Genomic DNA, 72,089 nt, shown 5'->3' on the forward strand with positions numbered 1-72,089 from the left:
GTTTAAAAAAATCATTGCATATATATAGTTGTGGAACAAATAGTCCTATAAGACCTCATGAAATCAATAGTCCCTTATCCTCCACACGTCCCTCAAATTCCAGAATGTGATTCTTCAGAAACAATGTGAAATTTGGGGGGAGTATGTCTCCTGGAATTTATCTTCTGAATTCTAAATAGCATATTTCCTGTTGATATCAGCACCAGATATCTACTGGTATCTACTGATATTTCAATCTTAGTATCCATTGATAAACTACTACGAAAAAGTGAGAGTTTGCTGAACTGGGCTCTACCCACCACCACACACACACACTTCCCTGCCCCTTATATAGTTATATCATCATTTTGATTAAATCAGTATTCAGAGCTTATTATTATTATTATTATTATTATTATTCAGAGCTGAGTCATGTAGTTCCTGCAGTGATTAAACTTTGTTTCAACTGAAGTTAACAGTTGCTTCATTTTAAAATTTTTTGCTGAGTTTTTAATGTATCTGTCAATAATTTATGCCAAACTTGGCACCAGAAGTATAGATCTCATCTCCATATGTTAAAACACACGCAGTGTCATCTCTTCCTTCTGGTGCTCTCTGTTGCTTTGTTTAAATATGGGCTGCTGCCAGGTAAGCATCCTGGAATTTCTTCTTCTCTGTGGGCCTGGAAATTCTGTTCACTACTCTGTGGGTAGAACGTCTGTCTTCTGGATCCTCTGTCTTTCTTCCTTCTTGGATTGTGCCTTCATTTTGGTATCATACCTTGCATTAATTTCCAGAGAAAGGAGTTCTTGGGAAGTAGATTATTTGAGATCTAGCATATCTGAAAACGTTTCTTGTCCTTCCTCTACCGTCAGTTAATGGTTTAGCTGCATATAGAAATCTAGTGTACATGTTTTTCCCAAAGACCTTGAAAGCACTGCACCATTGCCTTCTACATTGTCATTATACATTCTAGCTTCTTACATTGTGATTGAGAAATCTGATAATTTTGATTACTGATTCTCATGTGACTGTTCTTCCCTCTCTAAAAGATCTTAGAATCTACTCTTTACCTCAAAAGTTAGGAACTACTTTTTGATCAGATGTTCCTTTTTTTTTTTTTTGGTTCCTCCAAATAAATATTTATTTCCCCATATGACAAAAAGATACAGGTACAGATGGACAACTAGCTATATACGTGCATTTGGACTATTAGTTATTTTAGTAGTTATTTTTATCTATGTATGTAGATATTGATGTAGATAATATAATATGCACATTTTCCCTGATTTTTAGCGTTATGCAGTATCTATTTGTATGTTCTGAAAGCTGAGAGGAGTAGCTAATTTTCACTTTCTTCTGTCCTCCCTCTCTCCTTAACTGCCTTATTTATTTTTAAATTTTTTTATATTGGAGTATAGTTGATTCACAAGGTTGTGTTAGTTTCAGGTGTACAGCAAAGTGATTCAGTTATACATATTCATGTATCTATTCTTTTTCTAATCTCTTCCCATTTAGGTTATTATAGAAGATTGAGCAGAGTTCCCTGTGCTATACAGTAGGTCCTTGTTAGTTATCTATTTCAAATATAGCAGTGTGTACATGTCAATCCCAAACTCCCAATCTATCCCTTTCCCGACCCTTCCCCCCAGTAACCATAAATTCATTCTCTAAGTCTGTGTCTGTTTCTGTTGTGTAAATAAGTTCATTTGTATCCTTTTCTTTTTTTTTAGATTCCACATATAAGCGATGCCGTATGAAACTTGTCTTTCTCTGTCTGACTTATTCACTTAGGACGATAATCTCCAGATCCACCCATGTTGCTCCAAATGACATAATTTCATTCCTTTTTATGGCTAATATTCCATTGTATATATGTACCACAATGATATTCCTTTTTATAGCCTCCTCTTGCTTTATGGAGACAGAATTTTCCTTTCTGCATATTTAATTCTGAGTATGTTAGGGCAAATTTTCTTTTTCGTGCTTTGTCTCAGACTTATCTGTTTATTTTAATATGTTTGTCATGTGGAGGGTTTTCTTAAACGTCTTCTTAGTGGTTGTTTCACATTTAAGATCGTCTGCTCTAGAAGCAGTGGTGCATATGTACTGCATGGGGTTATTTGAGAGGTTGGCTTTTGTATAGGTTTATCAAGCAGAGACTTGCTATTTTGTTGGGGATCCTCAAATGTCAGCATCATTGGTCTTTTCTTTTGGGCTGGTCACTTTACAGATGGTTGCTCCAATGCAGGCTTGGAGGAACTGGCTGGTTGCCAGTATTCTGTAAGCACAAATGGTGAAGGCACTTAGGACTTCACCATGCAGTCACCTAATCCCTGTTACCTTTTGGAAGATCACCTCTTTCCTTACCTGTGCCTTTTGTCCCATGTTTAACCTCTCCAGGAGAGTAAATTCCCAGTCTTCTGTGTGGTGGTGGAGGGATGGTTGGTTGTCTGACAGTCTGGGGGAGGTGTTCTAGAGGTCTATCTTAAATTATTAGGAAATATTTAGGACATTCAAAAGCTATAAAGAATGATAGGGTTAACCAAGGACCGTATTTCCAGATACTTAACAGGACTTTTTTTCTAGATAAGTACACCAAAATAAAATGTAAAATATTGGATGCGTATACACACATACCCCACACACTTTTTAAAATGAATAGCTAAGCTGCCAGGAACATACAGAAAATCATCAGAGACTAAACTGAAGCAATACTGTGAATCTAGAGAGGTAAGAAAGTGCTAGAGCAATTGCTAATCCCTGATGATTTCAGGCCTTTGATTTCATGGAGACTCAAGGACAGTTGACAAAGCCCCATGCTTGGGAACATTTTGTAGTTCAGATCAGAGACCCTTGTATGTAGTTAGAACTCCCAGAGGGCTCTGCCCTCAGTGAAAGTTGGAGCTAAACACATTCTCCTCTGAAAAGGAGATAGTAAGGCAAAGAAATTGAAGTCATCACCCCTTGGTGACTTTCAATCCTTATCTTCCTGGCATCTACCATACTTCAGAGGTTTCTAGAATCTCCAGTTTCTGAGACTTTTGGGGCTCTGTATCATAAACCCTCTTGCTTCTTGGCTTGGTTCCCCACATACAGTTTGCTTTCTGCTCTTTATGATTCACCAAGGCAGATGCCCCATCTCCATGTGTTTCCAAGTTCTGAAACTGCTATCTTTGTCTGCTGTTTCCTGTTCTCTTTATCCTCATGGGTGTCTGCATTTGTCCCATTTCTGGAACAGAGTTGTATTTTAGGAACAAGGAGAGGTAAATATGAAGAATTAATCTGTAAATATTTTAAACAGGAAGCCCAAAGTGTAGACCTTTGCTAGTGCTTTCATAGTCCATATGTCATAGTTAAGTTTCTTCAAAACACTCTGCAAACGTTGCTCATTCAGCCCACAATTTCCCACTCAAAGCAGCTGCTCACTTCTCTTTCCCACAAGCACACACTGTCCTTTCACTGTGTCTACCCCCATCATATCACACTCCTTCCACCTCTGAACATTGGGATTTTTAAAAGTATTTCAGGTGATACTAAAACGAAAGTTGAGACCCACTGCTTTTCATAGGTTTGTTGATATTTGGATCAATCTAGTGGAGAATATCAGTTAACAATTTGGTTAGTAAAGTCCTGGGCTGGGCTTACTCCAGCTGTCTGCTTCAAGTTGTTGAGCCATAGTAGTTTCGACAGCTTGGAGTCTGTCCCTGCCCCTTTCAGAGTGTGTAGGTGGCATGTGCACTTGTACACATGAACACGTGCTATTGGACTGTGGTCAGAAAGTTCACCGACTGCCTTACTGCCTTGGATGGCCACTTGCAGAAACTTCTGAGAAGATCAGATACCGACTTGTTTCCAAAAAGGAACTCCATATGAAAAACACTGCCTGCAATTAGACAGCTGTACCTAAGTGGGAGAAAAATACTAGCCCAATCTGCAATGATACCTTTGGGAAGCTGAGATGCTTTTCTGAGTTACTGTCGTCATTCAGTTTTAGGCAATCATAATCCAATACTACATTAAGTCAAAAACATTGGCTAAATTTCCAACAAGATTGCACATAATTTTGGCTGTCAGAGTAAAAAGGATGGCATATGATGTAGGTGTTTGTATTAACTTAAGTGAACATTGATGGCATCTTGCTTTGGTTGAATTTCGGTATTAAAGATCATGTGAGAAATACAGAGGTGAAAAAGACATTTTCTTATTCTGAGGAATTTACAACCCAGAACAGAATTTATAATCTAGAAGAAGAGAAAGATAACTCCAACCTAAGAAAGACAACTCCAACCTAAGAAAAAAACAGACAAAACATCATCATGGAGGCATAATAACAAAGGAATCCTCATAGTAACATTGCGGACTCCCCAACTCCTTTCTTGCAGCTGTTAGAAGGGTGAACAGAGCTTTAATTTCCAATGTAAGACCTGGAAGATAAAAAGGAAATACCCTCTGGGTCCAAAGAGAAGGGATGAGTGCCAGCATCATGCCCATTTGGAAGGTGATTAGTGTTTCTTAAATGCCTACCACATGCTGGCCATGGAACACAGTTTCAGGGGCCTGTGCTCCCTCCTAGCACGATGGTGTTTGATATGATTCTGGCTGCTTTGTTAAAAGCTTTTCACATCCTACTTCTAACTGATTCAGGGACTTATTCTCAGAATATCTAGGTTCAGTGATGTTACATGTCACTATAACACATTGGGACATAGAAGATCTGTCTCTAGAAAGTCCCACTGGGCAAATAAGTTCAGCATGAATGATACAACCAAGTGTTCAAAGGGGCCTTAGAGCTCATTTTGTTTGCTCTCTTGCTCCCTTGATATTTCTAATGCAATACCACTCAGTGTCTGTGAATACTTTTGTCAATTGGGAGCTAACCATCTCTCAAGGAAGTCTGCCACTTGTAGGCTAGTGTGTACTATTAAAAATGTTTTTATTTTGAGCTGAAATTCAATGGACCACGTTTAACCTTCTTGAATATTATAGAATTCTGCTGCTTTTTCAGCATACGTAAACATACTGAAAAATCCCAGTCGTGGAAGTCAGCCCTGAGAAAATTCTTCATGAAACAAAAATGTCCTTGGTCACATTTATTTCCAATTACCTACTTTTATACTTTGGCTTTGATTTCAATACAAGCTTTGTAGTTCACTAGAATCCAAAGCAGCAATTGATAAATTTCTGGACAAGAACAGCAAACACTGATATTTCCATTTTCAGTCAGTGTAGCAGCACCAAAGAATGAGAAAGCCCAGCTTCTCAAAACACTTTTCACTGAATGGCTGCTCTTCAGTTTTTACACAGAGGGCTTCTGGAAATTAAGCAACAAGGATTTATTGAGTGCCTACTACTTGTTCAGACAAGAAGCATTAATGGTGCATAGAGATAAAAGACTTGGTCTTACATCTCAAGGAGCTTGCTGTCTAGCTAGGGAGACATTGATATGTTTGGAATGAGAACAAACACTACATGGCAGGTTGGAAAATGCATAAAAGTTTTTTTTTCTTTACATTAAAAAAATTTAATAGTGACTCATTGAGAAAAATTTGACCTCTGTATTAAATGCAAATTGAGCAATATTTACTGACTTTTTAAAATGGACTTTTAACCTTTAATTAGGCTGATGCATTTTATGAGCAAAGACTAGCAAGGGGTCCTCCCTCTCATGTTTGTCCCATGTCTGTTTCATCTAGGTCAGTTCTGTCTCTCACCAAGACAATGCAAGCCATTGTATAATTAAAAAATCTTCCAGTAGACACATTAAAAGAACAGGCGCAATTAAGTTTAATAATGTATTATTGAACCCATTATATCTAAAATATTATTTCAACTTGTAATCAATGTAAAATTATTAATGAGATTTTTACATTCCTTATTCCATACTGAACTCTTCAAAATCTGGTATACACTTATAGTAGCTGTCAATTCAGAAACTAATTTTTTTAATTAATTAATTAAATTAATTAATTTATTTGGCTGCGTTGGGTCTTCGTTGCTGTGCGTGCGCTTTCTCTAGTTGCCACGAGCGGGGGCTGCTCTTCGTTGCAGTGCGCGGGCTTCTCCTTGCCGTGGCTTCTCTTGTTGCGGAGCCTGGGCTGTAGGTGCCCAGGCTTCAGTAGTTGCGGCTCCCAGGCTCTAGAGCGCAGGCCCAGTAGTTGTGGCACATGGACTTAGTTGCTCCGCGGCATGCGGGATCTTCCCAGACCAGGGCTCGAACCTGTGTCCCCTGCAATGGCAGGCGGATTCTTAACCACTGTGTCACCAGGGAAGCCCCAAACGCTAATTTTTTTATTAGAAATACTTTGTTTGGATTCTAAAAATTTACAGTTGAAAAGTAAATTCACGTTCCCAAGTTATTCCAAACACAATTTTTTTTTCTAATAACTGTGTCAAATATCAGTTTTTAAAATAAATTAAAAATTTAAATGCATTTTCTCAGTTACACTAGTCATAATATGTGAAGTGCTCAATAGCCACATGTGGCTAGTGGCTACCGCATAGGACACCTCAGGTCAAGGAGATAAGGTCATGCCCAGGATGCTAATGCAGTAGTCCCCACTTATCTGAGGGTTTGCTTTCCACTATTTCAATTACAGTCAACTGCAGTCCGAAAATATTAAATGGAAAATTCCAGAAACATAAGTTTTAAGTTGCCTGCTGTGCTGAGTAACATGATGAATTCTCATGCCATCTTGCTCCATCCTTTCCGGGATGTGATTCTTCCCTTTGCCCAGCATATCCTGCCATTAGTTAGTAGCCATCTTGGTTATCAGATCGACTGTCCTGGTATCACAGTACTTGTATTCAAGTAACCCTGATTTTACTTAATAATGGCCCGAAGCACAAGAGTGGTGACACTGGCAATTCGGATATGCCAAGGAGGAGCTGTGAAGTGCTTCCTTTAAGTGAAAAGGTGAAAGCTCTCAATAAGAAAAGAGAAAAAGTTGTATGCGGAGGTTGCTAAGATCAGGGTAAGAACAAATCTTCCATTTGTGAAATTGTGAAGAAGGAAAAAGGAATTCATGCTATAGCTTTGCTGTTGCACTTCAGACTGCAAAAGTTACAGCCACAGTGAGTGATAAATGCTTAGTGAAGATGGAAAAGGCATTAAATTTGTACAATAAGGTATTTTGAGAGAGACCACTTTCACCTAACTTTTATTATAGTACAGGTTTGTAACTGACCTATTTTATCATTGTTGTTAAGCTCTTACTGTGCCTAACTTATAAATTAAACTTTATTATAAGTGTGTATATGTAGGAAAAAAACATAGTGCTAAACCCTATGTATATTATCTGCAGTTTGAAGCACCTATTGGGAGCCTTGGAACGTGTCCCCTGAAGATAAAGGGAACTACTATATTTGAAGATTTTATAATGTGGAATCTAAAGAGAACTTGTAGCTTTACATAAAAGTGGCTTTCACAGGTCATTAAAAAATGTGCCTATTAAAGTATAGAATATATACAAAAAAGTGTACATATCAATGAATGTTCACAAAATGACCATACATGTAACCAGCACCCAGACCAAGAACAGAACATTGCTAGCCATCTACAGAACCTCAAGAATTTTACTCTTCTGGGTCATTTGCATTTCCATATATATACTTTAGAACCAGTTTATCAATTACTACAAAATCTGATGGATTTTTAAAAATTTATTTTTTAATGTATAATTGACATACAACATTAGTTTCAGGTGTACAACATAATGATAAATCAATAAATTGTCAGCACAATAGGTCTAGTTAACATCTGTCACTATACATAGTTACAGTTTTTTTTCCTTTTTGTAATGAGGACTTTTAAGATCTTAGCAACTCTTAGCAACTTTCAAATATGCAATGTGGTATTATTAAGTGTAGTCACCATGCTGTACATCATAGCCCCATGATTTATTTACCTTATAGCTGGAAGTTTGCATCTTTTGACCCACTTCATCCATTTTTGCCCACCCTCCACCCCCACCTCTAGCAACCACCAGTCTATTCTCCATGTCTATGAGCTTCAGTTGGTTGGTTCTTTGTGTATTTGTTTTGTTTTTTAGTTTTCACATAAAAACAAGATCATATGGCGTTAGTCTTTCTCTGTCTGACTTATTTCACTTAGCATAATGCCCTCAAGGTCCATCCATGTTGTCACAAATGGCAAGATTTCATTCTTTGCTATGGCTGGATAATATTCTATTGTGTATATATACTACATCTTCTCTATCCATTTGTCTCTTGAAGGACACTTAGGTTGCTTCCATATCTTAGCTATTGTAAATAATGATGCAGTGAACATTGATGTACATATATCTCTTAGAATTAGTATTTTTGTTTTCTTCAGATAAATACCCAGAAGTGGAATTGCTGGATCATATGGTAGCTCCATTTTTAATTTTTTGAGAAACCTCCATACTATTTTCCATGGTGGCTACACCAATTTACATTCCCAGCAACAAAGATTCCTTTCTCTCCACATCCTTGCCAACACTTGTTATCTCTTGTCTTTTTGTTGATAGCCATTCTAACAGGTGTGAGGTGATATCTTATTGTGGTGGTTTTTTTTTTTTTTTTTTTTTTTTTGGCAGTCCATGGGCCTCTCAGTGCTGTGGCCTCTTCTGTTGCGGAGCACAGGCTCAGCAGCCATGGCTCACAGGCCTAGCCGCTCCATGGCATGTGGGATCTTCCCGGACCGGGGCACGAACCCGTGTCCCCTGCATTGGCAGGTGGACTCTCAACCACTGCACCACCAGGGAAGCCCTTATTGTGGTTTTGATTTGCCTTTCCCTGATGACTAGTGATGTTGAGCATCTTTTCATGTGTCTGTTGGTCATCTGTATGTCTTCTTTGGACAAATGTCTATTCAGGTCCTCTGTTTATTTTTTATTAATTGAAAAATAAATTTTTTTGCCATTGAATCGTATGTGTTCTTTATATATTTTGGATATTAACCCCTCATCACACATGATTTGCAAATATTTTCTTCCAATCTGTAAATTGCCTTTTTGTTGATAGTTTCCTTTGCTGTGCAGAAGCTTTTTAGTTTGATGTAGTCCCGCTTGTTTGTTTTGGTTTTGTTGCCTTTGCTTCTAGTGTCAAATACAACAACAACAAAAATCATCACCAAGACCAATGTCAAGGAGCTTACTGCCTGTTTTATTCTGGGAGTTTTATGGTTTCAGATCTCACATTCAATGCTTTAATCCATTCTGAGTTTATTTTTGTGTATGGTGTAAGATAGTAGTCTAGTTTCATTCTTTTGCATGTGTCTGTCTAGTTTTCCCAGCACCATTTACTGAAGAGACTGTCTTTTCCCCATTATATATTCTTAGCTCCTTTGTTGTAAATTAATTGACAGTATATATGTGTATTTATTTTTGGGCTCTCTACTCTGTTCCATTTATCTATATGTCTGTTCTTATGCTAATTAGCATACTGTTTTTTATTACTATCGCTTTGTAATATAGTTTGAAATTAGGGAGTGTTGTGTAGAATTTTTCTTTAGGAAAGTTTTAAACTGTACATTCAATTTATTTTATAGGTAAAAATCTATTCAGATTTCTCTTTCTTTTTGGGAAGTTTTGGTAAGTTGTGTTTTTAAGGAAATTATCCATTTTACTTAAATTGCAAAATATTTTATCATTTTTGTAAATGTAGGATCTTAAGTGATATCCCCCTTTCCATTAATGCTATTGGTTTTATCTTTTATTTCTTTTTATTTTCTTGATCTGTCTTACCAGTGATGTGTCAGTATTCTTAGTCTTATCAAAAAACCAACAGTTGCCTTTGTTTATCCACTCTAACACATCTATTTAATTACTTTATTCTGATGTCTTTGTTTCCTTCTCATGGTTATTTTGGGGTTTAATTTTTCTATTCTAACTTCTTGTAATGGACACCTAGATAATGATTTTAGGAATTTCTTCTTTTCTGATACATGCAAGAAACATTAAAAATTTCCTTCTGAAAGTATCTCTCAGTGCTTCAAGTTTTCATATACCATATTTTCATTATTGTTTGGCTAAAGGCATTGTTTACAAATTTACATTATGATTCTTTTGAAACTGCATATGTCATTTAGAAATCATTTGTTTAATTTCCAAGTATTTGAGAATATTATAGTTATATTTTTGATACTGATTTCCTGCTTAATATTACCGTCACCAGAAGACATGATTTGTATAATTTCAAAACTGTGGAATTTGTTGAGCTGCTTTATGGACAAGCACATGTTCAATTTTTGTAAGTCTCCATATTTAAGTTGAAGGGAATGTGTTTTGGAGTGTAGAATTACATATGTGTGTATATATATGTCACAAAATTATATATATAATTTTTGTTTACAATATTTAAAGCTTTGATACTTTTTTCTTTTTTGTCTGCTTTTCTGTAAATTACTGAGAGGAATGATAATATCTCCCACTATGATCATATATTTTTTCCATTTATTTTTTTCAATTCTGACAGTTTTACTTTATATATTTTGAGATTCTGAATATCTCAAAGTGCATACAGAGTTAAATTGTTAGCTCTTGTTGGATTGACCCCTTTATCAGTATTAAATATCTCTTTATCTCATGTAATGCTTCCTGTCTTAAAGAACAGTTTCCTCAGTGTTAGTAATTACACCAGCTTTATTTTGGTTTGCATGGTATTTTTTTCATTTTTTTTTTACCTTCAACATTTCCATATAAAGTGTCTTGCTGTAAGTAGAATATAGTCAGATTTTGTTACTTTTAACCAGGCTGACAGTCTTTGTCTTTAAACTGAAGTATTTAGTCCCCTTAAATGTAATATAACTACAGGTACTGAAGTATTTGGATTTAAATACACCTATTATTTGCTTTCTGTTTTTTCCACCTACTTTATATTCATTTTTCTATCTTTTTGCTTTCTTTTGCATTAAAGAAAATTCCTCTCCTTCCATTAGCTTCTTTATATGCTTTATTTTACTCTTCTTGGAGTGATTACCCCAGAGATTATGACCTGTATTTTGACATTTTTTTCTAGTTTTATTGAGAAAAAATTGACTTACATCACTGTGTAAGTTAAAGGCATACAGCCTGATGGTTTGATTTATATATGTTGTGGAATGATTACCAGAGTTGGTTCAGGTAACATCCATCTTCTCGTATAGATACAATAAAAAGAAAAGAAAGAAGAAAGGAAAAAAAATATTCTCATTGTGATGAGAACTCTTAGGGTTTACTCTCTTAACAATTTTGTATTTTGACATATTAAAGTATAATATACATTGGTATTTTTTACCATTTTCTAGAATGGTAAATGCAATGACCTCTTTCTCACCTTTTATCATTTTTGTTGTGTTTTAAAATTCTATCTCATTATTGCTATTTACGCACAATCAGTAAACATTTATATTTATTCATATGTTTCCCCTTTCCAATATTCTTCATTTCTTCCTGTATTTCTTTCTTCTGTTACCGTTTTCCTTCTACCTTAAGAACACCCTTTACCATTCCTCACGGGTCCACTGGTGACACTTTTTGGGTCAATTTTCACTGGCTTAATTTTTCTTTCATAGAATCCAGGTTGATAGTTGCTCTCTTTTAAAACATCGAATGCATAATTCCACTGTATTCTACCTTCCACTCTTTTTAATGTGACATTAGCTATAATTCCTTTAGAGGTAAACTATCTTTCTTTTGCTGCTTTAAAGATTTTTACTTTTGTCTTTTCACCAGTTTTACAATAAGGTATGCAGGTTTGGTTTTCTTTGTTATTATCCTGCTTGAGTTCATGGTGGTTCTTGAATTTGAACTGATGTATATAGTCAGATTGGGAAAAAAATTCAGTCATCATTCATCATCATTTGGGAAAAAAATTCATCATCTCCATTTGTTGCTTCCTTTTCATTCTGTCATTTTTCCTCTGGAACTCTAATTATACACTGATGAGAATTTTCACTATGCTTTTTCTGCCTCCAATCTACTCTTGGAAATTTTCTATTTTTTTCTCACTTTTCTTTGGTCTGAATATTATCTGTCTTTCAGTTCATTAATTTTTTTCTTAGCTGCTGAATCTGATATTCTGTTCAAACCATCTATTTTCTTAATTTCCATTATTTTTCCTGTTCTACAAATTTCCATTTGAAATAGAATTTTTATAGTTTCTTCTTTTCCTCTTTTTGTCTCTTGTACATATTAAGCATAATAATTTAAAATTTCATGATAGAAAACCCATAATAGAAAATCTGGATGCCTTGTGTGACAATTGCTTTTTGTTTGTTTTCATTCAAATATTTTATTTTTAGGCCTTTAAAAAAATTATTGCTGGACATAACATGTATAACATTTGTAGAGATAATATGAGGTTATCATAAGATTATATCTCCCTGCAGAGAGGATTTAATTTTGCTTTTGGCAGGCAGTTGGGACAGGGAAGATCACCTTAATTCAGTTAGGGATTGAGCTGTTCGAAGTCGGGCTTCAGACTTTTTGAGGATTACTTATTTTTTTCTCCCTTACTCCAAGAGTGTAGCTTCTGAGGGGTTCCAAATGAAAGTGTGGAATGTTTAATAGGGCTCCACCTCTTGACAGACCCTCAGCTCCAACCACACAGCCTATGAGGTTTTCCGAAGGTCTGCCCCATCTCTCAATTGCCACTCTGTGCTCAGTTGTATAGGCTCTCAGGTGCTCCTTTTGAGTCAGTAAATGCCTTGGTAGAAAAAGCATTGCCAGATGTTAGGCCCACCTCTCTGAACTCCCTTCTGTCTGAAATCTTAATTCTCCAAGTGCTCATGGCTTTGGGAGCTCTCAGATGCTTTTAATAGGTTAAAAAACAATTTTGTCAGCTTTTCTAATTGTTTTCAGTGGGAGGGTTGATCTGAAACAAGGTAGTTGGATGTTTCATTCTAAAATCTTAATGTTTGCCCCAACCTACCATACTGACTTTGTGTTCCTCCTTCCACCTTGCTCGCTGTGCTTCAGCCACCCTGAGCTTGTGCTTCCCTGCCTAGGACCTTTGTACTTGCTCTTCCTGTGCCTGGAATTCTTTCTCTCTTTGTCTTCTTCCCCTTGCCTAGTAAATATCTTTACAGTTTGAAAATGTAAGATCGGAAGTCAGTTCTTGCTTCCCAGATTGTCTCTCTTCTATAAACTTTCATTTACTTAATCTTTTTAGCACTTATCACAATTGTATTAGCTTATTGTGTAATGCTTTATTGTTTAATGCTTCCCAGTGTATTAATCTCCTATGGCTGCTGTAACAAACTACTACAAACTTGGTGGCTGAAAACAGCACAGAGCTATTCTCTTATGATTCCAAAGGCCAGAAGCCAAAATTGATTTCACTGGTCTAAAGTTAAGGTGTTGGCTGGGCTGGTTCCTTTTGGAAGCTCTAGATGCATCCTTGTGATTACATTGGAGGCACCCAGATTATCCATGATAATCCCTCAATCTTGAAATCCTTAATTTAATCACATATGCAAAGTCCCTATAACTGTTTCAGGTAACATTCACAGGTTTTGGGATTGGGACGTGAGTATATTTGGGGAGCCTCCATTCAGTTGACCGCAGTTAGCAGGGAAAGTAAACTCCACCTGGCATTGTGTTTTTCTTGTTCACCATTGACTCTCTAGTGTATGATCTATGGTATGTACTTTAATATTTGTGGGATGAGTACTCCATCTCCAGGCCAGCAAGACACATTTTGCATGTTGACACAGAGGCTTTCTCAAGAAAAGTTACTGAAGAGAAAATGATCCCGGACTAATAGTTACAATGAGCACCTATAATATACCAGACAATGAGTTAGGAGTTTTACCCTAATGCCTCCTTTAATTTTCACAAAAGCCTTCTGAAATACCTGAAGCTTAGAGAAGTTAAATAACCTGCTCAAAGTCACAAAGCAAGTGACTGGCCAAGTTCACAATCAAATTCAGGTCTGATGGCAGAACTCAAGCTTTTAGTATATATGTGGAATGTTCCCTACAATTAAGGAGCTCATAGTTTAGTAATAATATTTAATATGTGGTTAGTAAATTTTTTACAAAAATTCTGTCCTGACACATGTAGTTTTATTTAAGACTCTCAAGTAAGAGGAAACAATATGTATTCTGCAAAGGTAACAGCCATGTGTTAATGAGCAGACACTAATAGACGTAATAAACATTTAGCATTTTGACTTGACTTGGAAATGTTAGTGTATAAATTAACTATTGAAAAGTATGTATTAATGAGCAATGTCAGTGAATAGAAAAACCTACATTGTTCTTAAAAACATAATTGAAATTCAGAGTACACCAGTTTATATGGCCCATTAACATGCTGCTTTTGACAGGTATTCTCCTTATGAAAACTTCACAGGAATCTCTAATTGTGTGCAACTGAAATTTTATTGTCTTTTCATCATTTGATGCTGATAAAAGAAATGGCTGAAATGTCAGAGTTGATGGATCTCCCTTATGTTAGTTAAGGGATAAATTATTCTTTGAGCCTATGACATATTATTTGAGAATCTGCGTTTTTATATTTTTTCAAAGTCAAAAGGACAGACTTTATTCTTGGTACTTTCTGCCTTTTTGTTGTGTATGGGCGTAATCCTGATGTGACAAAGCTTGTTTCAAAGGATCAAGAAATGTCTACACTTTTCTGTCGAATGATCACCTGTTAGCAGAAGTGTTTGCAGGTGGGTTGAATTTGGGGAACTAAAGCCTTCTTCATCATTATCGGTAAGGCAGTCCTGAATGGTTCATCAGGCAACAGATGGTGGGAGTTTAGGTCCCTACCCTCATCATGTGACAGCACTGTCTCTTGTAAGAGCAATGACAACCCATCCGCCTGCCTGACTCGGGGTGAGAGCCCTCTTAGAAAGATGCCTATCTGTTGAAACATCTTTCTAACAAGAGCACTTTCTGATTCTCCAGAAGGGAAAAGAGAGGTGTCAAAATATCCCTCCACAGTTGTTTATTAATCTAAAAAATAGCATTTTTCCTGATTATAAAATTAATACATGTTTATAAAGAAAGAAAATCAGAATAGTTTATAAACCCCCCAAAAATATTGTTTAATATTCTGGTGAATATTCTTCTGAGTATTTTCCTATATAATATTTATTTTATATTATTATTTCCTACATAATATTTATAAAAATGAAATCTATTTTTCATAGTTTTAAACCTGCTTTTCCACTTAACAGTATGTTGTTGTCGTCTAGTTAGTTTATACAGATTTATTTTAAATATTTCATAGCATGAGTGTACTATAACTTACATATCCTTTCCCTGTTGAGGGCCGCTTCGGTTGCTTTCATTGTTTTCTATTATAAACAATCTCCAGTCACATATATCTTTCTACAGCTGGTCTTCATATTAAGTCAGCAAATATTTCTTTATTCCAGGTAATGGAGGTATGTACCTGATTGAGAGACATTGTCTGTCTCAGTAAGCTTAGAGTAGAGGACTGAAATTAGCCATTATACACATAACTAAAAACAAGATGGTTGCTAAAGGGGAAACTCAAAGTACCATGGGGATGTATAGTAAATAGATTTTCTTGGTTTTGGTGTGTCAGGTACAGCCTATCAGAGAATAAGTCATTTAAACTGATACCTGAAGGATGAGCACAAAGTCTGCAGTTGAAATTGATCTAGGGGCACTGGGCACTTGAGGTGGAGTGAACAGCATGTTAAGGGCCAGAGTCAGAGAAAGGATGACATACATGTTCATGACTGCAAGGAAGGTCAGGATGTAGAGAGTGAGCAGGAGAGAGGCACAAAATGATGCCTGACAATGAGGCAGGGGCTAGATTTAGTGCAAGAAATATTAAGGATGATCTGGAGGATTTTAGGCAAGGGAGTGACATGGTCAGTGCGAATTTAAAATTTTACTTATAAAATTGATAGTACTCCATGTTGTTTGTATTTTGAGCATGAAAGAGAAGGATCAAGTGAGAATCTCAAGTTTCTGGCTTGAGCAGTATATGTGGAAAATGTGTGCCACTTGCCACATCCTTGGTAGAGAAGCAGCTTTGATGAGGGAAGATGTTACCAGTTTAAGACACTTTGAGTTTGAGTTACATCTAGGTGTCAAGTAGTGGAATAAACAAGCCAGTGATATATCATATAAATTTTGACACATTTTGCCTATTTGCCTTTTGGAAAGGTTTTATAATGTCATACTCTTTCCTACAGTTTTGAGTGTTCATTTTCACACACCTTTGCCTGCTTTAAAAAATATATATATCCCCAATTTAATAAGAAACCAAGACAAACCTAACTGATTCTTAATTTGTATTTGACTACTAGTGAAGTTGAACATGTTTTCATGCTTTTGACCACATTTAGTCCTTTTGTGAATGGTATACTTTTCATTTTTGTTATGTACTTTGATTTTTTTAAAAATTGATTTGTAAGGCATTTATGTGTCTTTGATTTTAACCTATGTGTGTCATACGTACTGCAGTATTTGATCCTGTTTATCCTTTTGTTCTATTTTTTTTGTCATATAGAAGTCTTTAAAAGTTTTATGTGTAAAATCTAATTGTCCTTTTCATTATGGTTTCTGTCTTTGGTGTTTTTCTTAGAAAGGCCTTGCTCACTCCAAGTCTATACTTTTCTTCTAATTAATTAAATTGTCTTCTAATTTATGGTTTTGTATTTTTCATTCAAATTTTTAATTCACATAGAATTCCTTTTGATGCAATATCCAAGATGGGGACTGAACTTTATTTGCTTCTAATAGTTAGTTGTTTATCTCAACATGTTCCACACTAATTTAGAGTTGGAATCTGAAGAATGAGTAGATTAAGTAGGTGAAAAGGGAGATTGGAAAGAGAAGAACATTCCAGGTTTAGGTAATGGTATGTTCAAAGGCCCTGAGGTGGAAAGGGTGCCTGGTGATTTAAACGGTTTGTTTAAAAAAAAACAAAAAACCAAAAAAGGGCTAGTATGAGTGGAGTTCACAACAGGAGAGAGTAGTGTTACATGAGGCTGGAAAAGTAAGTGTGGGCCTGGTATTTTAGGTCCTATTAAAGACCTGTTAGATTTTGTTTCAGGGCAACGGGAAGCCAAGGCAATGTTTTAATTGACAGCATAATCATTTTTACATTTTGAAGCAAACAAAATGCACTTAGTTTGAAATTGGGATAAAGACTGGGAGAGAACAAGAATGTGTGTAAGGGGATCATTGAGGGAGATTTTAGTAGCCTAAATAATAGTTGATAGTAACTTAGACTCAGGTATGGGCAAGGGAGATGAGAGAAATAGTAGAATTTAAAATATTTAAAAGGAAAATAATCAAGATCAGCTTTAGGGAGAACATCAGTCAGAGTTTGGTTGGAGAAATAAAACTAAGATATTATGAGCAAGAAGGGATTTAAGAGAGGGGATTGGGTATTTATTAACCATTGGAAGGGCTGGAGAAATCAAGGTGAGGGACAGCTATCATTAGATCTCAGGTTTCACTGCTAGCTTTCAGGGAGCCAGCAAGTTGCAAGAACCATAGGAAAGGACTGCCGTGATCACATATGTCTCTTGTACCTGGGTGAATGATTCATAGGAAAATATCTGTAAGCCACTGTAAAATTGTCTGCCTGCTGATGTTGAAGAAAAAGACAAAGGCTTTCAACTCTTTCACATTCTAAATTTCATGGTAATGCTTCTTACTGTGGCAATCTAACCAAGAATCCACTGGCAAATACCCTTGGGAATAGAGTTCTAGGTTTCTACCCTTTATCCTCCAGGGGAGAGATGCAGAAGGGAGAAAATGGTGTTGAGTTATTAGCAGGCAGTTTGACACAATAAATGAAGGAGAGAAAGGTATCTCTCCTTGTGGCAACAGGGGTGAACCTTGAGGGCATTATACGAAGTGAAATAAGTTAGAAAGTCATATAATTATGATTATATATGAAATCTAACAACAGCAACAAAAAATCCCAAGCTCTGGGCTTCCCTGGTGGTGCAGTGGTTGAGAGTCCACCTGCCGATGCAGGTGACACGGGTTCGTGCCCCGGTCCGGGAAGATCCCACATGCCGCGGAGCGGCTGGGCCCGTGAGCCATGGCCGCTGGGCCTGCGCGTCCGGAGCCTGTGCTCCGCAACGGAGGAGGGCACAAGTGAGAGGCCCGCGGACCCCCAAAAAAAAAAAAAAAAAAAAAAAAAAAAATCCCGAGCTCATGGATACAGAGAACACATTGGTGGTTGCTAGAGGCAGGGGATTGCGGGGGTTGGTGAGGGGGTGGGCAAAATGAGTAAAAGAGGTTAAAAAGTACAGCTTCCAGCTGTAAAATAAATGTCATGGAGGTGTAATATATAGCACAGTGGCTATAGTTAACAGTACTGTATTGTACATTTGAAAGTTGCTAACAGAATAGATCTTAAAAATTTTCATCATAAGAAAAATTTTTGTCGCTATGTATAGTGATGGATATTAATTATACTTACCATGGTGATCATTTCTCAGTATATACAAATAACGAATCATTGTGTTCTATACCTGAAACTAATGTTATATGTTAATTATATTTTAATAAAAATAATTTTTTAAAACAGTTAAGAGACTTGCCAAGGGACACAGAGCTAGTAAGTGGTGGATTTGAGATTTCAAATCTGACACTGGAGTCTGTTATTTTAAACCCAATAAACTACTGTGGTAAAATTTATAAACTTGGTTTTGAACATACTGATTTAGAGATGCCTTTGAGGCATTTTAAAGTAAGGCAGTTGTAAAGAAATGTCAAGTAGCTCTATGGTTTGGAAGCTTAGAGGTGAGGTCTGGCTGGACATTTTGAGTCATCGTATTGTATAATACATTGTGGTTATGAATGAGGTTACCCAGGGAGTGAGTACAGAGTTAGAGGAGTGGAATGCTTGGGACTGAGTTTAAAGGAACTCAAAAAACTGAGAGCTCTGTAGACAAGACTAAGGTTCCTAAGGACATGGAGAAGGAACACTTAAGAAGGTAGGAGTAAAATTAGGAAATTAGGATATTCTAGAAGGGAATTTTTAAAAAAGGAGGGTGTGGTCACGGATGAGCACATTGGTGACCTTATCCAGAGTTGATTTTTTTAGAGTGATAGAGATAGAAGCCACTTTAATGTGGATTAGGAGTGAAGTGGGAAGAATAGAGACAGCAAGTCTGGACTACATTTTTTGAGAAGTTTGACCATGATAAAAAGAAGAGAGTTTCAGTTCTGGCTGCAGGAGAATTTTGTTTGAGAGGTTGTTTTTTTTGTTTTGTTTTGTTTTTAATTTTGTTTGCTTGTTATCAAGAGGGAGAGGTTTAAACCTTCCCTGTTTATTTTTTTTTAAATAAGTTACATCAATTAGGATATATTTTACCTATAAAATTCCCAACTCAAATTACTTTTAACAATATAGGAATAAATTCCCTCGAGTAGTTGAAAAATTCAGAACGTTTTGGGTTTCCAGCAAGAGCTGATGCAGTGACCCAGCAGTGTCACAAAGGAGAAGGTGTTGCTCTCTCTCTAGGCTCTGTCTTGCATGGTATCTGCCTCATCCTGCATCTTGCTCCTGATCCGAGATAGCTTCTCTTATCCAGGCTACATGCAGGACTTCACGTTCTTCCCTCAAATATGGAACAAAGTCTTTTTCTAAATTTTTACTTTATATTGGAGTATAGTTGATTAGTGATGTTGTGTTAGTTTCAGGTGTACAACAAAGTGATTCTGTTATACATATATGTGTATCTATTCTTTTTCTAATTGTTTTCCCATTTAGGTTATTACAGCATATTGAGCAGAGTTCCCTGTGCTATACAGTAGGACCTTGTTAGTTATCTATTTCAAATACAGTAGTGTGTATATGTCAATCCCAAACTCCCAATTTATCCCTCCCTCCCACCTTTCCCCTTTGGTAACCATAAGTTTGTTTTCTAAGTCTGTGAGTCTGTTTCTGTTTTGTAAATAAGTTCATTTGTATCATTGTTTTTTTAGATTCCACTTATAAACAATATCATATATTTGTCTTCCTCTGTCTGACTTATTTCACTTAGTATGATAATCTCCAAGTCCATCCATGTTGCTGCAAATGGCATTATTTCATTCTTTTTAATGGCTGAGTAATAATGGTCCATTGCATATATGTACCACATTTTCCTTATCCATTCATCTGTTTATGGACATTTAGTTTGCTTCCATGTCTTGGCTATTGTAAACAGTGCTGCAATAAACATTGGGGTGCATGTATCCTTTTGAACCATGTTTTTCTCCAGATACATGCCCAGGACTGGGATTGCTGGATCATACGGTAGCTCTGTTTTTAGTTTTATAAGGAACCTCCATACTGTTCTCCTTAGTGACTGTACCAATTTACATTCCCACCAACAGTGTAGGAGGGTTCCCTTTTCTCGACACACTCTTCAACATTTATTTATTATTTTATTTTATTATTATTAATTTTTTTGCGTTACGCGGGCCTCTCACTGTTGTGGCCTCTCCCTTACAGAGCACAGGCTCCAAGACGTGCAGGCTCAGCGGCCATGGTTCACGGGCCTAGCTGCTCTGTGGCATGTGGGATCTTCCCAGACCGGGGCACGAACCCGCATCTCCTGCATCGACAGGCGGACTCTCAACCACTGTGCCACCAGGGGAGCCCTATTTTATGTTATTTTTTTTTAACATCTTTATTGGAGTATAATTGCTTTACAATGTTGTTAGTCTCTGCTGTATAACAAAGTGAATCAGCTATATGTATACATTATATCCCCATATCCCCGCCCTCTTGCGTCTCCCTCCCACCCTCTCTATCCCACCCCTCTAGGTGGTCACAGAGCACTGAGCTGATCTCCCTGTGCTATGCAGTTGCTTCCCACTAGCTACCTATTTTACATTTGGTAGTGTATACATGTCAATGCCACTCTCTCACTTCGCCCCAGCTTACCCTTCCCCCTCCCCATGTCCTCAAGTCCATTCTTGATGTCTGCATCTTTATTCCTTTCCTGCCCCTAGGTTCTTCAGAACCATTTTTATTTTTTTGTAGATTCCATATATATGTGTTAGTATACAGTATATGTTTTTCTCCTTCTGACTTACTTCACTCTGTATGACAGACTCTGGGTCCATCCACCTCACTATAAATAACTCAATTTTGTTTCTTTTTATGGCTATGTAATATTTGATTGTATTTATGTGCCATATCTTTATCCATTCATCTGTCGATGGACACTTAGGTTGCTTCCATGTCCAGGCTATTGTAAATAGTGCTGCAATGAACGTTGTAGAACATTACTCTTTGAATTATGGTTTCTCAAGGTATATGCCCAGTAGTGGGATTGCTGGGTCATGCAGTAGTTTTATTTTTAGTTTTTAAAGGAACCTCCATACTGTTATCCATAGTGGCTGTATCAATTTACATCCCTACCAACAATGCAAGAGGGTTCCCTTTTCTCCACACCCTCTCCAGCATTTATTGTTTGTAGATTTTTTTGATGATGGCCATTCTGACCAGTGTGAGGTGATACCTCTTTGCAGTTTTAATTTGCATTTCTCTAATGATTAGTGATGTTGAGCATCCTTTCATGTGTTTGTTGGCAATCTGTATATCTTCTTTGAAGAAAGTCCTGTTTAGGTTTTTTGCCCATGTTTTGGATTGGGTTTTTTTTTTTTTGATATTGAGCTGCATGAGCTGCTTATATATTTTGAAGATTAATCCTTTCTCCATTGATTTGTTTGGAAATATTTTCTCTCATTCTGAGGGTTGTCTTTTTGTCTTGTTTATGGTTTCTTTTGCTGTGCAAAAGCTTTTAAGTTTCATTAGGCCCCATTTGTTTATTTTTGTTTTTACTTCCATTTTTCTAGGAGGTGGGTCAAAAAGGATCTTGCTGTGGTTTATATCATAGAGTGTTCTTTCTTTGGTTTCCTCTAAGAGTTTTATAGTGTCTGGCCTTACATTTAGGTCTTTACTCCATTTTGAGTTTATTTTTGTGTATGATGCTAGGATGTGTTCCAGTTTTATTCTTTTACATGTAGCTGTCCAGTTTTCCCAGTACCACTTATTGAAGAGGCTGTCTTTTCTCCATTGTCTATTCTTGCTTCCCTTATCAAAGATAAGTTGACCATAGGTGCGTGGGTTTATCTCTGGGCTTTCTATCCTGTTCCATTGATCTATATTTCTGTTTTTGTACCAGTACCATACTGTCTTAATTACTTTAGCTTTAGAGTATAGTCTGACGTAAGGGAGCCTGATTCCTCCAGCTCCATTTTTCTTTCTCAAGAAAGAAAGATCAGATTATTGCTGATCTGATCTTTATGATTTCTTTCCTTCTGCTAACTTTGGGGTTTTTTTGGTGTTCTTCTTTCTCTAATTGCTTTAGGTATAAGGTTAGGTCATTTATTTGTGTTTTTTTGTTTCTTCCGGTAGGATTGCATTGCTATAAACTTCCATCTCAGAACTGCTTTTGTTGCATCCCATAGGTTTTGGGTCATCATGTTTTCATTGTCATTTATTTCTAGGTATTTTTTGATATCCTTTTTGATTTCTTGAATGATCTCTTGGTTATTTGATAGCATACTGTTTAGCCTCCATGTGTTTGTATTTTTTACATTTTTTTCCTGCAATTGATATCTAGTCTCATAGTGTTGTTATCGGCAAAGATACTTGATACAATTTCAATTTTCTTAAATTTACCAGGGCTTGATTTGTGACCCAAGATATCTATCCTGGAGAATGTTCCATGAGGACTTGAGAAGAAAGTGTATTCTGTTGCTTTTGGATGGAATGTCCTATCAATATCAATTAAGTCTATTTGGTCTATTGTGTCATTTAAAGTTTGTGTGTCCATATTTATTTTCATTTTGGATGATCTGGCCATTGGTGAAGGTAGGGTGTTAAAGTCCTCTACTATGATTATGTTACTGTCGATTTCCCCCTTTATGGCTGTTAACATTTGCCTTATGTATTGAGGTGCTCCTATGTTGGGAGCATAAATATTTACAATTATTATATCTTCTTGGATTGATCACTTGATCGTTATGTAGTGTCCTTCCTTGTCTCTTGTAATCATCTTTAAAGTCTATTTTGTCTGACATGAGAATTGCTACTCCCTCTTTCTTTTGATTTCCATTTGCATGGAATATCTTTTTCCAAGCCCTCACTTTCAGTCTGTATGTGTTCCTACGTCTGAAGTGGGTCGCCTGTAGACAGCATATACATGGGTCTTGTTTCTGTATCCATTCATCCAGTCTGTGTCTTTTGGTTGCAACAATTAATCCATTTACATTTAAGGTAATTATCAATACGTATGTCCCTACGACCATTTTCTTAATTGTTTTGGGTTTGTTTTGGTACGTCATTTCCTTCTCTTGTGTTTCCTGCCTAGAGAAGTTCCTTTAGCATTGCCTGTAAAGCTGGTTTGGTGGTGGTGAATTCTTTTTTGTTTTTTGAATTTTATTTTATTTATTTATTTTTATACAGCAGGTTCTTATTAGTCATCCATTTTATACACATCAGTGTATACATGTCAATCCCAATCTCCCAATTCATCACACCCCACCCCTCCCCTGTGGCTTTCCCCCCTTGGTGTCCATATGTTTGTTCTCTACCTCTGGGTCTCTATTTCTTCCCTGCAAACTGGTTCATCTGTACCGTTTTTCTGGGTTCCATATATATGCGTTAATATACGATATTTGTTTTTCTCTTTCTGACTTCACTCTGTATGACTGTCTTTAGATTCATCCACATCTTGACAAATGACCCAATTTCATTCCTTTTTATGGCTGAGTAATATTCCATTGTATATATGTACCACATGTTCTTTATCCATTCATCTGTTGATGGGCATTTAGGTGGCTTCCATGACCTGGCCATTGTAAATACTGCAGCAGTGAACATTTGGGTGCATGTGTCGTTTTGAATTATGGTTTTCTCTGGGTATATGGCCAGTAGTGGGATTGCTGGGTCATACACTAATTCTATTTTTAGTTTTCTAAGGAACCTCCGTACTGTTCTCCATAGTGGCTGTATCAATTTACATTCCCACCTATAGTGCAAGAGCGTTCCCTTTTCTCCACACCCTCTCCAGCATTTATTGTTTGTAGATTTTCTGATGATGGTAATTCTAACTGGTGTGAGGTGACACCTCATTAGTTTTGATTGCATTTCGGTAATAATTATTGACGTTGAGCAGCTTTTCATGTGCTTTTTGGCCATCTCTGTGTCCTCTTTGGAGAAATGTCTATTTAGGTCTTCTGCCCATTTTTTGATTGGGTTGTTTGTTTTTGTAATATTGAGCTGCATGAGCGGTTTATGTATTTTGGAGATTAATCCTTTTTCTGTTGATTCGTTTGCAAATATTTTCTCCCACTCTGAGGGTTGTCTTTTCATCTTGTTTGCAGTTTCCTTTTCTATGCAGAAACTTATAAGTTTCATTAGGTCCCATTAGTTTATTTTTGTTTTTATTTCCATTACTCTAGGAGGTGGATCAAAAAAGATCTTGCTGTGATTTATGTCAAAGAGTGTTCTTCCTCTGTTTTCCTATAAGAGTTTTATAGTGTCTAGTCTTACATTTAGGTCTCTAATACATTTTGAGTTTATTTTTGTGTATGGTGTTAGGGAGTGTTCTAATTTCATTCTTTTACATGTAGCTGTCTGTTTTCCCAGCACCACTTATTGAAGAGATTGTCCTTTCTCCATTGTATATCCTTGCCTCCTTTGTCATAGATTAGTTGACCATAGGTGCTTTCTATACTGTTCCATTGATCTACGTTTCTGTTTTTGTTCCAGTACCATAATGGGTTGATCACTGTAGCTTTGTAGTATAGTCTGAAGTCAGGGCGTCTGATTCCTCCAGCTCCGTTTTTTTCTCATAACGCTGCTTTGGCTATTTGGGGTCTTTTGTGTCTCCATACAAATTTTAAGATTTTTTGTTCCTGTTCTATAAAATTCCATTGGTAATTTTGATAGGGATTGCATTGAATCTGTAACTTGCTTTGGGTACTATAATCATTTTCACAATATTGCTTCTTCCAATACAAGAACATGGGATATCTCTCCATCTGTTGGTATCATATTTAATTTCTTTCAACAGTGTCTTGTGGTTTTCTGCATGCAGGTCTTTTGTCTCCCTAGGTAGGTTTATTCCTAGGTATTTTATTCTTTTTGTTGCAGTGGTAAATGGGAGTGTTTCATTAATTTCTCTTTCAGATTTTTCATCATTAGTGTATAGGAATGCAAGAGATTTCTGTGCAGTAATTCTGTATCCTGCTACTTTACCACATTTATTGATTAGGTCTAGTAGTTTTCTGGTGGCATCTTTAGGATTCTCTGTATAGTATCATGTCATCTGCAAACAGTGACAGTTTTACTTCTTTTCCAATTTGTATTCCTTTTATTTCTTTCTCTTCTCTGATTGCCGTGGCGAGCACTTCCAAAACTATGTTGGATAATAGTGGCGAGAGTGGACATCCTTGTCTTGTTCCTGATGTTAGAGGAAATGCTTTCAGTTTTTCACCATTGAGAATGATGTTTGCTTTGGGTTTGTCATTTATGGCCTTTCTTATGTTGAGGTAGTTTCCCTCTATGCCCACTTTCTGGAAAGTTTTTATCATAAATGGGTTTTTAAATTTGTCAGAAGCTTTTTCTGCATCTGTTGTGAGATGATCATATGTTTTTTATTCTTCAATTTGTTAATATGGTGTATCACATTGATTGTTTGCATATATTGAAGAATCCTTGCATCCTGAGATAAATCCCACTTGATCATGGTGTATGATCCTTTTAATGTGTTATTGGATTCTGTTTGCTAGTATTTTGTTGAGGACTTTTGCATCTATATTCATCAGTGATACTGGTCTGTAATTTTCTTGTTTTGGAGTATCTTTTTCTGCTTTTGGTATCAGGGTTATGGTGGCCGCATAAAATTAGTTTGGGGAGTGTTCCTTCCTCTGCAAATATTTCGAAGAGTTTGAGAAGGATGGGTGTTACCTCTATTCTAAATGTTTGATAGAATTCACCCATGAAGCCATCTGGTCCTGGACTTTTGTTTGTTGGAAGATATTTTTTTTTTTTTTTGCGGTGTACGGGCCTCTCACTGTTGTGGCCTCTCCCGTTGCAGAGCACTGGCCCCGGATGCGCAGGCTCAGTGGCCATGGCTCATGGGCCCAGCCCCTCTGCGGCATGTGGGATCTTCCCAGACTGGGGTGCGAACCCGTGTCCCCTGCATTGGCAGGCAGACTCTCAACAACTGCGCCACCAGGGAAGCCCTGTTCGAAGATTTTTAATTACAGTTTCAATTTCATTACCTGTGATTGGTCTGTTCATATTTTCTATTTCTTCCTGGTTCAGTCTTGGAAGCTTATACCTTTCTAACAATTTGTCCATTTCTTCCAGGTCATCCATTTTATTGGCATATTTTTTTGTAGTAATCTCTTATAATCCTTGTATTTCTGCAGTGTCAGTTGTGATTTATCCTTTTTCATTTCTAATTGTATTGATTTGAGGCCTCTCCCTCTTTTTCTTGATGAGTCTGGCTAATGGTTTATCAATTTTGTTTATCTTCTCAAAGAACCAGCTTTTAGTGTTATGGATCTTTGCTATCGTTTCCTTTCTTTTTCATTTATTCCTGATCTGATCTTTATGATTTCTTTCCTTCTACTAACTGGGTTTTGTTTGTTCTTCTTTCTCTAATTCCTTTGGGTGTAAGGTTAGATTGTTTATTTGAGACTCTTCTTGTTTCTTGAGGTAGTCTCGTATAGCTATAAACTTGCCTCTTAGAACTGCTTTTGCTGCATCCCATAGGTTTTGGATCGTTGTGTTTCCATTGTCATTTGTCTGTAGGTATTTTTTGATTTTCTATTTGATTTCTTCAGTGACCTCTTGGTTATTTAGTAACGTATTGTTTAGTCTCCATTTGTTTGTGCTTTTTACGATTTTTTCCCTGTAATTGATTTCTAATCTCATAGTGCTGTGGTCAGAAAAGATGCTTGATATGATTTCAATTTTTAAAAATTTACTGAGGCTTGATTTGTGACCCAAGACGTGATCTATCCTGGAGAATGTTCCATGTGCACTTGAGAAGAAAGTGTAATCTGCTGTTTTTGGATGGAATGTCCTATAAATATCAATTCAATCTATGTGGTCTACTGTGTCATTTAAAGCTTTTGTTTCCTTATTTATTTTCATTTTGGATGATCTGTCCATTGATGTAAGTGAGGTGTTAAAGTCCTCCACTACTATTGTGTTACTGTCGATTTCCTCTTTTAGAGCTGTTAGCAGTTGCCTTATGTATTGAGGTGCTCCGATGTTGGGTGCATATATATTTACAATTGTTATATCTTCGACTTGGATTGATCCCTTGATCATTATGTAGTGTCCTTCCTTGTCTCTTATAACATTCTTTTTTTTAAAGTCTATTTTATCTGATATGGGTATTGCTACTCCAGCTTTCTTTGATTTCGATTTGCATGGAATATCTTTTTCCATCCCCTTACTTTCAGTGTGGGTGTGTCCTGGGTCTGAAATGGGTCTGTTGTAGACAGCATATATATGGCTCTTGTTTTTGTACCCATTCAGCAAGCTTGTGTGTTTTGGTTGGAGCATTTAATCCATTCACGTTTAAGGTAATATCGATATGTATGTTCCTATGACCATTTTCTTAATTGTTTTTCCTTTTCTTTTCGCGGTATGCGGGCCTCTCACTGTTGTGGCCTCTCCCGTTGCAGAGCACAGGCTCTGGATGCGCAGGCTCAGCAGCCATGGCTCACAGGCCCAGCCGCTCCGTGGCATGTGGGATCCTCCCAGACCGGGGCACGAACCCGTGTTCCTTGCATCGGCAGGCGGACTCCCAACCACTGCGCCACCAGGAAAGCCCTTCTTAATTTTTTTGGGTTTGTTTTTGTAGGTCCTTTTCCTCTCTTGTGTTTCCTACTTAGAGAAGTTCCTTTAGCATTTGTTGTAGAGCTGGTTTGGTGGTGCTGAATTCTCTTAGCTTTTGCTTGTCTGTAAAGCTTTTGATTTCTCCACTGTATCTGAATGAGATCCTTGCTGGGTAGAGTAATCTTGGCTTTAGGTTCTTCCTTTTCATCATTTTAAGTATATCATGCCACTCCCTTCTGGCTTGTAGAGTTTCTGGTGAGAAATCAGCTGTTGGCCTTATGGGAGTTCCCTTGTATGTTATTTGTTGTTTCTCCCTTGCTGCTTTCAGTAAATTTTCTTTGTCTTTAATTTTTGCCAGTTTGATTACTATGTGTTGACATGTTTCTACTTGGGTTTATCCTGCCTGGGACTCTCTGCGCTTCCTGCACTTGGGTGGCTATTTCCTTTCCCATGTTAGGGAGGTTCTCGACTAGAATCTCTTCAGATATTTTCTCGGGTCCTTTCTCTCTCTCTTCTTCTGCGATCCCTATAATGCAAATGTTATTGCATTTACTGTTGTCCCAGAATCTCTTAGGCTGTCTTCATTTCTTTTCATTGTTTTCTCTTTAGTTTGTTCCACAGCAGTGAATTCCATCATTCTGTCTTGCAGGTCACTTATCCATTCTTCTGCCTCAGTTATTCTGCTATTGATTCCTTCTAGTGTATTTTTCATTTCAGTTATTGTATTGTTCATCTCTGTTTGTTTGTTCTTTAATTCTTCTAGATCTTTGTTAAACATTTCTTGCATCTTCTTGATCTTTGCCTCCATTCTTTTTCTGAGGTCCTGGATCATCTTCACTATCATTATTCTGAATTCTTTCTCTGGAAGATTGCCTATCTCCACTTCATTTAGTTGTTTTTCTGGGGTTTTATCTTGTTCCTTCATCTGGTACATAGCCCTCTGCCTTTTCATCTTGTCTATCTTTCTGTGAATGTGGTTTCTGTTCCACAGACTGCAGGATTGTAGTTCTTCTTGCTTCTGCTGTCTGCCCTCTGGTGGGTGAGGCTATCTAAGAGGCTTGTTCAAGTTTCCTGATGGGAGGGACTTGTGGTGGGTAGAGCTGGTGGTTGCTTTGGTGGGCAGAACTCAGTAAAACTTTAATCCACTTGTCTGCTCATGGTTGGGGCTGGGTTCCCTCCCAGTTGTTTGTTTGTCCTGAGGTGTTGCAACACTGGAGCCTACCTGGACTCATTTGTGGGGCTAGTGGCAGACTCTGGGAGGGCTCACGCCAGGGAATACTTCCCAAAACTTCTGTTGCCAGTGTCCTTGTTCTCACGGTGACACAGAGCCACCCCCTGCCTCTGCAGGAGACCCTCCAACACTAGCAGGTAGGTCTGGTTCAGTCTCCTGTGGTGTCACTGCTCCTTCCCCTGGGTCCTGATGAGCACACTACTTTGTGTGTGCCCTCCAAGAGTGGAGTCTCTGTTGCCCCCAGTCCTGTTGAAGTCCTGCAATCAAATCCTGGTAGCCTTCAAAGTCTGATTCTCTAGGATTTCCTCCTTCAGTTGCTGGACCCCAGATTGGGAAGGCTGACGTGTGGCTCAGAACCTTCACTTCAGTGTGTGGACTTCTGTGGTATAAGTGTTCTCCAGTTTGTGAGTCACCCACCCAGTAGTTAGTGGATTTGATTTTATTGTGATTGCGCCCCTCCTACCATCTCACTGTGGATTGTCCTTTGTCTTTGGATGTGGGGTATCTTTTTTGGTGAGTTCCAGTGTCTTCCTGTCTATGATTGTTCAGTAGTTAGTTGTGATTTTGGTATTCTTGTAAGAGGGAGTGAGAGCGTGTCGTTCTACTCCACCATCTTGACCCAAACTCTCCTGATTTCTCTTAACTTTTGCTTGTCTGTAAAGGTTTTAATTTCTCTGTCAAATCTGAATGAGATCCTTGCTGGGTAGAGTAATCTTGGTTGTAGGTTTTCTCCCTTTCATCACTTTAAATATGTCCTGCCGCTCCCTTCTGGCTTGCAGGGTTTCTGCTGAATGGTCAGCTGTTAATTTTATGGGGATTCCCTTGTATGTTATTTGTTGCTTTCCCCTTGCTGCTTTTAATATTTTTTCTTTGTACTTAATTTTTGATAGTTTGATTAACATGTGTCTTGGCATGGTTCTCCTTGCATTTATCCTGTATGTGACTCTCTGCACTTCCTGGACTTGATCGATTATTTCCTTTCCCATGTTAGGGAAGTTTTCAAGTATAATCTCTTCAAATATTTTCTCAGTTCCTTTCTTTTTCTCTTCTTCTGGGACCCCTATATTTCGAATGTTGGTGTGTTTAATGTTGTCCCAGAGGCCTCTGAGACTGTCCTCAATTCTTTTCATTCTTTTTTCTTTATTCTGCTCTGTGGTAGTTATTTCCATTCTTTTATCTTCCAGGTCACTTATCTGTTCTTCTGCCTCAGTTATTCTGCTATTGATTCCTTCTAGAGAATTTTTATTTTTATTTATTGTGTTGTTCATTGTTTGTTTGCTCTTTAGTTCTTCTAGGTCCTTGTTAAGCGTTTCTTGTATTTTCTCCATTCTGTTTCCAAGATTTTGGATCATCTTTACTATCATTACTCTGAATTCTCTTTCAGGTAGACTGCCTATTTCCTCTTCATTTGTTTGGTTTGGTGGCTGTTTTTACCTTGCTCCTTCATCTGCTGCATGTTTCTCTGTCTTCGCATTTTGTTTAGCTTACTGTGTTTGGAGTCTCCTTTTCGTAGGCTGCAGTTTCGTAGTTTCTGTTGTTTTTGGTGTCTGCCCTCAGTGGGTGAGGTTGGTTCAGTGGGTTTTGTAGGCTTCCTGGTGGAGGGAATTGGTGCCTGTGTTCTGGTGGGTGAGGCTGGATCTCGTCTTTCTGGTGGGCAGGGCTGCATCTGGCAGTGTGTTTTGGGGTGTCTGTGAACTTAGTATGATAATAGGCAGCCTCTGTGCTAATGGGTGGGGTTGTGTTCCTGTCTTGCTAGTTGTTTGGCATGGGGTGTCCAACACTGTAGTTTGTTGGCCGTTGGGTGGAGCTGCATCTTATCATTGAGATGGGGATCTCTGGGAGAGCTCTCACCGATTGTTTTATGTGTGACTGGGAGATCTCTGGTGGTCCAATGTCCTGAACTCAGCTCTCCCACCTGGGAGGCTCAGGCATGACACCAGGCCAGAGCACCAGGACCCAGTCAGCTACATGGCTACATCACAATAGCAAGCTTGTAATAAGGCTGAACTTGGAACTCAGGTCCCCTAGTGCACTTCATTTTCCACCATGTCGTGCCAGTTTCGATGTTCTACTTTGTGATGATGCCTTGCTGATGATGCCACACAGCTCAGAAGAAAAGGGAGAAAAAAGAATAATAAAAAATAAAATTAAAAAATAAAGTAAAATAAATTATTAAAATAAAAAAATTTTTAAAGAAAAAAATCGAAAAGCAATACAAAAAAGAGAGCAACAAAGCCAAGAAATAAATCCACCAATTATAACAGGTGCTAAAACCTGTACTACGATAAACATAAAAATCAGTAACAAATCAGTCACAGAAAGCAAACCCCAAGTCTACCATTGCTCCCAAAGTCTACCGCCTCAGTTCTGGGTTGATTTGTTGTCTCTTCAGGTATTCCAGGTGCAGGGTACTTCACGTTGATTGTGGTGGTTTGATCTGCTTCTCCTGAGGCTGCTGGGAGAAATTTCCTTTTCTCTTCTTTGTTCGCACAGCTCCTGGGGTTCAGGTTTGGTTTTGGCCCCACCTCTCCATGTAGGTTGCCCACAGCTTCTGTTTCCTGCTCAGACAGGATGGGGTTAAAGCAGCAGCTGACTAGGTGGCTCTGGCTCACTCATGCTGGGGTGAGGGAGGGGTATGGTAGTTATAATTGGAATGCGGGGTGAGCCTGCGGTGGCAGAGGCCGGCGTGACGTTGCAACAGCCTGAGATGCACCGTCTGTTCTCCCAGGGAAGTTGTCCCTGGATCACGGGACCCTGGCAGTGACGGGCTGCCACAGGCTCCTGGGAGGGGAGGTGCGAATAGTGACCTGTGCTTGCACACAGGCTTCTTGTTGGCTGTAGCAGCAGCCTTAGTATTTCATGCTCGTCTCTGGTGTCCAAGCTGATAGCTGCAGCTCGCGCCCATCTGTGAAGCTCATTTAGGCGGTGCTCTGAATATCTTCTCCTTGCGCACCCCAAAACAATGATCTCTTGCCTCTTAGGCAGGTCCAGAGATTTTCCCGGACTCCCTTCTGGCCAGCTGTGGCTCACTAGCCCCTTTCAGGCTGTGTTCACGTAGCCAACCCTAGTCCTCTCCCTGGGATCTGACCTCTGAAGCCCGAGCCTCAGCTCCCAGCCCCCACCTGCCCCGGCTGGTGAGCAGACAAGCCTCTCAGGCTGGTGATTGCTGGTTGGCACTGATCCTCTGTGCAGGAATCTGTCTGCTTTGCCTTCTGCACCCCTGTTGCTGTGCTGTCCTCCATGGCTCTGAAGCTTCCCCCCACCCACCCTCTGTCTCTGCCAGAGGAGGGGCTTCCTAGTGTGTGGAAACTTTTCCTCCTTCACAGCTCTCTCCCAGAGGTGCAGGTCATGTCCCTATTCTTTTGTCTCTGTTTTTTCTTTTTTCTTTTGCCCTACCCAGGTACATGGGGAGTTTCTTGCCTTTTGGGAAGTCTGAGGTCTTCTGCCAGCATTCAGTAGTTCTGTAGGAGTTGTTGCAAATGTGGATGTGGTTTTAATGTATTTGTGGGGAGGAAGGTGATCTCCATGTCTTACTCCTCTGCCACCTTGAAGGTCCCCCTCTTTAATATTCATTGTTTGTAGACTTTGTGATGATGGCCATTCTCACTGGTGTGAGGTGATACCTCATTGTAGTTTTGATTTGCATTTCTCTAATAATTAGTGATGTTGAGCATCTTTTCATTTACCTCTTGGCCATCTGTATGTCTTTGGAGAAATGTCTATTTAGGTCTTCTGCCCATTTTTCATTTACGCTGTTCCTTTTCTTGATATTGAGCTGCATGAGGTGTTTGTAAATTCTGGAGATTAATCCCTTCTTGGTTACATCATTTGCAAATATTTTCTTATTCTGTGGTTTGCCTTTTCATTTTTTTATGGTTTCCTTTGCTGTGCTAAAGTTTCTGAGTTTAATTAGGTTCCATTTGTTTACTTTTGTTTTTATTTCCACTACTCTAGGAGATGGGTTGAAAAAGATACTGCTGTGATTTACGTCAGAGTGTTCTGCCTATGTTTTCCTCTAAGAGTTTTATAGTATCAGGTCTTTAATCCATTTGAGGATATTTTTGTATGTGGTGTTAACGAATATTCTAGTTTCATTCTTCTACATGTAGCTGTCCAGTTTTCTCAGCACCGTTTATTGAAGAGACTGTCTTTTCTCCATTGTATAGTCTTGCCTCCTTTTTTGTAGATTAATTGACCAGAGGTATGTGGGTTTATTTTCGGACTTTTATCCTGTTCCATTGATCTGTATTTCTGTTTTTGTGCCAGTACCATACTGTTTTGAATACTGTAGCTTTGTAGTATAGTCTGAATTCAGGGAGGCTGATTACTCCAGTTTCTTTATTCTTTCTAAAGATTGCTTTTGCTCTTCAGGGTCTTTTGGGTCTCCATACAAATTTAAAAGTTTTTTGTTCTACTTCTGTGAAAAATGCCATTGGTAATTCGATAGGGATTGCATTGAATCTGTAGATTGCTTTGGATAGTAGAGTCATTTTCACATTGTTGATTCTTCCAATCCAAGAACATGGTGTGTCTCTCCATCTGTTGGTATCATATTTAATTTCTTTCATCAGTGTCTTATAGTTTTCTGCATACAGGTCTTTTCTCTCCCCAGGTAGGTTTATTCCTAGGTATTTCATTCTTTTTGTTGCAATGGTAAATGGGAGTGTTTCCTTAATTTCTCTTTCAGATTTTTCATCATTAGGGTATAGGAATGCAACAGATTTCTGTGGATTAATTTTGTATCCTGCTACTTTACCAAATTCATTGATTAGCTCTAGTAGTTTTCTGGTAGCATCTTTAGGATTCTCTATGTATAGTATCATGTCATCTGCAAACAGTGACAGCTTTACTTCTTCTTTTCCAATTTGTATTCCTTTTATTTCTTTTTCTTCTCTGATTGCTGTGGCTAAAACTTCCAAAACTATGTTGAAAAATAGTGGTGAGAGTGGGCAACCTTGTCTTGTTCCTGATCTTAGTGGAAATGGTTTCAGTTTTTCATCATTGAGGATGATGTTGGCTGTGCGTTTGTCATATATGGCCTTTATTATGTTGAGGAAGGTTCCCCCTATGCCTACTTTCTGGAGGGTTTTTATGGGTGTTGAATTTTGTCAGAAGCTTTTTCTGCATCTATTGAGATGATCATATGGTTTTTCTCCTTCAATTTGTTAATATGGTGTATCACATTGATTGATTTACATATATTGAAGTATCCTTGCATTCCTGGGATAAACCCCACTTGATCATGGTGTATGATCCTTTAAATGTGCTGTTGGATTCTGTTTGCTAGTATTTTGTTGAAGATTTTTGCATCTATATACATCAATGATATTGGCCTGTAGTTTTCTTTCTTTGTGACATTTTGTCTGGTTTTGGTATCAGGGTGATGGTGGCCTCATTGAATGAGTTTGGGAGTGTTCCTCCCTCTGCTGTATTTTGGACGAGTTTGAGAAGGATAGGTGTTAGCTCTATCTGTGTCCTCTTTGATTTCTTTCATCAGCGTCTTATAGTTTTCGGAGTATAGATCTTTTGACTCCTTAGGTTGGTGTATTCCTAGGTAGTTTATTCTTTTTGATGCAGTTGTAAGTGGGATTCTTTCTTTAATTTCTCTTTCTGATCTATAACACTCCCTGTTTAAAAGCTGATAGAAAGGATTCAAATGAAGGGGAAAAGTTAGAATAGCTAAGAGAAATATGGTCTAATAATTCATATGAAATGCTTTAGAAGGGTTGGAAGGATGAAATTCAACACGTGTGGAAGGTTGGCCATTGATAGGTGGTGGGATGCTTCTTCTGTTATAATCCTAGGAAGCAGGAGATAGTATTGATGTGGAGGGCTGACAACATGAGATGGTTGAGTTTCTGTTGGCTTTAGTTTTTTGTGTAAAATCCTGCTAGTGGGTAGGGACAGGAAAGTTTGGTAAGGGAGGATAGCAGAGAATAATAAAGATCTGAAATGGTTGTGTTGGTCAAGAGAACTTTCTGAGAAACATGATAGGACTGCTGGTAAGTGGGCATATGAATTTGAATATGTTCGTCATACATTTAGTAATGAAACCAATATGACCTATTGTGTGACATTTTTCTAGTAGGGTTTAGCTGCTCAGGGAAAGACATGGAATAAATAGGTAGCTCAGTCTCTCCAGGGTTAAAGGTTTTGTCAGAGAGGAGCAGCAAAGCATAAAGAGACAAAGGGTTTTATGGTACTGGTAAGAGTGTGATTAAAATGATATACTGTTGACTCCAATTTGGATAAGAGGCACAAAAGAAAGGGATAATGAATTGGAGGAAATTAAGGGGGTCAGTGGTTGCAGGTCACATGGAGGACAAAGAATGGTCAAAGTGGTAATAGTTGTTAAAGCAAAAGCAAAGTGAACCAATGGTAGCATGCATAGTTAATGATTGAGTATTAGAACAGTTTTTACATAACAAAGTTTGAGGGTCATGAGACTGAGTGGCTGAGGTTGGAGAAAAGTCATTGAGATGAGATCAAGGAATGAGGGCTGGATGGGATGTCCAAGTGGATATTAGAGTCAATCAAATTATGGAAGGATTTGATGTTGGGAAGAAGATGCTGACTCAGAAGTATTTTATATTTCATTATGTTAGTTATACTGTGCTATATTATCTGAACAGGAGGGAAATAGCCAAATGTTATAAAACTTTACTCAACAATGAGAAAGAATCAACTGTTTTCTTAAGTTGTAGAATTCTAATTAGGCTCAGGGACTGAGCAGCTTCTAGAAGAAAGAATATGTTGCTACTGGCCTGAGGGAGATGGGTGTGGTGTTGATAATACAGGATTTTGGTATAAGACAAAACAATTTGAACGCTGATTCCATTACATAATTTAACTTACTCCTTTCAGCCTGAATTTTCGAGTCACTACAATAGAATTTTTAATGCCAGTTTTATGGAGGTACTGTCCAGTTTTATGGAGGTACTGTCAGGATGAAACCAGATAAAAGGTGTGACATATGGAAATGCAGTGCCTAGAATTTACCCTGTGCTCAATAAGTCTGAAATCTTCCTCCGTGAAGAGTCCTGTCCAGGGAAATTCCAGTATTGAGGGGAAAACTTGTGAGCTGCCCCACTGGATTTTGGTGGAAAAAGAGTTTTCTAAATTATAATTATGTGCAAAAAGACAAGTGAATGAATAGTTTACCAGAAGGGGCAAGATGCCTTACTTCCTCAATTTTTTTATAATATGGAAATTTAATTCTATTCTGTGGTGATTACAATTGAGTCTGTAGAGATAATTGCACCTGTGATCTTGTTATGAATAACTTTGTAGAGCGAAATGCAGCTAAACAATGGGATTGATTACCTGAGGTTTACAGCATTCAGAGAAATGACAAAAATAGGCCAGAGTCCTTGGCTGATATTGATTAGTGAATGAAAGCCAGGATTTTCTCTGAGATCCAAGAAGTATACTTTTCTTCCGGCTCTAGTGAGGCATAAGGTAGTGACAATCTTAACCACTTAAGGGTAGAAATAGTGTTTTTACTAGTTAATGCTGTTAAATACAGTTTTTTGAGTGCTCATCGTGTGTTCAGTGCTTTCTAAACACAGACCAATCTTTACCAACGCTGTCTGGGTGGGAGACTGATCCCCATTTTCCAGATGAGAAGGCTGAGGCTGGAGAGTTGAAATGACTCACCCAAGGCTAGTCCTTTGATACCTGGCAACAGCCATGTTTCTTTCAAGCCTAAGTCTCCCCACTATATCACCCTGCCTCCAGGCAAAACTCTGGGTAGCATAGGTGTTATAATTCTGGATTTTTCTAAAAGAAACTCACATAACAAAATTTCTTAGGAGACTGTATTAGGGTTTTCCAGAGAAACAGAACCAATAGGATGCGTATCTGTATAGAAAGAGATTTATTATAAGGAATTGGCTCATGCAGTTACAGAGGCTGGCAAGTCCAAAGTCTGCAGGGTGGGCTGGCAGGCCGGACACCCAGGTTACCCAGTGGGTGCAGTTCCAGTCTGAGGGCAATCTGCTGGGGGATTCCCTCTTGCTCAGGGATGCTGGTCTTGTTGTTGTGTTCAGGCTTTCAACTGATTGGATGAGCCCCACCTACATTGTGGAGGGCAACCTGCTGCTCACACTTCACTGATTTAAATGTTAATATCATTAACGTAAAAAAGAAACCCCTCCAAGCTGACGTAAAATTAACTGTCACAGAGAGACTTAGGTGAGTCTACTTTTTTTTTTTTTTTTTTAATAATCTTTTGGCCATGCTGCATAGCATGTGGGATCTTATTCCCCAACCAGGGATCGAACCCTTGCCCCATGCATTGGAACCGCAGAGTCTCAACCACTGGACTGCCAGGGAAGTCCCTGATGAGTCTACTTTTTAAAACTCATTTCTCCAGGAGGTGGAATTTACCAGGCACTGATATAATTTCGTAACTTAATATTTAGCAGAGCCCACTGAATGGGCTCATGGAAGATAATTGGTTAGATGGTGCTATAACATCTTAAGAGTGAGCTATAGTTCATGGATTCATAGAAAATAAAATTCTAATTGCAAAAATCCAGTCTCTGAGATTTAGCTTTCAAAGATACCACCTCAGGGAATACCAGAAGTCCCCTTAGACTGGCCTTTGTAATCACTGTCATCATCATCATCAATAATAATGATGATAATAGTTAACATTTACTGACTGCTTCTTGTGTGTTGGCACTGGTTCTGAGTGCTTTCTGTGTGTTATTTCATTTATCTCAGCACTAGGAGGAAGGTACTGTTTATTCTTTTACGCCTTCTTTTACATGTGTGGAAACAGTCTCAGAGAGGTTAGTAAATTGGCCATGGGAATACAGCTAGTAAAGTGTGGATCCCAGGATTCAAAGAAGGCAGTTTGCTATGCATAAAGATGATTTGGGGTCCCAAAGCACATTTGCCTGAAAATCTCTCATTATTCGTCATAGTGTCTGAAATTGTCACCTTTAGAAGAATCAAACCTTTGAAAGATCAGATAATCAACATTCAGTACTAATTGTGGATACAGTGCCCATGTAGGTGTAGAGAGGATAGAAAGAATAATAATATAGACTCCCTGCCTTGAAAGAGCTTGCGGTTGTTAGGCAGGGGAAATTTCCCCCTTTACCCTTCTTGAGCTTTTGTGGCTGGACTAATAATAAAATTGACAAAAGACAGTTCAACAGGAGAAAAAGATACAAATTTTAATTTGATGCATGGAAGTCTCATAGAAGTAGGACCTAAGAAGTGGTCAAAGGAGTCAGCATTTTTACTTTTTAAACAAAAAACAAATTTGGGAGGAATTTATAGGACAAAGAAACTTAGGCTTTGGGTGCTTAATTAGTGAGGAATCTAAGCAGACTTTGGGCTTGGGGTAGTAAATTGAAGTAACAAGGTTTGTTTATATAAGCTTCTCTGCCTGAATTTCCTATCTCTGGACATAAGGGTGTTCTTTTACCTCCAGATGGAAGGAGTTGCCCCTTTCACATGAGAGATTTATTTCCTGCTTTCAGGGAGACAGAGAGGGTCAGAATGTCCCTCTTGTGTTGGTTATTTCTTAAGTAAATTTAATTCAACAAAATCAATATGCCATTGAAGCATATTTCGGAGCAGCCTGTTCTGAGTCCCAACACAGTCTCAATGAAGAGGCTTGAATAGACCCAGGAGGAAGAAATGCCTGGAGGCTGAACTGCTATAATCTGTTTGGTATGTTGTTTCCTTGTATTTAGGGAATGGGCATTCTTGCTGTTTTTTTTTTATTATTATTATTTTTTAAATGAACCATTTTAATTCTCTCTGGAGTCTTGAGTGGACCAGAGGCAAACAACTTGGGTAATTTGGTGGACTCTTAGGTAAATGTATTTAGCAGGATACTAACTAGGATCTGTAGAATAAAATAAATCATAGTAATAATAGCTATGATTTGAGGAGAGCTCACTAGCTCCCTGGGCTGGGGCATGAGTCAGATGCAATTAACTGTATTTGAATTGTATTTGTTTCTCATATGCTGGTAAGATGTGAGCTTTATGAAGGCAGGGACCATTCTGCCTTGTCATTGTTGAGTTTCCAGCCCCTAGAAGAGAGCCAGAAACATGGAGGTTGCTCAATAGGTCTTTGCAAAATAAATGAATGGATCTGACAGTTCACTTATGGTCATTCTTTGCTCTGTCAAAATGTAACAGTCAGAACTGGGTGATCTTTTTTGATCTAAGTATAAAGAATGTGGCCTTCGGAGTCAGGCAGACTTAAGTTCTATCACAATTTTGCCATTTACGTAAAATGTGACCAAAATTACTTTTAAGCCTCAATTTCCTTGTCTGATTCTGCAAAGATGTCAGGGGCAGCAGTTTATAGTCTTAAAATCTTCCCTAATCACCCCCACTCCACCCATAAACAGAGAACAACTACATAGCAAAATAAGCAAACTACAAAATCCATGGGGAGCATTTACAATGAAATTTTGACAAAGTGTCCTCACAAACCCCAAAGACAAATGGCAGGAACAACCATCAGCCACCACGAAACCTGTGTGGCATCAGTGTTTGTGTGGGATGAAGAGGAGAGAAGCATTGGAGTGTCTGATAGATATAAAAACAAGAGAACCCCAAAATAGATAACAGGTATTCACTGCAAAACACTGTAGGCTAATTTGAAAACAGCTACTGAAAATGGGAGGAGTTTTGTCCAATGTAGCAGCAGATGGATGTAAAGGTTCACATGACTGCACATATTTCCTTGCTAGAAGTTTCTCTCCATCCCTTCACACTCCACCTGTATCACTATTAATTGTTTAGCTTTAAGCCTAGATATCACTTTGCCTGATGTACTAATTTCTTACTGCTGCCATAACAAATGATCTCAAACTGATTGGCTTAAAACAAGATGAATTTTTATCTTCCAGTTCTGTAGTTTAAAAGTGCAGCACAGTTCTCACTAGGTTAAAAATCCAGGTGTCAGCGGGGCTGCATTCCTTTCTTTTCCAGCTCCTAGAGGCCACCCATATCCTTGGTTCATGATCCTTTCCCTCCATCTCCAAAGCCAGCAACAGGGGGGTTGGTTTTCTTGACACCACATCACCCCAACTTTCTCTTTAGGCAAATCCCCCGTTGCCTTCCTCTTACGCTTTTAAGGACCCTTGAGATTATATTGGGCCCACCTGGATAATCTACAGTACTATCCCTATTTCAAGATTCCTAACTTAATCACACCTGCCAGGTTCTTTCTTGCCATATATGGTAATAGATTAACAGGGTTCCAAAGATTAGGACATGGATATCCCCGGGGAGGGGGAATGGCAGTGGTTAGGATGTACGTTATTCTGCTACTACACCTGAGAAGAATTTCCTGCCCCAAGATGGTACTGGGTACCCCTCTTGTGAGTGCCCATGGATGCTGCCCTGATTCCCTGTTGTCTGTCACATGGATAGATGGGGTGTCCCTTAAAGGCAAGTATGTGTCTTTTTTGCCACTCAGTTCCCAGAGTCCAACACGCTGCTGTTCAGCATAACGTAGATGGATCAAATTATATTTATCTTAAGTTTTCTAGTGGCCACATTAAAAAAAATAGTCGCACAATACATTTTAAGACTATATTTTATCTAACCCAATATATCCAATATATTATTTCAACAGGTAATCAGTATAAAATTATTAGTGAGATATTTTACATTCATTTATTTGGACGAAATCTTCGAAGTCCAGTCTGTATTTTTACACATATAGCATATCCCAATTCGGACAAGCCACCATCCAAATGCTCAGTGGCCATAAGTGGCTGGTGGCTACCCTGTGGGACACCTCAGCTCTGGCACAATCCCTGGCGCTTAGGAGTGCCCCATGAGAGTTTGATAATTGGGGGAGGGGATGGATGCGGGGCCAGCATGAGGGCTGAATCTTAGAAGTGAGCGCCAGCTTCAGGGTGCTCCCGTGTTTGTGGCTTAAGTTTTATTAAATTTTACATAAAAATCAGAAAATCAAATGCCTTGTGAACACATGTCTTTCAGTTTCTAATTTGGCAGTGTGCACACTTGGGTGAGGCAGCAGCCACTGCAGTAAACATTTACAGGGAGGAGTCCTCTTCGGGGGCTCCCAGGAGCGGCAGGTAGGTAGCTTGTGAGGTGAAAAACATATTTGCACATTTCCAAAGGTTTGCCTCGCTTTCATGTATACCTCTTCCGAAAAGTATCCTCAAACCGCATTTGGAAAGCTGACCCTGCTAACTCTGGCTTCCCAAATCTCTTTGAAGTCACAGAACAACCTGAAAACAAAGCATGTTCACAGTCTTGGGACAGAAAAATAAACATACATCGCCCCTGAAGGGAGACCCCAGCCTCTGAGCTTCAGAGCTCAGTCTGCCAAACAGAGGAGGCTGACTGGTATCCAGGGCCCTCGTCTCCATCACGATCACTCCAGATTGGTTTTTTGTCCTCTGCTTTGCTCTTTCAGAAAGCCATGGGAATCCTCTTAATGCATGCACACATTTCCTCACAACCAGAGCACATGCAGAGTTCTCTGAATTGAGCTACATGTCGAGCCCTGCGATCTAGTAGGATATTAAACTATAGTTAGAAGCAAATTGTTGCCCTCCCCTGCCAAAAGATGGACTGTAAACAGAGATAATCACATAATCACAGTATCCTGTGTGGTTCTCTTCCGCTTTGTACACTCAACAATGGAGCAAAGAACCAGCCACATATTAGGCTGCTAAATGGTGTTGAATGCATGCATGAACTCTCCTTTCTTGCTCTCAGCCTTGCAGAGGGAATGGGTGGAGAGACCTATTGCTGGGGTTCACGCCATCCCTAGAACACATGTGTAACCAATTCTCATGAAAGAACACCACATTTCAATCTGATCTGCCCACTATCAGAGAGAAGACAAAGGGACACACGCCCAAAGATGTTACGATTCAGGCTTTCACATAGTCTAAAATGAAGACAAGTCTCAAGGTAAGCCAGACAGTGCCGAGAATCTGAAGCTCACTTTGTGAGCTGCAGAGCAGGACTGGCAGGTTGTCTGGTTGCTGCTAGAACTACCCAAGGGCAGGGAAGACCCTAGGATGGGAATGAGCATGAAGATAAAAATCAGGCTGATTGAGGCTGTCTCTGCACCCATACTGTGTAATAGATTTCTGTCTGTTAAAGTCAATAAATTGCAGCTTAGTTTATTTCTTTCTAGCTCCCCTGCATGGTTCAATTTCTCCAAGTGTCCTTTAACCCAGTGCACTTAAAAAAGAAGAGAACCTCATTTATTGGGGACATAGAGGGAAAAGTAAAGATAGAAATGGCAACATTGTCTTAAACCTCTTCATCCTGCCACTTCTGGGCCTGAGGCAGAAGGGTCTCACAGGTCTGAGCACAATTCCTCTCGCAGATCATATAGGCTACAGCAGTCATAAGGGTGAGTGTGTTCATGTTTCCAATCATGGGAGAGGAGGTTGGTCCTAGGGCATAACTTTGATAGGGAGCCAGCAAAAGCAACTGTATAACCTACCTCACCTTCTGTAGCTCCAGCTTCTCACTGCCACACTCCTACAAGGTTGCCACGTCAGGGGAGAGATGCAGGTATGTTTATGTGTGCATGCAGGAACTTTGTCACTAGCTTATTACCTCTTAAGACCCAGACAGAGTAGTGTCTGATTACTTCTCATTCATGATGTGTTTGAGCCACTTTATAAACTTTGAACAGACTTATATCCTTGACTCTTCCCTTTCTTTCTTTTCTTCCTGTCTAGCAAGAGTGGGGAATCATTGTAAAGGAAACCTGGCACATGTAGTCTCAAATGCATCTTTAATTGCTAATTCTCCACATTTGATAAAGAAAAAAACAACAACAAAAAAACTTGGATACAGATGCACTGTGACATGGAAAGGTAAAGTTTTTGGCCAGATCTTTAAGGCCAGATGGTGGGCAGTGAAGAATAAAATCAGATTGAGGAATTGGGTGAGGCTGGGATGTAGCAGCTTTTGCAAAGTAATCATGAGTAGTCTATATTAGGGAAATGCAGGACCAAGTGGTGTGGGCCAGTTCAGAGTCTAAGCTTTTTACCTAATTGGGGGAAAGAACAGGCCAGCAATGGATTTCACTTAAGCCAAATGAAAAGAATTACTGGAAAACAGATTTGGGATAGGTGGAAGTCAGAAAATTTCCTTGGAATCAGTCAAAGTGAGTAGGGACAGGTAAGCCAAAAAAGAAGGTAGAACCACTGAGTCAGTTTTCCTACTGCCTGTTCTGGTTGTCCATGTCGTTGCTGAGTGTAAGCAGCTAAGTGTTGAGGCTTTGCGCTCCAAACCAAAAATGAAGGCTGCTAGTAAATTAAGCCTCTTTTTAGCTACTGGAGCTGACGCTTTATTTGTCCAATTTTTTTTTCATTGTAATCATAAAATTGGCTGGAGTTCCATCTACTTGAAAACTACAAAATTTTGGTAGGAAATTAAATGTTTGGATTGATGATTGTGAGGTTGACATTTCAAATATTTTCTCTAAAGTTAGAGACATCAATAACATTGGGATGGCGACACAAATTTGATTCATCTATTCAATGGTGTTTATCCTGGGCTCATTTTGCTAAATGCTTGGCTGTGGTATTAGGCTATTATGATAGCCAGGTCACTGTTTTAGGTCAAGTATATGGCTCAGAAATTGAGACTATCTCTCTCTTATCATGTTCTAAATGAGTAAAAATGGTAAATGCTGTATGTAATGAGGTGAATTGGCATGGGGAATGGGGCTAGGAAATGCTGGCTTTGTTTCTTGATCACTTATGCTCCTTTGGGACTGGCATCAGCAGCTTCTAAGCAAATGATTTTGTATTTGTATTCTTTTAGTGGTTATACTTACTCTTCTAAAAAATGAACTTTAGGTGAACAAAATTGGATTACTTATAATCCTGAGTCTGAGTATCATACAGCCACTTATCTCTTTTCATTTATTTTTTTTCCTTTTACTAATGATCCCTGCTCCCAAATTTCATTTCTCCTCATCACAGCCACCCGTATTTTTTTCTTTTTAGTTTGTCAATTCAATCTTATTGGATTTAGAATTATATAAATTATGTTTAACACAATGCAAAAATATTTAGTTTTTGCAGATTTATTTGTCAAGTGGTATGTTTGTTCTACAACCATATGTTTTTGTACTTTATGGAAAGTTTTAAATATCTGATTGAAGAATGGTGCAGTTTGATTAAAGAGGAAATGATACAGCTTCTAAAGCAGGAAGACATAAAAGGCTGAATGATCCCTGCATTTTTCCTTCCCTTTTTCTCTAATCTGGGGGAACCTCTAACCCTTTTAAGAATATCTAATCCTTTTCAAAGTTAATGTTTTATATCAGATCACTCTAACTAGGGAGCAATTTTTTTAAACAGAAATAGCCTTGGGCAGACCTTCCAAACCCTCATTTGGCAGGAAGGAAAAATTCTATAGGGTATATACAATTACTTAATTCAAGCCATAGAGAAAAAAGCACTCCCAAGTAAGAGTTCAGGTTAGTTTCAGCTGTTTCTCTTATTCACCAATTCAACTTTATGAGCATTTATCACTCGCTGTGTACAGGATGATCATACATTCAAGTTTTCCCAGGACAGTCCCCATTTAAGTGTGCTTCCTGCCATCTTTCTGGCGAATATGCCCTTTCACTCTTAAAAGTGTCACAAGCACCCATTCTTGTGCTTTTTAACTTATATAAATATTACTGTATTAAATATCTGTCGTATTCTGCTTCCTACTTTTTTACATTCAATATTAATTACCTCAACATTTGCATATAACACATTTTGGTTTTCATTTCCTATTGGTGAACACACAGGTGATTTCAAACTCCATTACAGAGTGCACAGCAAATATTTTCATACATGTCTCTGTATATGTGTTTTTTTCTGGAAAATATTCCTAGTTATAAAATATAGACATAAAATTTTTCACTAAATACTTTCAAACTGGCCCCCCAAATGAGGATACAATCCTCTCCCAACGTTAAAAAAAGAAAAAAAAGAAAAAAATTCATTAAAGGAGCCATTCATTATACTGACAGAAGAAGGTATTCTTTTTTTCTCTAGCTTTATTGAGATATAATTGATACATAACATTGTGTAAATTTAAGTTATACATTATGATTTAATAGTCTTATATATTATAAAATGATTACCACAGTAGGGTTGTTAGCATCTCCATCACCTCACACAATTACTATTTCTGTGTGAGAACATTTAAAATTTGCTCTCTTAGCAAGTATGTAATACAGTATTGTTAACAATAGTCATCCCACTGTATATTAGATCCCCAGAATTTATTCATCTTGTAACTGGAAGTTTGTACCCTTTGACCAACATCTGCTGTTTCCCCCACCTCCCAGCCCCTGGCAACCAAGTTTGGCTTTTTTAGATTCTGCACATAAGGGATGTCATACAGTATTTGTCTTTCGCTGTTTGACTTATCTCACATAGCATAATGCCCTCAAAATTTTTCCCATGTTGTCACAAATGGCACGATTCCTTCTTTCTCATGGCTGAATGATATTTATCTCTAACTTTTCTTTATTCATTCATCTGTAGGCAGACACTAAGGTTGTTTCCATGTCTTGGCTATTATGAATAATGCTGCAATGAACATGGATGGTGATTTTCATACCTTTGGGTATATACCCATGGTATATAAGGATTCCTTTTTCTTCACATTCTCACCAGCATTTGTTACCTCTTGTCTTTTTCATAGGAGCCATTTTAACAGGTGTGAGGTGATATCTCATTGTGGTTTCGATTTGTATTTTCCTGTTGATTGGTTAGTGATGTTGAGGACCTATTCATGTACCTGTTGACTATTTGTATACCTTCTTTGGAAAAATGTCTACTTATTTCCTCTGTCCATTTTTTAAATTAGTTTTTTCTTTGCTATCAAGTTGTATGAGTTCCTTATATAGTTTAGATATTAACCCCTTGTTAGATGGTTTGCAAATATTTTCTCCCATTCTGCAGGTTGCCTTTTCATTTTGTTGATTGTTTTGTTTGCTGTGCAGAAGTTTTTTAGTTTGATGTAGTTTCATTTATTTATTTTTACTTTTGTTGCCTGTGCTTATGGTGTCATATCCAAAAAACTATTGATAAGACTGATGTCAAAGAGCTTTTTCCTATGTTTTCCTCTAGGATTTTTATGGTTTCAGGTCTTAGGTTCAAGTCCTTCATCCATTTTTAGTTAATTTTTGTGAATGGGGTAAGATAGGAGTTCACTTTCTATCTTGTGCATATGGATATACAGTCCATTGTCATATAGGTTGAACATATATTCATGGGTTTATTTCTGGGATGTTGATTCTGTTCCACTGGTCTATGTATGTATTTTCATGCCCATACCATACCAATTAGATTACTATAGCTTTGTAATATAGTTTGAAATCAGAAGTGTGATGTCTCTAGCTTCGTTCTTCTTAAGATTGCTTTGGCTATTTGGGTTCTTTTGTGGTCCTATGTGAACTTCAGGATTGTTTTTACTATTTCTGTGAAAAATGGCATTGGAATTTTTATAAGAATTACTTGCATTGAATCTATAGATGGTTTTGGGTTGTATTGTTAATTTTAACAATATTCTTCTGATCCATAAACAAGGGATATATTTCCACTCATTTGTATTTTCTTCAGTTTCTTTCATCAAAGTCTTATAATTTTAGTGTACAGATATTTCACCTTTATGGTTAAATTTATTCCAAAGTATTTTATTGTTTGTGATGCTATTTTGAATGATATTGTTTTCTTTCTTTCTTTTTCAAATATTTTGTTAGTGTAAAAGTTCAGCATTTATAATGACAGCTTTTAGATATTATTAAAAGAAGATTAAAGGAATTATTTGCAAGATATACCATATTTCTGCATAGGAAGACTTAGAATAATAAAACATCAATTTTTCCCAAAATTATATTTCAGAGTAATTAGAATTACATTGGTCTCTTCTGTCTTTTATGTATGCCATTTGTTTCATTTTCTTCTCTGAAACAATGTGGAAAATAAAGCACCTCCTAATGGCAGAACTTTGGTTGCTACAGCTCTTCCCTGATTCTTGGTCTGCTTCACTTTTTTTCTACCCATTATTGAATAATCATTGGTAATCTATCTTTTTCTAGAAATTATCCATTTTCCTCTATATTATAAAATTTACTGCCATAAAGGTGCATACCATGGGGTCTGTGCTTGTAACTATCGATACTTTCCCATTTCTAATATTTTGCCTTTTATTCTTTTTCTTTTTTTTAACATCTTTATTGGAGTATAATTGCTTTAAAATGGTGTGTTAGTTTCTGCTTTATAACAAAGTGAATCGGTTATACATAGACATATGTTCCCATGTCTCTTTCCTCTTGTGTCTCCCTCCCTCCCACCCTCCCTGTCCCACCCCTCTAGGTGGTCACAAAGCACCGAGCTGATCTCCCTGTGCTATGTGGCTGCTTCCCACTAGCTAGCTATTTTATGTTTGGTAGTGTATATATGTTCATGCCATTCTCTCACTTTGTCACAGCTTACCCTTCCCCCTCCCCAAATCCTCAAGTCCATTCTCTAGTAGGTCTGTGTCTTTATTCCCGTCTTACCCCTAGGCAATCCCACTACTGGGCATATACCCTGAGAAAACCATAATCCAAAAATAGTCATGTACCAAAATGTTCATTGCAGCTCTATTTACAATAACCAGGACATGGAAGCAACCTAGGTGTCCATCATCGGATGAATGGATAAAGAAGATGTTGCACATATATAAGTGGAATATTACTCAGCCATAAAAAGAAACGAAATTGAGATATTTGTAGTGAGGTGGATGGACCTAGAGTCTGTCATACAGAGTGAAGTAAGTCAGAAAGAGAAAAACAAATACCGTATGCTAACCATATATATGGAATCTAAGAAAAAAATAAAGGTCATGAAGAACCTAGGGGTAAGACGTGAATAAAGATGCTTCCATTTTACCTTGGTCTGCTAATTTAACTTGGTTTTAGAACATAGGACTTAAAGCACAGTAAATCATTGGAAGTATTTCAGGACACTTACCTCAGAACAAAGCTATCTCTTTGGCTTAAGACCACTCTGACTACTCTCTAGAAAAAATACTTAACCAGATGTTCCCTCTTTCTCCTGAGATTCATCTTTCTTAGAGTAGATGGCAAAAAAAATGACTTTGAATAAAATAATGATATCTCAGAATTTTAATATTTAATTTCAAGAGTTCCTCTAAAGGAGGACAGAATTTGGCCTGCAAATAATAATGGCTCTTTGAATTTTCTATTTTACCTGAATTTATATCAATCATGTAAAAACTTGGGAACATTTCTGGAGACTGCTGTTTTTTTCTGGTAGAAGTTAAAGTGATTAAGCAGCTCAAGTGCCATCCCAACTCATAGAGTTTCCTTTCCTGTGGGTTACTACAATATCTATAGAAAATTTAAAAATTTAATTAAAAATTCCCCATAGAATAATGGAAGTATTTTGTCTACTTTACACAGGCACCTTGAGTACAGCATAAGTAGCTAAACACCAAGGCTCTGAAATGAGAAAGATTTGTGTTCTGATTCTACTATTTATGAGCTGTATGATCTTGATTACATTATGGAAACTCTCAAAGTCTCAATTTCTGTATCTGTAAATTGTAAGTTATCATATTACCTACTTGATAGAGCTGTGGGGATTTAAAGGTGCTAGTGCATGAAAGCGCTTAGCATAAAGCCTGAGATGTGGTAATTTCTCAACAAATAAGAGTAGTTATGATTATTAATCTTTATTAACCTCTACCTTTATACCTAGGAGGTACATAGTGCAATGCTCCTTCCAGTGAAGAGTAGAGAGAACCCCAGTTCTCCAGAGGTCTAGAAGCAGTGAAATCACTAAAGAAGAATAGTTATATCCATCAGGATTCTCTTGGTTGTAAGTGACAGAAACCCAGTTTAATCTACTTAAAACCAAAAGAGGATTTATTGGAAGGGGTAATGTGTTGGGCAAAGAACATATGTTGCCTTTTATCAGGAGCAGAAGTCCAAACACTTCCAATCACTGCATCCTGGTATTGGCCTGCATGCATTCCTCTTGTGCTGCAGTAGAGAGACCTTGTCCCCTCCCCACAAGGGACAGATGAAGTACTGGGTTGGGCAGGTGCTACATAACACCTGCCCAGTGTTTTAGAGTTTTCAGCATATAGGTCTTTCACCAACTTGCTTAAGTTTATTCCTAGGTATTTTATTTTATTTTATTTTTAAATTTTTATTGGAGTATAGTTGATTTACAGTGTTGTGTTAGTTTCAAGTGTACAGCAAAGTGAATCAGTTATACATATACCAACTCTTTTTTTTTTAGATTCTTTTCCCATGTAGCCATTACAGAGTATTGAGTAGAGTTCCCTGTGCTATACAGCAGGTTATTATTAGTTATCTATTTTATTTATAGTAGTGTGTATTCGTCAGTCCCAATCTCCCAATTTATTCCTCCTCCCCCTTGTCCCCTGGTAACCATAAGTTTGTTTTCTACATCTGTGACTCTACTTCTGTTTTGTAAATAGGTTCATTTGTACCCTCTTTTCTTTAGATTCCACATATAAATGATATCATATGATATTTGTCTTTCTGTGACTGACTGACTTCACTCAACATGACAATCTCTAGTCCATCCATATTGCTGCAAATAGCATTATTTTGTTCTTTTTTTTATTGCTGAGTAGGTATTTTATATTCTTTTGACACAGTTTTAAATGGGATTGTTTTTTAACTTTCTGATGTTTCATTATTACTATAAAAAAGTACAACAATTTTCTGTATATTACTCTTGTATCCTGCTACCTTGCTGAATTCATTTCAGTTCTAATACTTTTTGTTTGGAGCCCTTTTTTTTTAATAATTTAATTTATTTATTTGGCTGCGTTGGGTCTTTGTTTCTATATGAGGGCTTTCTCTAGTTGTAGTGAGCGGGGGCCACTCTTCATCGCCGTGTGCGGGCCTCTCACTGTCGCGGCCTCTCCTGTTGCGGAGCCCAGGCTCCAGATGCACAGGCTCAGTAGTTGTGGCTCACGGGCCCAGTTGTTCCGCGGCATGTGGGATCTTCCCAGACCAGGGCTTGAACCCATGTCCCCTGCATTGGCAGGCAGATTCTCAACCACTGCGCCACCAGGGAAGCCCTGTTTGGAGTTTTTAGAGTTCTCTGTATAGTGTATCACGTCATCTGCAAATAAAGACAGTTTTATCCCTTCCCTTCCAATTTGGATACCTTTTGTTTTTCTCATCCGATTGCTGTGGCTAGGACTTCCAATACTATGATGAATAGAAGTGGTAAGAGTGGGTGTTTTTGGCATGTTCCTGAATTTAGCAGACGGCTTCAGCTTTTCACTACTGAGTACTATGTTGGCTGTGAGTTTGCTGTAAATGGCTTTTATTATGTTGAGATATGCTCCCTCTATACCTACTTTGGTGAGAGTTTTTATCATGAATGGATGTTGCATTTTACAAAAACTTTTTTTTGCGACTATTAGGATGATCATATGGTTTTTGTCTTTTCTTTTGTTAATGTGGTGTATAACACTGATTGATTTGCATATGTTGAACCATCCTTGCGGCCCTGGAATGAACCCAGCTTGATCATGGTGTATGATCCTTTTAATGTATTGTTGGATTTGGTTTGCTAGTGTTCTGTTGAGAATTTTTGCAACTATAGTTATCAAAGATATTGGCCAAGGCCCCCATTCTCGTGTGGCGAAGTTGGAGTAGAAAAACTGCATTCACGCGACTGTGTTTCCCAACAGTATGAGCAGCTTGTGGAACTAAAAGTACTGTAGAAATTATTTACATTAATAAATAAAATTGGGTCTTGAAAACCACCAGTTATATCTCTGACTGTCTCTCATGTCTGCTTGTTGGCCTCATTTTCTTCTATTATCAAATGACGTTTTCCCTTGCAGCATGGATCATGGCTACTGGCAATTTCCAGGGCCATATTTTAACAGCTTGGAAACCAGTGTGGAAACAGTATCTCTCTCTCACCTTCTGCTTAAAAAATTCTGGGGAAGGACTCTGGAATTGGTCAGATGTCCTGTCTTTGGACTGCTTACTGTGATCAGGGATTGGGGTACTAAGACAGGCCTAACCTGGGCTATGTGCCCACCTCTGTTACCTGAAGCAGGTGTGTTACGTGTATGCTGGGAAGTGGGGTTGGGTGGGGTTGAGGGTGGAATCTCTATAGCAGAAATGTGACCATTTAGGGGAGAGTTGTTAGAGAATTTTTCCAAACTCTTCAATTTACAGGCAAGAAACTGGAACTCAGAGACAACCAAGGGGTGTTCAAGGTTAGCTGGGCATGGCCTTCCTGATGAAATGTTCTCTGCTGGCTGGAAAGAGGCTTATCTTCATTTGGTCACTGGGGGAATGCAGTCAGTCAGAAGGACTCAAAATACTTTATTAAGCACCCACCAGCCCTCCAGTAGGAAGATTTCTTAGTTGCATTCTCTACATTCGAAGAGGGAGATAGAGCAAAAGAGGGCAGGGAAGGTCACAGGACTTCGATTCGCATCCCTTAGAACAGTCATTTCCTTCAAGCCCTAATGGGACACTAACACCTCATTGGGTTTGCTTGTGAAGGCACAAGTTCTGTGAACACAAGCTTGGGAGGTTTGATTGGCCACCACAGCAGTCTTGGGCATGAAGCTGAGAACAACTTCACAAATTTTGCAGAGGAGAGAACCGAGTTACAATTTTGCTTCTGAGCACCCCTTCTATCCTCTAGGTCCCTATGGGATTCTGCTCAGCCTGTGAGTGGCCTGGTCTTATTTCTCAACTGGTATCAGATCCCATACTGGGGTGTAGTAGGAGCTGTTCCATGGGGTGTGTTGGGAGAGTGGGAACCAAACATAAACTAAGAGCATTTTCTAGGTTTGACAATTAAAACATGACTTACAATTAAGACAAACATTCAAATATTATGCAGTGGAATTTAAGTAGTATTTCAGTGTTTACTATGAATCAAGAGATTTTAAAGTCATTCTGATTTTGTTGTCAGTGTCCTGGCCCTGTGTCCTTGGTTCCCTAGGGGTGGGCTTTCATTCTTGTTAACTTCTCGTGGTACCTTATGTGGAAAGTTTGACAAACACTGGGGAACTAGTTGTACCCAGAGCTTAACTCTGAATTCTGTGGGAGAAAATCATCATACTTAGAAGTAGGCTCTTCCTTGGCCCTGCAAGCTTCCAAAAGCTTGTTTCCTTTTGCTAAGGTGATTCTGGAAATGGAAAAATGCTGTCGGGGACAGTGTTATCCATTGCTTTGAAATTCCAGGCTAAAGAACTTGGAGGTCCTTCATTTTTTAAATCAAACTGATTTCCTTTTCTCCTTTCCTTTCATCGTGTTTATTACTTTTCTTATGGAGCTTCCTAGTTCCCTTTAAGTTTAGAATTTGGAAATATAGAATTTAAGAAGCAGAAGATCTAAGAGATTTCCTCACAAATGGAGAGCCTGAAGCCCAGAGAGAGGAAGTGACCAGCTGAAGATCACACAGCTCATCACTGTGGCAGAGGCAGGAATGGAACCCAGGTTTCTGACTCTCATTCCAGGGCTCTTACCATGATCCCTGATGTCCATAGACAGTACCCCCAAAAGGGTTAGGCTCTTGCTAAAGTTTATGAGGTTTTACTTCTCTGCTTGTGAATGTCTGCCTTAAGTTGGGTTGTGGTACCATCTCGAGAGACAGTACTATACTGAGATTCAGCTGCCTTTCAGAATGTATATGCTCATATTTCCTTGTATGTGTTGACTTATATGACTTCCATGGTATCTAGAACATTTTTAGGGACTTTTACATTCACTTGTTAATTTTTGAAGTGTCAGCAGATTTCTAATTTCTGAAGTGTCGCTTCCTCATCTTAGTGACACCTGTAGAGTCTTCTCTCCTCATCTAAATTCTGTAACTTGTACCCATGGGACACTAATTTGGCAAAGTTTTACCATCAAGACACAGAGCTTTTTCATCATCTGTGGAAATAATGATATGTTCTCTTTCATTCTATTAATATCATCATTTACATTAATGGATTCGCTAATGTTAAAACCTCTTTGCATTCTGAAATGAATCCTACTTGATTGTGATGTATTATTTTTATTGTAATTTTAGATTCTCTTTGATAGTGTCTTATTAACTTTTTGGGTGTCAATATTCATAAATAAGATTTGTGTAGTGCCATCTTAATCTGGTTTTGGTACCAATATTGTTGTTATATTCACTTTTTTTTTTTTTTTGCGGTACACGGGCCTCTCACTTTTGTGGCCTCTCCCGTTGTGGAGCACAGGCTCCGGATGCTCAGGCTCAGCGGCCATGGCTCACGGTCCCAGCTGCTCCGCAGCATGTAGGATCTTCCCGGACCGGGGCACAAACCCGTGTCCCCTGCATCAGCATGCGGACTCTCAACCACTGCGCCACCAGAGAAGCCCTATATTCACTTCTTAAAAAGGATTTGTAGACTTTCCTTTTTTTTTTCTTTCTATACTCTGGCACAATTTAAACACCTTAGAAATTAACTTATTTTAAAATTTCACAGAATTTCCCTGTGAAACCATTCAGGCCTGTTTTCTTCGTAGAGAAGTTTTTTGAAAACATTCTCAATTTCTTTAATGGAAATTGGTCTGTTTATAAGTTCTGTATTTACTGGGGTTTCACTTATGATTTTTAAAATATGTATCAGTAATTTGTCATTTTGAATATTCTTCACTCTACCTTTAAAAAAATTAGGTTAGCATTTTATGTTTTTTGATTTTTTTGTCCCAATGCTTATTTATTGATTGACTTATTTTTATTTTCTAAATTATTATTCTTTTAGCTCAATCACTTCTTTCTGATGTCTTTTATTAGTTTGCTGTTCTATATCTAGTTTTTTGAATCATTCATTTAGCTCTTCTGTTTTACAGTTTTATTTAATGCTAAGAATTTTCCTCTGAGCACTTTTTTAAAGCTACATCCCACAGATTCTGATACGTTTTGTTTTCATTATTTTCTAGGAGTTCTAGAAAAGTCTGTTTCTTATCTCCCCTTTATCCCAAGAGTTGTTTAAAACACATTATTTATGTTGTCCAGGTGGAAAAAACCTTTTTGTTTTGGGGTTTAAAATTTTATTATTATCTAATAGTTTCATTGTGTTGTGTTCAGAGCATGATACTGTTTTTAAATTTACTGAGGTTTTCTTTGTGGTTGTATAAGTAGTCAATTTCTGTATATATTCATTGTGTACTTGGAAGTATATCTTCTAATATTTGGATCTGGACCTTCTATACCCTTAGTATTTTTTGATCTACGTGATCTGTTTAGCTCTGAGAGAGGTGAAAAATCTCGCTTACTAGTATGTGTCTGTCTGCTTCTTTTTATATGCTTTTAATAATAGAAGATATTTTATTTTTAACATTTATGAATTATTTTGTTTGATGTATATTTCTTTATATAGCACTGAATTGGATTTTTTAAACCTGTTTAAAAATATTTTTTCTTTATAAATGATTGAAATCCATTTATGTATAAAAATATGACATATATCATATTGCTTTATATTTCATACATTACATAAATTCATACTATATGTTATACATACCAAATAAAGTTTTTCACTAGTTGGAATATTTTTATTTCTTATTTCATGGTTTTTAGGAAGGTGTTTATTTTTGTTCTAGTGATTATCACTAACAAATACTTTTTTTATAAAGTACCTTTAGTTATCTCTTTAGATATTTAGATAGTGTCTCTTGGTTTCCTAATATGAACCATTCTGACATGAGTTATGAATTCTCCTCTACCTCTCCCTTGCCCACTAATTTGTTGCTCAGGGTTTTATCTTTGTAATCTGAGATAAACATCTGTTACTTGATTTTTCAGTTTCAAATGATATTGTTTTATTCTCATAACAAGTGACAGTCAGAGACCTTATTCTATTTTATACTTATTGCCTTTCTTATTCTCTCAGTTTTTCATTAGTTGCATTATTTCTACATTCTCAGAACATTTGACACTTACTTATAGCTTTGTCTCCTTTTTGCCCATCCTTTAATTTTAGTTCTTCAGTTACTACATTTAATATTAACCCACAGACTTATGCTGAAGCTTTAATACAATTTTGTATTTTCCTTAAATTTGGCCTCTGGTAGCTTCTTACATGTTCATAACTGGTTGTCTGTGGCCTAAACTTATACCTGAAGAATAATTTAGCTAGGATTAAATACCTTGGCTCACACTCTTCCATGAGAATGCCTCCTCAATCAAAATGTTACTGACAAGAAGTCTGATGCCCATGTTCATTTTCTTTTGCTTTTCTCTGGTTTATAGGTGATTTGGACTTTTCGTATTATGCCCAAAGAATATTTTCCTTATAATGAAAGCCCAGTGATTGTATTGGAATATTTGTTGGTATTGAACATTTTGAGTCAACCTTTCAAGTTATGGAATGCCCTTTAAATACAAATATTGAAAAATATATATATATATATTTCAAGTCTTCTATTACAACAATATTTCCTTGGATTATAGTTTTAAATATTTGTTCCATTGCTTTGGTTGTCTTTTCTGGGGACTCAGATAAAGTGTGTTTCACGTTTCTCTTGTCTAGCTTCTTGGTCTATCATTTCCTCTAGAAGCTTTTTATTTCTTTTTTTTCTATGTGATTTTTTTTTATACCTACCTCTTTTTTTTTTTTTTTCCTGTATGCAGGCCTCTCACTGTTGTGGCCTCTCCCGTTGCGGAGCACAGGCTCCGGACGTGCAGGCTCAGTGGCCATGGCTCACGAGCCTAGCTGCTCCGCGGCATGTGGGATCTTCCCGGACCGGGGCACAAACCCATGTCCCCTGCATTGGCAGGCAGACTCTCAACCACTGCGCCACCAGGGAAGCCCTATACCTACCTCTTTTTTACACTTTATCCCCTTTCTTTGCTTTTAATTGTGTTTATTTTCTCATGTTTGTGTTTGTTCTTTTATTCCTTCTGATATAGTCTTTACCTCTGAAACATCATATTTTTCCTAATACATTTTTTATTTCAGTAAGCATTCTTTGACCCCCACCCCATAATTACTACTTAAAGCATTAGACTATATCCCTTTTCTCTTTTGCATATTTAAGTGGGATGGGTTTTCCTGGGCTATTCTCAGGAGGTTCCCACGGAGCGGGTAACAGACCAAGGGTGGTTTTCACAGTTTCATGCCTAGATGGTTCCCTCCCTTATTATGTTGAAAGACCTAATATTCTTCTCTGTCTCTCAGAGTTAAGTCTGATCCAGAAATTGGTCCACTTCAGCCTGTGCCCCTTGCCTCTGATGCCTGGTTCATCTAAGGCCCAGCTCATCTAAGGCCTGGCTGTCATCTTAATGCATCATTGCTATGGCATTTGGGAACTTTCTAGGATCTGTGTTCTCTGGGCCTCTACCTCTGAGATGGAGCCTTCATTCTCCTTGATCTCCAGTGTTTCTGTCCTGCTTAATTGGGCTGTTTCCAGTAATCCCTCCTTAAGAGTGAGGCCCTGTCCTTCTGGAAGGGAGTATTTTATGGATATTTCTGAATTTCCTGAGGGCTCAGACCAGCAAAACCTTGTTCCATTTTGCACTCATTTGCAACTTGAAGCCTCCGAGAATTTTTCCCAATTTTGCTGCTGTCTTAGATCCTCAACCCTGGGTTCTACTCAGAGAATGTTCTTCACTTTGGGGAGTAAGTAACTTTGGATTTTTTTTTGTTTTTCATTTCTGCATCTTGTTGGTTACCTTGCTTATCCCTTTTCACTTTCTGTTACTTCTGCCACTCCAGTCTTGATTTTGTGCAGCTCCTATAGCCCTTGGAGTATTGGATCCCGTGTCATGCTGCCGCGTTCACATGATTCCCCATTACCTGGTGGTGCTGATGATATTAATGGATTAAAATAAAACTATCCTGTTAGTCTTGTTTAGAATTTAGGAAGAGTTTTAGAAAGATCAAAACTTAAACTAAATCTGTGACAACATTACAGAAATTGTAATCTAGAATTAGAATAACATAGTCAGCATTGGTTTCAAAAGCATCATATAGAGTCATTTCTGTGCCAGTAACTACAGAAATCAAGTCCTGCATTTCAATTAATTTCAAATGATTTATCTGTTGATCGTAAAAATATATATTCATATAAAAGTTTTTATTTTTATTGGAGTATAGTTGATTTACAGTGTTGTGTTAGTTTCAGGTATATAGTGAAGTGAATCAGTTAACATACACATATATCCACTTTTTATTAGATTCTTTTCCCATATAGGTAATTACAGAGTATTGAGTTCCCTGTGCTATACAGTAGGTCCTTATTAGTTATCTGTTTTAAATATAGTAATGTGTATATGTCAGTCCCAGTATCCAATTTGTCCAACACCTTTCCCCCCTGGTAACCATAAGTTTGTTTTCTACATATATGACTCTATTTCTGTTGTGTAAATAAGTTCACTTGTACCATTTTTTTTAGATTCCACATATACATGATATCATATGATATTTGTCTTTCTCTGTCTTACTTCACTCAGTATGACAATCTCCAGGTCCATCCATGTTGCTGCAAATGGCATTATTTCATTCTTTTTTATGGCTGAGTAGTATTCCAGTGTATGTATGTACCACATCTTCTTCTTAATCCACTCCTCTGTTGATGGACATTTAGGTTGCTTCCATGTCTTGGCTATTGTAAATAGTGCTGCAATGAACATTGGGGTGCATGGAGCTTTTCGAATTATGGTTTTCTCCATATATATGCCCAGGAGTGGGATTGCTAGATCATATGGTAGTTCTATAGTTAGGTTTTAAGGAACCTCCATGCTGTTCTCTGTAATGGCTGTACCAATTTAAATTCCCACCAACAGTGAAGGAGGGTTCCCTATTCTCCATACCCTTTCAAGCATTTATTGTTTGTAGATTTTTTTTAACATCTTTATTGGAGTATAATTGCTTTACAATGGTGTGTTAGTTTCTGCTTTATAACAAAGTGAATTAGCTCTACATATACATATATCCCCACACCTCCTCTCTCTTGCGTCTCCCTCCCACCTTCCCTATCCCACCCCTCTAGGTGGTCACAAAGCACTGAGCTTATCTCCCTGTGCTATGTGGCTGCTTCCCACTAGCTATCTGTTTTACATTTGGTACTATATAAAGTCCATGCCACTCTCTCTCACTTTGTCCCAGCTTACCCTTCGCCCTCCCTGAGTCCTCAATTCCATTCTCTACATCTGCGTCTTTATTCCTGTCCTATCCCTAGGTTCTTCAGAACCATTTTTTTTTTAGATTCCATATATGTGTTAGCATATGGTATTTATTTTCTCTTTCTGACTTACTTCACTCTGCATGACAGTCTAAAGAAATCAAGTCCATCCACGTCACTACAAATAACTCAATTTCATTTCTTTTTATGGCCGAGTAATAGTCCATCGTATATATGTGCCACATCATCTTTATCCATTCATCTGTCAATGGACACTTAGGTTGCTTCCACGTGCTGGCTATTGTAAATAGAGCTGCAATGAACATTGTGGTACATGACTCTTTTTGAATTATGGTTTTCTCAGGGTATACGCCCAGTAGTGGGATTGCTGGGTCATATGGTAGTTCTATTTTTAGTTATTTGAGGAACCTCCATACTGTCCTCCGTAGTGGCTGTATCAATTAACATTCCCACCAACAGTGCAAGAGTGTTCCCTTTTCTCCACAACTTCTGCAACATTTATTGTTTGTAGATTTTTTTAATGATGGCCATTCTGACTCGTGTGAGGTGATACTTCATTGTAGTTTCAATTTGCATTGTCTAATTAGTGATGTTGAGCATCTTTTCATGTACTTTTTGGCCATCTATATGTCATCTTTGGAGAACTGTCTACTTAAATCTGCCCATTTTTGGATTGGGTTGTTTTTTTGATATTGAGCTGCATGAGCTGTTTGTATATTTTGGAGATTAATTCCTTGTCGATCGCTTTGTTTGCAAATGTTTTCTCCCATTCTTTGGGTTGGGTTTTTGTTTCTGTTTATCATTTCCTTTGCTGTGCAAAAGTTTTTAAGTTTCATTAGATCCCATTTGTTTATTTTTGTTTTTATTTTCATTACTCTAAGAGATGGATCAAAAAAGATATTGCTGCAATTTATGTCAGAGAGTGTTCTGCCTATGTTTTCCTCTAAAAGTTTTATAGTATCCGGCCTTACATTTAGGTCTTTAATCCATTTTGAGTTTATTTTTGAGTATGGTCATATAACAGTTTTAAATCTGCCTATTTGTCTACATGTACATATAATTTTACATTTTGGGACACATGCTTGGTAGGGCATTTTCTGGGCCTGCATGCATACCAGTATGTGCTTATATTTAGCAGTATGGTTGGTAACCCAAAATTCCATGCACCAAGTCTATAATTGTATTGTTCCTGTGTTACCCACACCACTACACTCAATAAGAAGTAGGTTTCTGTGTTATACTCTTATAGAATTCTATACTCTTCATTTTTGACACATCAAATACTGTAATTATATAGTAGTTGTGTGCTGTGTTACATTCCTGGAGCTGCCATAACAAATTGCCATAAATTGGTGGCATAAAACAAGAGAAATGTTCTCACACAGTTCTGAAAGCCACAAGTCAGAAAATCAAAATACTGGTAGGGCTGTGCTCTCTGGAGGCTTTGTGGGAGAATCTGTTCTTTGCCCCATCTAGTTACTGGTGATTGTAGCCATTCCTTTGTGTTCCTTGGCTTGTGGTTATATCACTCCATTCTCTGCCTCCATCCTCACATTTCCTTCTCTGTGTGTCTGTCTAATGTCCCTCTGCCTTTCTTTTATAAGGACACATGAGATTACACTTAGGGTTGACACAGCTTATTCACGATAAGTTCCTTCTTTCTACATGTTCAACTTAATCACATCCTTTGCCATAAAATGTAATACTCACAGGTTCCAGAGATTAGGATGTGGCCCTATGTTTGGGCCCACCATGTAGCTCATTTCTTGTATCAGCCCTCCTACCAAATATCTGGTTGTTTTAGTTCCTAACCTTGATGAAGTCAAGATCATATCCTTTTCTCTCTTGATAAATCCCTAGTTTCCAGCACTGTACCCAGTCCATTTAACTAATATTAACTAATGGTCAATAAATAAATTATTGTGGTATAAGTAAATAAATCCATGAATTATGTATAATTGCATCTCTAGGTTTACATTTAGTCTGCGGCCTTAGCCTTGAGCAATCTGCTCAACCTATAATTGAATGGGGAAGTGTCTAACGAATTCTAAAGGATAAGACCAACACTTGTATAAAGATACGGTATGATGCAAGAGACAGCTCTTTTTGAACTGCATTAAGTGCTTTCTAGAATACTGGAAGCATTTCTTCATTTTACCAGACTGAGAGCTCCATGAATACACTTCTTACATGACTCATAGCAACTAGTTCGGTGACCTTTTGTCATCAATTTTTCTTGTATGTGCAGCTTGGTGGAGTTGTATTAAGACAAGCATTGCTTCAGGGCTGATAGATTGACTACCTTAGTGGCCAGCCATTCTCCTAATTGTGTTCAGCATTAATTTAAAAATTAATGTCTACCCCGGCTTCTTTCAGTGCAATTTTGAAATAACTTCCACGCTTAATCTCAACAAGCAGAAAATAAAAATACTATTTAAAATACCAGAAACCAGGAAAACAAACCCTGGGGACCTGCAGTTTGCAGTCCCAGCAGCGAAGCATCGCAAGGCATCAACACAAAGTAGAACATAGAAGCTGGCATGGCATAGTGGAAAGTGAAGTGCACTAGGGGACTGAGATCCAAGTTCAGCCCTATTACAAGCTTGCTGTGTGATGTAGCCGTATGGCTGACAGGGTCTTGGTGCTCTGGCCTGGTGTCAAGCCTGAGCCTCTGAGGTGGGAGAGCCAAGTTCAGGACATTGGACCACCAGAGACCTCCCAGCCCCAAATAATATCAACTGGCAAGAGCTCTCCCAGAGATCTCTGTTTCAACGCTAAGACCCACTCCACCCGACGGGCAGCAAGCTCCAGTGTTGGACTCCCCATGCCAAACAACTAGCAAGACAGGAACAAAACCCCACCATTAGCAGAGAGGGTGCCTAAAATCATACTAAGTTCACAGACACCCCAAAACAACTGCTGGACGTGACACTGCCCACCAGAAAGATGAGACCAGGCCCACCCACCAGAACACAGGCACAAGTCCCCTACACCAGGAAGCCTACACAAGCCACTGAACCAACCTCGCCCACTGGGGACAGACACCAGAAACAACGGGAACTACAAACCTGCAGCCTGCGAAAATGAGACCCCAAACACAGTAAGTTAAACAAAATGAGAAGACAGAGAAATATGCAGCAGATGAAGGAGCAAGGTAAAAACCCACCTGACCAAACAAATGAAGAGGAAATAGGCAGTCTACCTGAAAAAGAACTCAGAGTAATGATAGTAAAAATGATCCAAAATCTTGGAAATAGAATGGAGAAAATACAAGAAATGTTTAACAAGGACCTAGAAGACCTAAAGAGCAAACAATGATGAACAACACAATAAATGAAATTAAAATTTCTCTAGAAGCATCGGTAGCAGGATAACTGAGGCAGAAAAACAGATAAGTGAGCTGAAAGATAAAATAGTGGAAATAACTACCAAGAGCAGAATAAAGAAAAAAGAATGAAAAGGATTGAGGAGAGTCTCAGAGACCTCTGGGACAACATTAAATGCACTAACATTCAAATTATAGGGTTCCCAGAAGAAGAAGGGAAAAAGAAAGGGACTGAGAAAATATTTGAAGAGATAATAGTTGAAAACGTCCCTAATATGGGAAAGGAAATAGTCAATTAAGTCCAGGAAGCACAGAGGGTCCCATACAGGACAAATCCAAGGAGAAACATGCCAAGACACATATTAATCAAACTATCAAAAATTAAATCAAAAGAAAAAAAAGCAGCAAGGGAAAAGCAACAAATAACATACAAGGGAATCCCCACAAGGTAAACAGCTGATCTTTCAGCAGAAAGCCTGCAAGCCAGAATGGAGTAGCAGGACATATTTAAAGTGATGAAAGGGAAAAGTCCTACAATCAAGATTACTCTAGCCAGCAAGGATCTCATTCAGATTCGATGGAGAAACTAAAACCTTTACAGACAAGCAAAAGTTAAGAGAATTCAGCACCACCAAAACAGCATTACAACAAATGACAAAGGAACTTCTCTAGGCATGAAACACAAGAGAAGGAAAAGACGTACCAAAACAAACCCAGAACAATTAAGAAAATGGTAATGTGAACATACATATCGATAATTACCTTAAATATAAATGGATTAAATGTCTTAACTAAAAGACATAGACTGGCTGAATGGATACAAAAACAAGGCCCGTATATATGCTGTCTACAAGAGACCCACTTTAGACCTAGGGACACATGCAGATTGAAAGTGAGGGGATGGTAAAAGATATTCCATGCAAATGGAAATCAAAAGAAAGCTGGAGTAGCAATTCTCATATCAGACAAAATAGATTTTAAAAACTATTAAAAGAGACAAAGAAGGACACTACATAATGATCAAGGGATCAATCTGAGAAGATATAACAATTGTAAATTTTTATGCACCCAACATAGGAGCACCTCAATACATAAGGCAAATGCTAACAGCTATAAAAGGGAAAATTGACAGTAACAGAATCATAGTAGGGGACTTCAACACCCCACTTGCACCAATGGACAGATCATCCAAAATGAAAATAAAGAAACACAAGCTTTAAATGACTAAATAGACTTCATTGATATTTATAGGACATTCCATCCAAAAACAACAGAATATACTTTCTTCTCAAGTGCTCCTGGAACATTCTGCAGGATAGATCATACCTTGGGTCACAAATCAAGTCCTGGTAAATTTAAGAATCGTATTAAGTATCTTTTCTGATCACAACTCTGTGAGACTAGATATCAATTACAGGAAAAAAACTTTCAAAATGCAAACACATAGAGACTAAACAATATGTTACTAAATAACCAAGAGATCACTGAAGAAATCAAAGAGGAAATCAGAAAATGCCTAGAAACAAATGACAATGAAAACATGACAACCCAAAACCCATGGGATGCAGCAAAAGCAGTTCTAAGAGGGAATTTTATAGCAATACAATCCTACCTTAAGAAACAAGAAAAATCTCAAATAAACAACCTAAGCTTATACCTAAAGCAATTAGAGAAAGAAGAACAAAGAAAAATCCAAAGTTAGCAGAAGGAAAGAAATCATAAAGATCAGATCAGCAATAAATGAAAAAGAAATGAAGGAAACAATAGCAAAGATCAATAAAACTGAAAGCTGGTTCTTTGAGAAGACAAAAAAAATTGAAAAACCATTAGCCAGACTCATCAAGAAAAAAAGAGAGAAGACTGAAATCAACAGAATTAGAAATAAAATAGAAGTAACAACTGATACTGCAGAAATACAAAGGATCATGAGAGATTACTACAAGCAACTCTATGTCAATAAAATGGACGACCTGGAAGAAATGGACAAATCCTTAGAAAAGCGCAATTTTCAAGACTGAACGAGGAGGAAATAGAAAATATCAACAGAGCAGTCACAAGCATTAAAATTGAAACTGTGATTAAAAATCTTCCAACAAAAAAGCCCAGGACCAGATGGTTTCACAGGTGAATACTATCAAATGTTTATAGAAGAACTAATACCTAACCTTCTCAAACTCTTCCAAAATATAGGAGAGGGAGGAACACTCCCATACTCATTCTACGAAGCCACCATCACCCTGATACCAAAACCAGACAAAGATGTCACAAAGAAAACTACAGGCCAATATTACTGATGAACATAGATGCAAAAATCCTCAACAAAATACCAGCAAACAGAATACAACAGCACATTAAAAGGATCCTACACCATGGTCACGTGGGGTATATCCCAGGAAGGCAAGGATCAATATATGCAAATCAACCAATGTGATACACCATATTAACAAATTGAAGGATAATAACCATATGATAATCTCAGTAGATTCAGAAAAAGCTTTTGACAGACTTCAACACCCATTTATGATAAAATCTCTCCAGAAAGTAGGCATAGAGGAAAAGTACCTCAATGTAATAAAGGCCATGTATGACAAACCTACAGCCAACAACATTCTCAATGGTGAAACTCTGAAACCATTTCCACAATGATCAGGAACAAAATAAGGCTGCCAACTCTCACCACTGTTATTCAACATAGTTTTGGAAGTTTTAGCCACAGCATTCTGAGAAGAAAAAGAAATAAAAGGGATCCAAATCATAAAAGAAGAAGTAAAACCATCACTGTTTGCAGCTGACATGGTACTATACATAGAGTGTCCTAAAGATGCTACCAGAAAACTACTGGAGCTAATCAATGAATTTGGTTAAGTAGCAGGATACAAGGTTAATGCACAGAAATCTCTTGCATTCCTATTCACTAATGATGAAAAATCTGGAAGAGAAATTAAGGAAACACTCCCATTTACCATTGCAACAAAAAGAATAAAACACCTAGGAATAAGCCTACCTAAGGAGATAAAAGATCTGTATGCCGAAAACTATAAGACACTGACGAAAGACTTTAAAGATGATACAAACAGATGGTGAGATATACCATGTTCTTGGATTGGAAGAATCAACATTATGAAAATGTCTATACTACCCAAAGCAATCTACAAATTCACTACAATCCCTATAAAGCTACCAATAGCAATTTTAACAGAACTAGAACGAAAAATTTCACATTTTTTATGGAAACACAAAAGACCCCAAATAGCCAATGCAATCTTGAGAAAGAATAACAGAGCTGGAGGAATCAGGCGCCCCAACTTTAAACTACACTACAAAGCTACAGTAATCAAGACAGTATGGTACTGGTACAAAAACAGAAATATAGATCAATGGAAAAGAATAGAAAGCTGAGAGATAAACCCATGCACCTATGGTCACCTTATCTTTGATAAAGGAGGCAAGAATATACAATGGAGAAAAGACAGCCTCTTCAATAATTGGTGCTGGGAAAACTGGACCATGTAAAAGAATGCAATTAGAATAGTTCCTAACACCATACACAAAAATAAAGTCAGAATCAATTAAAGATCTAAATTGAAGGCCAGACGCTGTAAAACTCTGAGAGGAAAACATAGGCAGAATGCTCTATGACATAAATCACAGCAAGATTTTTTCTGACCCACCTCCTAGAGAAATGGAAGTAAAAACAAAAATAAATGGGACCTAATGAAACTGAAAAGCTTTTGCACAGCAAAGGAAACCATAAACAAGATGAAAAGACAACCCTCAGAATGGGAGAAAATATTTGCAAATGAAGCAACTGACAAAGTGTTAGTCTTCAAAATATATAAGCAGCTCATGAAGCTCAGCAGCAAAGAAACAAACAACCCAATCCAAAAATGGCCAGAAGACCTAAATAGACATTTCTCCAAAGAAGACATACAGATTGCCAACAAACACATGAAAGGATGCTCAACATCGCTAATCATCAGAGAATTGCAAATCAAATCTACAATGAGTTATCACCTCACCCCAGTCAGAATGGCCATCATCAAAAAATCTACAAAAAATAAATGCTGGAGAGGGTGTGGAGAAAAGGGAACCCTCTTGCATTGTTGGTGGGGATGTAAATTGATACAGCCACTATGGAAAACAATACGGAGGTTCCTTAAAAAACTAAAAGTAGAACTACCATATAACCCAGCAATCCCACTACTGGGCATATACCCAGAGAAAACCATAATTCAAAAAGAGTCATGTACCACAGTGTTCATTGCAGCACTATTTACAATAGCCAGGACATGGAAGCAACCTAAGTGTCCATCAACAGATGAATGGATAAAGAAGATGTGCACATACATACAATGGAATATTACTCAGCCATGAAAAGAAACAAAATTGAGCTATTTGTCGTGAGGTGGATGAACGTAGAGTCTGTCACACAGAGTGAAGTCAGAAAGAGAAAAACAAATACCGTAAGCTAACACACATATATGAAATCTAAAAAAAAAAAAAAGGTTCTGAAGAACCTAGGGGCAGGACAGGAATAAAGATGCAGATGTAGAGAATGGACTTGAGGACATGGGGAGGGGGAAGGGTAAGCTGGGACAAAGTGAGAGAGTAGCATTGACGTATATACACTCCAAATGTAAAATAGATAGCTAGTGGGAAGCAGCTGCTTCACACAGGGAGATCAGCTGGGTGCATTATGATGACATAGAGTGGTGGGATAGGGAGGGTGGGAGGGAGATGCAAGAGGGAGGGGATATGGTGTATATGTATATGTATAGCTGATTCACTTTGTTATACAGCAGAAACTAACATTTAAAGCAATTATACTCCAGTAAAGATGTTTAAAAAAATAAAAATAAATAAATTAAAAGAAAAAGATTAATGTTGATATTAGAAGGGATAAATTGTATATGCAGACTGTGTAAAGGATCAGTATACTTGAGGATGTTAATTATATGTAATATCAAACAAAACGGTTGAAAAGTTTAAGAAAATTATTTGACATACTGTAAAACAAATAAAACCTGTTTCGCTGCAAAAAAAAAAAAATACCACAAATCAAATTTAAAAAGGAGAGGTATAGTTATATTAGATACTCAGGATAATTATTGTAATCATGTCCTAAGTTAAGCTCTGTTATTACTTGTGGTTAAAAAAGAAACAATACTTAACAAATTAAAGAAAAAGGAAAGTTCATTAAATGATGTAATATTTTTCCTGATTCTGGATTCTAAGAGGAGGAATTTAGTGTATATATTTTGCTTACAATGTGTCATTGGTTATTAATTAAAATCACCTCACCCCACTCACTATGTTCTTTCTGAAGCTACTCTCAACCACAAATTTCTTTGTGGCTTTGTGGTAATATGTCAGAGTCAAGGGGAGGTTGAAGGGCAGGCAATAGTGGGGTGCCTTAAGACTTTTCCCCAAATTCATTTTGCTTCTAAATAATGGATATTTAAATAACCAGAGTGATTTTATAAAAAATTTCTATAATCAAGATTGAGGAGTCCTTCAAAATGTTTGATAAGTGATATTCTCACCCTGCTATTGGCAGAAATCACTAGCCTGTAGTAGTGTTCTGCCGAATGCATACGTAGTTGGCATGTAGCAATAATAAATGAATAAGTCCCTGAAGAAATTAGGGCATTATGAGCTAGAATGCAGCTCTACTTTCCTTCCCTATTTTACATAGATTCCCTCAAGCTGTGTAATTCCCCATTGCCCCTGTTTCTGATCACAAGCGTATCTCAACCTTACAGTCTTTCCTTTCTCTTTTGTGGAGTTGTTTCTCTCTTTCCTAAGATTAATTCCTACACCTTGTTCAGGTCCTTTTGATCTCGTAAGGAACTTGGTTCTACCCCTCATTTGTTCTCCTTCTTGTAATTTCAACCACTCTATTATCTCTTTTCTTTCTGTATGCAAACATTTAACAAACAGCTATATGACTCCTATTAGAATACAGTAATGACCAAGGCACCCCCAAAGAGTAATACCCCCAAAGAGAGTGTAATAGCTCAGAGGGTCAAGTAAACAGGAAATTCTAATACAAAGTAACCTGTTAGGTGTGAAATAAAATGTTACAGGCTCTTTACTGTTCCTTCCTCAAGAGGTGGTGTCTAACTCCTCTCCCCTTCAATACAGGCTGGTCTTAGTGATTGGCTTGACTAACAGAATGTAGTGGAAGTGTGACATTCAGGGATTTCAGTCTAGGTCTTAAGAAACCTGGCAGGTTAAACCAGGACTCCTCAGAACTTTTAATATGTTGAGGTTCTTTGTAAATCTCCAGGAAGTAGAAATTAATTATTAAATTCCTTTTTCCCCCCTCGCTAGCTGTCCCATGGTATGTCAACATGGAAAATACTATTCTATTGTGTTTCTATATTTGAGTAAAACTTGAGAAAATAAGAGAACTGTGAGTGACAGTGGCTTTGTAGCTCCTTCTCAGAGATGATGTGGCATAGTAGGAAATAGGTTCTGGGAATTAGGCTAACCTTGCGCTTCCATTTTAAGTACTTGTTTGGCATTAAATTCCTTACCTTTTATAAGCCATAGATTATTTTAATCAAAAAAGAAAGGTTTTGGTCTTGATTATAGAATTTTGGATATAGATTCCACAGAGCACCTGGGTCCATGAACCTTTTGAAATTATACATATGTGGGTTTTGGAGGGAGAGGATCTCATCTGTTTCTCAAAAGGGGTCCCTGACCCAAAAGAGGACAAGAACTACCAGACTAGATTATTTCTAAGCCTAGCCCAGGTGAATATTGATTCAGTACCATTTCAAATAAGAAAAGCATTTATTCAGTCTTTATTGATTTTTAAACCATATGCTTGCACTAACTTAAATGACTGGTTCAATTGCAAGAAATATTTTATTATTTTCTTTAAAAGATTAAAGAACTCATTTTCTCCTTCATACTGGAAAACTCCCAACAGTTTTGTTATGCTTTGTAGAGTAACAGGAAGCCCAAAGCTCAAACAATTATATGTGCAGAATTGATCTTGAATTATCAAATCAAAATTGAGGTTGCACTAAAAATGCTTTGAAAGCGATTCTACTCGAGTTTTTAACTGATTTTATTTTAGGCATTAAGAAGAATACTGAGCTGAGTGAGTGAAGAACCTTCCCAACTCAAAAAACATTCACAGTGTGGCTGGAAAGCAAGGGATGAAGCAATTATGTTAAATATATAAGAACTAGCTTAAACTATTTAAACTCTTATCTTAATTGCATACTAGACAGGAATGATTTCTTCTTTAGGGGCTCAAATTGTCTAGTTGAGTTTGTCCTGATTAACTTAAGTAGATGGATAGATGTTTGCTTTCTTTCTTACTCTTTTGTGGCAATCACCCTGACATATGTATTTTTACAGATGTTTCTTCTAAACATTTACAGATAAGCTTTACTAGTTGAGTGGAGAAAGATCTCTTTATTAAAACTCAGTTTCTTCGTTTCTTAGGAGTTACTTTTGGAGCTTCTAGCTGTTACTTCTCTGGTATCAAATTGAGAAGCTGGTAAACAGGGTCTGGGAACTCATGTACCAGATGGGGTTATGGATTAGGGTGTTTTCCTGGCACCACTGTTTGTCCACTGTTTGTCACTTCTTGCTTCAGGTCTTCTGTTCGTTTCTTGATCTCCATGTTTCACTAAACCAATAGCAGTTGCTAACATCCCTTTCAGGTGAAGTTAATGGGATCTTATCCTCATTGATCTTCCAGGGATGGTCTGCATTTATTCCTGCAGAGGCCCAAGGGGGGGGGGGTCACTGGTCTAATGGTAACTTGTTTCTAGTCTCCTCTATGGTTGATATAATTGGGTGAGAAATGGACTCACACCTACTTCACACCTACTGTATTCTATCTTGTAGTTATTTTAGGAGCCAGAGAAACCCAAGTGGTTTTTAGATGGGTAGTGCATAAACTACTGCTGGTAGTGCTGGTGCGAGTTTCGTATTGCCATAGGTACATGGTCCCATCCCCAGAGCCTGAGAGGGAGAATCGGCCATCTGAAGAGCTGACGTTATCCCGACAAACTAGGGGTGGTGTTTTCTTCAGCAGTGTTAGGGGATTACATAATGGGTTTTATCACAGCTTCTTCATGATGGGAATTTTATTCTGCTGGAGAGAGAAAATCATGTTTAGAAATAGGGGAACAGAGAGTGATGATCTGGACCACCCAAATGCTGAGAGCTAGAAGGATGCCTTGAGTAGTCAGCTGCTCAGTCACATTAGCGGCAAAGAAAAATAAAAAGTTTGATCCCCTAGAGAAGACAGAGTTGGATTTTTCCTTTGAATACTACTTGATGGTCACCTCAGTGAAGCTTACCCTGAACATCCTACATCCTATTTAAAATCAGACACAGTAACACTCCTGTTCTTCCTTTGTTGGCTCTACTCTACCTTTTCCATAACCCTTATCTTTTCTGTATATTATACATAACTTATTAATGACTTAAGTTTGCTGTTCATCATACCATGTTTCTCCATTAGTATGTAAGTGCCACACAGGCAGAGATCATTTTTTGGTTCATGAAAATTCAATTGAAACATATAAAATGAAATTCCATTTTGGGAGATGAATACAGTATGATGTCCCAAGAATATAGAACTGTGCCTGGTACATAGGAGGCCCTCAATGAGTATTTATTGATTGAATAACATAGAAGCAGCACTGATTCTGCACATCAGTAGGACAGCAAGAAGGAGTGTGTGGGAAACATTTTCGTTGATGGTTGAAAAATTTCTCTCAAGCTTTTCCAGAAAAAGGAATGGCTCAAGATAATTATTCAACAGCAAATTTTTTGGCATGCTAATGTGTATAAAGTATTATGGGAGGAGCTGGCATTGCACCTCTAACCAGCCCTCTTCCAAAAGCTCATTTCAAGCATCCCACTCTGACTGCCAGCCTGCTAGCATTCTCACTTCAACAGAGAACAGGAGGACTCCACTCCAGTGAGGCCACAGATTTTTCCGTATCGATTTACCCCTTACCTCCTCACTGCCATTGGTACTCTCCATAGTTCCTCATTATAAGTCCTTTGTAAGTACCCTCACTCCACTAGTTGTCCCTCCCTCCTGTCATCGCATCTTCTTGACGAACCCTCCACACTGTCTTAGACCAGCTCCCTGAGAAATTGAAGCAATGTCTCTTTTTTCACATAAGGAAACCAGAGCTCAGAATTAAGAGATTTATTTAAGGCACACATAGTTAATAACGGTAGTAATTTTAATAATAACAAATGCTCTGTGTCAAGCATTGACACAAATACAATCTTGTTTCATTTTCATAATAAACCTTTTCCCCATGTAGATAAATAAATAGAGGTGCAAGGAGGCTGAGTAAGCTGCCCAGTGTCACCCTGCCTGTCATTCAGTCTGACATTCAGTCATTCAACAACTGTTAATTGAGCCCATAATCTCTGCAAGCAGTGAACTGGGGACTAAGTCTACAGTGGTGAACAGAAGAGACATAGTCCTTGCCCTAATAATGGCACAATGGTGGGTAGTATTTATTAAGCTTTTACCAGGTCCTGGGTATTATTTTATTTCACTCTCGCCACAACTCTGATATAAATACTGTTAATATAATATGCAATTTTCAAATGAGAAGTTGAATCCTGTAGAAGGATATTCCCCAGGCCCTACTGCTGGTAGATGAACAGGTTAGGACAGGTATATGAACCCTGACTTCAAAGTTCATTCTTCTTATCTCCATGCTACAGTGGGCATGGACACTAACAGTAAAGCACAAATAAACACACGAGAATTTCAGGTTGTCTTATAGACCCATTGGAAGGGAAATCTAGGGCCGGTGGACCTCTTATTACCCTTCAGTAACATCACCTTCTTCTGGCCTGCCAGTCCACGGGGGTTACGGAACTGTGTGCGTGGGTGTCAGCCAGGTTGTTCACTCTTGTGATTTGCGTGATGTCAAGCAAACCCAACTTTTACAGAATGATTTCTATTGAATATTTAAAAACAAAAAAAACGCCTGTCAAGTTAAATAGAACGAAAATGCTTATAAACATTCTAAACATTGTTCTGTGTTGGCTGGAGTTGGAGTCTAAATAAAAGCTCCAAGTGTGGCTAATAATTATAATCTAATTTAGTGCACTGAATTGGAAAGGAGTAATTACTGCATAGGACTTTTTGGAGTAAATGATTTATGGTTGACCTACAGTAGATTATTAATTTAAAAAGGGAGGAATTTTAATGAAAATTAATTAAATTTGGAGCTCTTTCTGATTAGGTTGATAGAATAGTGGAAAATTCCAGAACCTTATTTTATTGGCTGAATTTGGACTTGGGATATGGGATAAACACTGTGTTGGTGTCTGTAGGACTTAGGTGTGAAGACACAGGCCTCATGCCAGACCCAGAGCTTTTCTGATCTGTTCAGAGAAGAGCCCTAAAAGCAAAACTGTCTTTCTTCAAAAGGAAAATGTACCCTCATAGAGTGTTTACATGCTCCAAGATATTTGTACTCTTTCCAATTTGTTGGTCTCTGGAGCCAACAAGAACCATCATCACCACCATTTACTGAGTGCTTGCAGTGAGCCAGACAGATGTTATGTTCTGGGGTTCTCAACC

Source organism: Lipotes vexillifer, unplaced genomic scaffold, assembly GCF_000442215.2.
Source record: "Lipotes vexillifer unplaced genomic scaffold, Lipotes_vexillifer_v1.1 scaffold191, whole genome shotgun sequence".
In the NCBI taxonomy this organism is placed as follows: Eukaryota; Metazoa; Chordata; class Mammalia; order Artiodactyla; family Lipotidae; genus Lipotes; species Lipotes vexillifer.